At 35.4% G+C, this 72,089-nt stretch overlaps 3 protein-coding genes, 1 long non-coding RNA gene and 1 other non-coding gene across 8 annotated transcripts; 4 read left to right on the top strand and 1 right to left on the bottom strand.

Annotated features, from left to right (window-relative positions):
* Positions 1-17,536: 17,536 nt before the first annotated feature.
* Positions 17,537-20,328, top strand: LOC138338099 (uncharacterized). Of its 3 annotated transcripts, none has more exons than XR_011211404.1 (3): positions 17,537-17,684; positions 18,433-18,777; positions 18,926-20,328. It is a non-coding gene; the product is annotated as an uncharacterized lncRNA (long non-coding RNA). The 3 variants fall into 3 exon arrangements; XR_011211403.1 differs by lacking the exon at positions 17,537-17,684 and having other exon boundaries at positions 17,691-18,777; positions 18,926-19,595; positions 19,920-20,328; XR_011211402.1 differs by lacking the exon at positions 17,537-17,684 and having other exon boundaries at positions 17,691-18,777.
* A 16,856-nt stretch (positions 20,329-37,184) lies between these two features.
* LOC101268137 (uncharacterized) lies at positions 37,185-48,267 on the top strand. 2 transcript variants are annotated; one of them, XM_004247073.5, is made up of 13 exons: positions 37,187-37,379; positions 37,454-37,523; positions 37,615-37,704; positions 37,796-37,873; positions 38,518-38,592; positions 38,790-38,842; positions 43,732-43,882; positions 43,994-44,104; positions 45,734-45,860; positions 46,002-46,099; positions 46,421-46,559; positions 47,756-47,808; positions 47,928-48,267. In XM_004247073.5, the coding sequence occupies exons 1-13, from the start codon at positions 37,279-37,281 to the stop codon at positions 48,009-48,011; spliced, it is 1,230 nt and encodes a 409-aa protein (XP_004247121.1). In that variant the 5' UTR covers positions 37,187-37,278; the 3' UTR covers positions 48,012-48,267. The 2 variants fall into 2 exon arrangements, with proteins under 2 accessions (XP_069144832.1, XP_004247121.1); XM_069288731.1 differs by lacking the exons at positions 45,734-45,860; positions 46,002-46,099 and having other exon boundaries at positions 37,185-37,379.
* On the top strand, positions 40,306-40,661 carry MIR9475 (microRNA MIR9475). Its single transcript, NR_130095.2, has one exon. It is a non-coding gene; the product is annotated as a microRNA MIR9475 (primary transcript).
* Positions 48,268-48,806: 539 nt separating the features above from the next.
* LOC101253421 (multiple C2 domain and transmembrane region protein 10) lies at positions 48,807-52,180 on the bottom strand. The gene is made up of 2 exons (XM_004247259.5): positions 51,502-52,180; positions 48,807-51,408 (listed from the first exon to the last, which is right to left on the bottom strand). The coding sequence occupies exons 1-2, from the start codon at positions 52,069-52,071 to the stop codon at positions 48,946-48,948; spliced, it is 3,033 nt and encodes a 1,010-aa protein (XP_004247307.1). The 5' UTR covers positions 52,072-52,180; the 3' UTR covers positions 48,807-48,945.
* Positions 52,181-55,255: 3,075 nt separating this feature from the next.
* On the top strand, positions 55,256-56,436 carry LOC101253127 (uncharacterized). The gene is made up of 2 exons (XM_004247258.2): positions 55,256-55,548; positions 55,641-56,436. The coding sequence occupies exons 1-2, from the start codon at positions 55,256-55,258 to the stop codon at positions 56,434-56,436; spliced, it is 1,089 nt and encodes a 362-aa protein (XP_004247306.2).
* The last annotated feature ends 15,653 nt before the right edge of the window (positions 56,437-72,089 follow it).

Here is a 72,089-nt window from a genome sequence, read left to right as displayed (position 1 = left end):
TGGAAGGGCAAAGTAGTAGCGGTAGTTTCAAAATGGTCGGGTTTGTCTGAGATTCGTGCTCCATAGGAGAGGTTTTAGTGGACCTTATGCCATAAATGCCATTCCTTTTGGAAGATGGAATGACATCCTTTTGGATTTGTTGTCAGGGGTGTTGATACGCTCAAACTTACTTCTCAAATAAGAAGTAAAGTGGTCGTGTCAAGTAAATAACCCAACTAGTGAGGCTGGGATCGTTCCCACGAGGAAAATAGTCTAGACTTAACTTCAACTTGTTATTACTATTGTTTGGTCAATGACTTCCTTGGAAAGTAAAAACAATAAAGGGGGGTTTCTATTTCTAAATGAGTGAAAATAAATAACGAACTTGAAAGAGACACTTAACAGCTTTGAATGTTGGGTTTTAATCAATTAATCAAAGTACCTAGGGTTTACGTGTTCCCCACAAGTTCATAACTTGATAATTCTAACTATAACAATTCTTTCATAGTATCTTGCATGCAAAGTGATAAGTTATGTATTTCTAAATCCTTGGTCCGGCATTTAGAAAATCTCAGTCCGCACCTTGGTTCGGCTACGTGTGTTGCTATCCTAACCCTTATCCTTACCTCATATTAAGCATCATATTCGATATTTGACTAAGTTATTACCTCGTACCAATCAATACTAGCCTATTAGATAGTATACACTAAATCTATGTTAATAATTCTTTTCCTATTATCTACCTCCTTGGTCCGACAAGTAGCATTAAGGCGAGTTCTAACGTTGGCCATACGTTAAAAAGACTTTTAAGCGAAAGAATTATTAATACATGCAAGACACTAATCTAGAATTGTTATTTTAGTTAGGGTTTATCTCATTATTTGCCTATGGTTCCCACAACCCTAGTTATGGAGTTTAGTTACTCATAGCCATAAACACAATATTCAAATATATTAAATACGAATTCATGTACTTACTTCAATGAGAAAGAATAAAATCCAAAGTTTGCTTGATTAATCTCCAAAAATCACTTGCAAGAATCTCAAAATCTAACACTAATATACAAAGTCTAATAATACGGAGTCTAACTATCTGGTGTCTAACCTTAAAAACGAGGTTTTTCGAACTATTTCTAAAAAAAACAAAAACCTAATTAAACAAGGATTCTAATTGCTGGAAATCTGCCAAAACGCGGCTGGGTCGACGGACCTTGCGACGGACCGTCGTGGTTACAATGGACCGTCATGGACTCCGTCGTCCCATACTTGTGCAATTTCTTCTGCTGCTCTCTTCATTCCTCTCGACTGCAGGTATGACGGACCTTCATAAGCACAACGGTCCGTCGAGGGTCTTCGTTCTAAAACACTTCAACTCTTGGAATCTGGGTACTGGGATCACTTCTTTGAACTTCACGATGAACTTGCAGGACGGGCTGTCATAGCCATGACGGACCGTCACAAGCTTCGTAATCCCACACTTGGTCAGACTTCCCCATCTTCCTTCAGCAGTTGCACTACGCTGCCACCTACGGACCGTCACAAGCACGACGGACCGTCATATGCTCCGTAGGTGGTCTCTTCTGCATTTCTTCGCTCAAAATCTCCGCATTCAGCTTTTGACAGATTTCCTGCAAAACAAAGAGAAACTTATATAAAAATTAGCGCAAAAATTCTTTTGGACACACTAAACTTAAGGAAAAAGTATTAATAATTCCATGAAACCACGGTATATCAACACCCTCAACTTAAATTCGTTGTTTGTCCTCAAGCGACGCACTATGACTCACTACACAATCTTTGTACAATAGTATCCATGTTTTATCCTTTGCAATCATTTGGCTATCAATCCCGATTAATCCCATCAAATCTATGCATGCTATCACTATTAGGCTTGAATTTTGTGGGATCAGAACATGACACAGACTCACCACGCACTAACACCTATCCTCTTCAATTTCTCACCGGGGTGCTAACAATTCTGGTATTGCAACTAGTGTCCTCACTTTAAAACAAAATCCTCTTTTTTCACACAATGATTTCAGTTTGAGTATAAGGATTACTTTTCAACACTCACTCTCAGAACAAAGTCACACTCATTCATACCTTTTGCCATAAGCTTGCCCTTATTTTCACTGCCTTAAGTTCTCTATACAACCCTTAGGATCACGATAGGACTTTTTTAGCTAGTAACATAGGCTCGGGGTTAGGTAAGGTATATTTTGGTATACTTTAGTGACTTTTTGCCCTCCTTGACATATCGGCTAAACCTTCCACAATCTCTCATTTTAACTCGCCTAGTTTCTCATATTCTTTCACCTTGATATTTTCTCTTCTTTCTTCATTTGTGTAAGTGACTCTCTTCTTTTCTTGCTTGTATTTCTTGTGTATTTTTCTTTTTCTTTAATTTTCTTTTCATCTAATTCTTGAGTCACTTTACTTTTGTTTTTTCTCTCTCTTTGTTCTTTCAACTCCACTTTCCAGAGCATTCCTCATAGTATCCACCCTCAACTCATGGCTTTGCCATGAGTCAAGGTACACAATACCCAAAGTTGGGTCAGGGCCATAACGAAGGTTGTTTATGCATTAGCCACCCTCAACTTATGCTTTTGGCATAAGCTGAGGTACACATGTCCAAGGAGGGACCAGGGCCAACACATTGTTCCCAGAAAAGATTAGTTGGGGTGAAAAAGAAAGGTCAAATTTTAAGCTCAGAATATTAGGATCAAAGAAGGATAAATTTCATTTAGCCATCATGCTTCAGACTTAAACTATGTACAAAAGATATAAACATGCCGGTTCAACAGAAAAAGTAATCAGTCTTTTGGGGAAAAAGAACACAGGCAAGAAAACCCCAAAAGAGGATAGTGAATTGGGCTACTCAGACTTCACCCTAACACTCACTATCCATTTACCCCACCCCAACAAAAAGGCATGCAATTGTCCTCAATGCATAAAAATCTAAATACAAGAGTGGTAGGTGAAGCAAACCTGTGGCGCAAAGCACCGTCGATCAGCAAGATGGTGGGTCCGGTTCCCCGGAACCCACGTCCTCTGCAATCTGGACACCCTCAGTGGTGTCTTCAGCAACCACCGCACCATCAGTAGTGCCTCCTGCTATCTCCACAGTACGGGAGCTAGACGCCCCAGCCGCTAACTCAGATGCTCTCATTCGGTTCACCTCCTTCTCAGCAAGGGAGGCTCTCCTCGCAGCCTCTATATCTCGGTGCTCCTTCTTCCGTGCTCGCACCTTGTCCTCTGCTCGACCCCTACGCCTCTTGGCACTCTCTCGAGGGGGAGGTGGTGGAATGTCAGAAGTAGCAAAAAAGGCCGCCAACACGGTGTTCTCAGCAGGCTCGACAGAAAGGGCCTCAGACTCCGACACCCTAGCCTCTAAGATCGTGTCGATGTCTACACGAAGACTGTCGACTGCAGCCTGAAGAGTCGACACATCCACCGGAGGGGCTGGTCGGGCTAGCACTCTCAACTCAAAGGCGTCTAGGCGCTGGTTAACCTCAGCGATCTTCCGCTCTGTAAACTGCATCATCTTCCTCTCTAGACGCTCTTCGGACTCAGTAATCGACCTCTGCATCCACGACTGGATATGATGCAGAAGAGTGGCCATTTGTGCCTCTAGTTTTTGGACCCTTGCAAGCGGGACCAGTGCCGGTAGAGGGGCTGTGCGAGAGGAGCTCGGGGCTGTGCTACTACCCGGGATAGACTCAACCGGGGTAGTGTCAGTGGAAGACTGTGTAGCAGTGCGGGCCTGGGCTACCGTATCAGCAAGATCATCAGCAAGTGGGGGAAGCTCTGGACGGGCCCCTCTGCGTGGACCCAACTCATTGGCCTTGTCTCTGATGAGGCCCACGTCTACAGTGCCCTGCGGGGTCTTAAGCTGATCTACGTGCCATATGGGCACACCTGCGGACCTGCAAAGGGAAAAGATCATGCACAGGAAAGGGTAGGTAGTATTGACCTTGAATGCCCTCTCGTGCATGACTGCCTGGAGAAGCCATGCGAAGTCCACCTCGAATCCGGCTATCATCGCTGCCATCAACACTGCTCGATCCCAAGTAACGATGTTATCAACAGCTGTGGGGGAAAGGCAGTGACGGGCAAGCAACCACAAGAACTTTGCTTTGAACGTGAGGTTGGCCTTCTTGATGGCCCCCTTCGGCTCAGTCACCCAATCGACACCGTCTCCATCTACTGACAGGTGCAGGGCCATCCACCTCTTGGTGGTCTCTCTCAGTGCTGGCTCGCGCAAGAACTGGCCATCCTTTACTATCTGCCAGCGGTAGTCAAACTCGGCAATGAGGGGGGTCCGAGTGGCATCAAAAGTCTCGTCATATAGAAACCGGCAAATGGCTGGCAGGGAAATGTCAACCTACACACCCGAACTCGGACCTGCTCCAGTGGGGCCTGTTTAGTGGGGGCATCCCGCCTATCGATCTGTGATCGGAGAGTCACTACGTAGGATGCGTAGAACTCTCGGGCCAATTCCTCGCCGTATCTTCCTAACGGACGTGCTATCCACTCCAAGCGATGCCTGGTGAAGAGGTTGTAGATCTCCGGCATCGTTGGGAGACTCCCTGTAAGTACCCGCCGCTCCAAAGTGAGTGTTCGAGTCATCACTCCTTTATCAGTCAGGAACTTGGCGTCGGAGTAGACTTGAAACTGCCCGTCGACACTCCACCGGTTGGGCTGGTCAGTGGCTGGAGTGGGGACCTGAGCTGGTGAGCCGGATGTAGAGTCTGAACTGTCAGCCTCATCAGACGAGGCCGACGCTGCAGCGGTGGCGGGTGCGGGAACCTCAGCAGAGCCAGAGGCTTCCTCGGACCAGGATACTCCTAAGGATCCAGATGCTCCTTCCTCATTTGTGGCTGACCCAGAGGGTCTGCCGGTCAGTGTGCGCTCCTCATCAAACTGGGAGGCAGTGACTACGCCGGACGCCACCTTTTTGGGTGTGGCTCTTGGAGCACGTGCAGCACAGGAAGGTGTGGAAGTGCCTGGGGGCACATACTCAGGGTCCCGCTCATCATCAGAGCCGATGATCATGCGTGCAGACGGGGCGACATACTTTGATCGCCTGCGTGCGTAGATTCGGTCTTGCTTGGGTGCCATAGTAGATAGTACCTGCAAAGGATCAATATTAGTACGAGTAGTGGCAAACAAGACAAGCGAAACCATACGAAATAAAATATTAAAAATAGTATGTCATTGCTGTAGAAGTAGTGACACACGACGGGCCAGGTGACGGCTCGTCGTGACTATGACGGACCGTCGTGAGGTCCATCGTGTTTTACTTAGACTATGTATATATAGAGAACCCTAAAGGAGAGTCTCTAACTAGTATGACGATATGTGCAGGACGGACCGTCACAGGTACGACGGTCCGTCGTAGGACACTTGAGAAAAAAAATGGAGACCCTTAGGAGAGGGGTCTCTGACCGTCATGACTGTCATGCAGGACGGACCGTCGTGGGTACGACGGTCCGTCACATATGTCCGTTGGGGAACACTTGGGAAAAAAATGAGAGACCCTTAGAAACAGGGTCTCTGTCTAGCATGACGGTTGTGTAGGACGGACCGTCGCGAGTACGACGATCCGTCACATGTGTCCGTTGGGACAGGGGTGCTAGGGCTTTTGCAACGGACCCTATGACGGTCCGTCGTAGGTACGACGGTTCGTCATCGGGGTCTTGTTCTGAATGACAGTGACAGAACTAAGGGTACCCTGAGCATCCCCGATGAACCCACATCAACCTTGTAGTGTTTTGGACCTACATGTGTCTAACCCAACTACCTAGGAAACTAGCAATGCAAAAGCACCTATGTCTAGGGTGGTAAACATGGCAATTTCGAACATTTGTAACCTAGGTTAGAGAGAATCGTCTAAAGTAAACAACATACGAAGAGAAACTAAGCATAATACTAACTAGTAAACAAAAAGGCAAGATAAATGAGTATAAATTTAGAGACACATACCTTAGAAATGGAGAAAAACAAATGCACAAGTACTCGGTGGCAAGGTAGACACTCACAGCAGCAGTTTCCACTAGTAGATAACACTTTAGAGCTTTGGAGAATTGTGAGAGGACAATGATCGGTGGTTGAGAGAATGTGGAAGTTGAAAAGAGAGGGGAGATGAGAGGAATAATGAAGGAATGGGGTGAAATGAGGGGTTGGGGGGTTTAAACGGTCTGATTTTGAAAAGGGGTCCACCTGGGTCGGGTCGGGTGTACCTCATTAATCACGCGACGGTTCCCCGACGACGGTCCGTCGCAGTTGTGATGACCCGTCGTTTGTTCCATCGCGTGTGCCCTAGTTTCAAAATAACAGAAAAACGTACCTAGTACGACGGATGCATACGACGTTCCGTCTCAGGCGCAACGGTCCGTCGATGTGTCCGTCAGTGACTGCTGCAGAGTAATTTTCTGCAGAATTTCCTGGTGATGTGCCTGCAAATTTAAAAACTCATTAGTAGAAAAATGCTACCCTTACTAAAAAGACTATAAGTATTGGGTTGCCTCCTAACAAGCGCCTGATTTAATGTCGCGGCACGACTTGGGACCCTTGATTACTCAGACTTCATCTAGATGGTATGCCTCTATCACTTTATTCCCCGATGCTTTATGCCCAAAATGGAGTTTTATTCTATCTCTATTCCTCTTAAACCGTACTCCCTCCTTGGCTTTTAACTCAATTGCTCCATGAGGGAATACTTGGGTAATCAAGTAGGGGCCAGTCCATTTAAACTTGAGCTTGCCCGGAAGACAAGGCACCCCAAAATTGTCTATAAGCACCAAATCCCCAACCATAAACTCTTGTTTTGCATTTTTCTGTTCAGTCTCCTTCTTCATCTTTTCTTGGTGGGATACGGCGGATACCGATTGGAGCTCACCACTCTGCCTCATGGTCCTACAAATGTTGAAGGTCACTTCTTCATTATTCAACCGAAATGTCATCTGTCCCTTCTCCATATTAACTAATGCTCTACCTGTAGCAAGGAATGGCCTCCCAAGAATAATAGGCACTTCAAAATCGACCTCACAATCAAGAATAACAAAATCAGTCGGAAAGATGAATGACTCCACTTATACTAGCACATCATGGAGTATCCCTATAGGCCGTTTCACTGTCCGATCAGCCATCAGTATCCGCATCGCAGTGGGTTTTGGATCCCCCAAACCCAACTTCTTGTAGATTGAGAGGGGCATGAGATTTATGCTTGCCCCCAGATCACATAATGCTTTCGCAAAATGTAATGACCCAACTGTACAAGGAATAGTGAATGCACCAGGATCTTCTTTCTTTTGTACAGGGGATCTTGTAGCAATAGCACTACAATGCTGGGTAGTCTATCATCATCCTCAAAAGTGACCGATCTTTTCTTGGTGACCAGATCTTTCATAAATTTTGCATAACCGGGCATTTGTTCTAGAGCTTCTACCAAAGGGACATTGATAGAGAGCTGCTTCAACATTGTTATGAAGCGCCGGTATTTACCATCCTTGATTCTTTTCACTAATCTCTGAGGGAAGGGTGGTGGTGGCCTAGGCATGGGAATTACCTTGATAGGTACTTCTGCATTTTTCCATTACTTCCCTCTGCTTCACCACTACCCTTTACCACATTATCATTATCCTTTCTCACATTTTCCTCAGTAGATAGCATAGGTGGGTCAATGGTTTGCCTACCACCCCGAGTAGTGATTTTCATACAGTGCGCATCATTCTTTGGATTATGGACAGTGTTGCTAGGAAGAGTGCCCAGTTGCCGTGTGTTCACTGTCGCAGATAATTGGGCCACTTGCACTTCGATCTGTTTAATCGAAATTGCATGTGTATCAACTTTTTGCCCAATACTAGCTAAGTCACACCTCAACACTTTAATGTGTTCATTACTAGTGTCAAACCTCCTCATCATTTTGTGCAACATATCCTCAACTCGCGCCATACTATCTCCACCATCCCTAGGAGTAACTTCACGATTTTGAGGAGGGACATAGGGCCCATTCCTGTCGTTTCTATTAGCATAGTTACCCCTGTTAAAGTTGTTGTCACGGTTGTAGTTTCTATCTTGGACATAATGACCCTCACGGTTGTAGTTACCATAGTTCCGACCTTGGCGCCAATTATCCTGATTTGAGCCTTGGGCACTTGGTCGGAAACCCCCCGTCTGCTCATTTACTGCATAAGTGTCCTCCGCATAATAGCACTCATCATTAGGAGGTGGTGGTTTAGCCAAGTAGTTGACTGCATTTATCTTTTCTGCACCCCCTGTGACATGTTTTAGTACCAACCCAAGCTCAGTTCTCATCTGAGCCATTTCTTCCCGAATCTCATCTGTGGCTGGGTTGTGAGTGGACTGCACTGCGAAGGTGTTTCTCCCTGTATCATACTTCCTAGTACTCCAAGCTTTGTTATTCCGGGAGATTTTCTCTAATTTTTCAGCGATCTCAGCATAAGGGCATTCTCCATAAGATCCACCTGCTATAGTGTCCAACACCGCTTTGTTGTTATCATCCTGTCCCCGATAGAAGTATTCCTTCAGTGACTCATCATCTATACGGTGATTTGGAACACTTCTCAAGAATGAGGTGAATCTATCCCAAGAACTACTAACTGACTCTCCTGGTAGTGCCACAAAGTTGTTCACTCTTTCTTTGTGGTTTAGTTTCTTGGAGACCGGATAGTAGCGTGCTAAAAAGACATCTCTTAATTGGTTCCAAGTGAAGATTGAGTTGTATGGGAGCTCAGTGAACCACATAGCAGCCTCTCCCGTCAGTGAGAGAGGAAACACTCTGAGCCCTATTACATCTAGATCCAAAACAGGCCTTCCCACACAACTTTTACACACTGCCCTTACCTTAGCTATATGGGCATGTGGATCCTCAGAAGGTAGCCCTGAAAACAAACCTCTGGCAGTGAGCATTTGCATCAGGCTACTAGTTACCACAAAAGTGTGGCCTGTGGGTAGAGGGGGCAAGACAAGTGGCCCATTCGAGTCTGCTATGTTATCATACCCTCTGTAGTGTGCTTGGGGCCGTGGAACGGGATTTTGTCCCCTCTGTTGATGTTCACCCGGAGCATCGGGTAACATTGACCATGAACATCAACCGGAGCTGGAATGTTCTAGTTCTGATCCTCATCATTTATTCCCAAGTTTCGATTCATATTACGCAGTGTACACTCTAACTCGTGATCGTAGGGAAACGAGGGTTCTCTTCCTCTCCGTGTATTTGGCATACAAGGAGGATAGTTCTGAAAAGAAATCAAAAACAATAAAACAAAGTAAAATCAAGAAAATATCAACTAAACTATAGTAATAAGTTCAAGTTAATCTAAAAGCTATAATCTCCGGCAACGGCACCAAAATTTGATACGCTCAAACTTACTTCTCAAATAAGAAGTAAAGCGGTCGTGTCAAGTAAATAACCCAACTAGTGAGGTTGGGATTGTTCCCACGAGGAAAATAGTCTAGACTTAACTTCAACCTGTTATTACTATTGTTTGGTCAATGACTTTCATGGAAAGTAAAAACAATAAAGGGGGGTTTCTATTTCTAAATGAGTGAAAATAAATAACGAACTTGTAAGAGACTCTTAACAGCTTTGAATGTTGGGTTTTAATCAATTAATCAAAGTAACTATGGTTTACGTGTTCCCCACAGGTTCATAACTTAATAATTTTAACTATAACAATTCTTTCCTAGTATCTTGCATGCAAAATAATAAGTTATGTATTTCTAAATCCTTGGTCCGGCATTTAGAAAATCTCAGTCCGCACCTTGGTCCGGCTACGTGTGTTGCTATCCTAACCCTTATCCTTTCCTCATATTAAGCATCATATTCGATATTTGACTAAGTTATTACCTCGTACCAATCAATACTAGCCTATTAGATAGTATACACTAAATCTATGTTAATAATTCTTTTCCTATTATCTACCTCCTTGGTCCGACAAGTAGCATTAAGGCGAGTTCTAACGTTGACCATCCGTTAAAAAGACTTTTAAGCGAAAGAATTATTAATACATGCAAGAAACTAATCTAGAATTGTTATTTTAGTTAGGGTTTTATCTCAGTATTTGCCTATGGTTCCCACAACCCTAGTTATGGAGTTTAGTTACTAATAGTCATAAACACAATATTCAAATATATTAAATACGAATTCATGTATTTACTTCAATGCGAAAGAATAAAATCCAAAGTTTGCTTGATTAATCTCCAAAAATCACTTGCAAGAATCTCAAAATCTAACACTAATACATAAAGTCTAATAATACGGAGTCTAACTATCTCGTCTCTAACCTCAAAAACGAGGTTTTTCGAACTATTTATAAAAAAACAAAAACCTAATTAAACAAGGATTCTAATTGCTGGAAATCTGCCAAAATTCGGCTGGGTCGACGGACCTCGCGACGGACCATCGTGGTTACAACGGACCGTCGTGGACTCCGTCGTCCCATACTTGTGCAATTTATTTTGCTGATCTCTTCATTCCCCTCGACTGCAAGTATGACGGACCGTCATAAGCACAACGGTCCGTCGAGGGTCTTCGTTCTAAAATACTTCAACTCTTGGAATCTGGGTACTGGGATCACTTCTTTGAACTTCACGACGAACCTGCAGGACGGACCGTCATAGCCATGACGGACCGTCACAAGCTTAGTAATCCCACACTTGGTCAGAATTCCCCGTCTTCCTTCAGCAGTTGCTCTACGCTGCGACCTACGGACCGTCATATGCTCCGTAGGTGGTCTCTTTTGCATTTCTTCGCTCAAAATCTCAGCATTCAGCTTTTGACAGATTTCCTGCAAAACAAAGAGAAACTTATATAAAAATTAGCGCAAAAAGGCTTTTGGACACACTAAACTTAAGTAAAAAGTATTAATAATACCGTAAAATCACGGTATATCAGGAGTATCTCCCACTACGATAGAAGATATTGTTGGAGTTAATGGTTTCATTTAATGTAGTGGTTGGGAGGTTGTGAACAATAGTATAGGGTCCATATGTGCTTTGTTTCTTCCAGTGTATGCTTTGGTTTTTATCTCCCCGATTTCGGTGGGTGCTACAGTTGTGGAGATCATTAGTGGCGCTATATAACTCAACAACTCTATTCAAGAGAAGTTACATAAAAAGAACACCTCCATTCAACTCATAAGAATTCTCTTCTTGATAAACTTTATCACTCTATGTTTTTTCTTGTGTGTTGTGTGTCTCAACCAAATGAAGATCACAACTTAGAAGTCTTCCTAGCAATGAATAGGATGATAATAGGGTAGTAAATATTGAAGATAATAACCTTAGGAGTTACATATGTTACAAGATATAATGAAGGATAATGAGTGATATAATGTATGAAAGATTATAAAAAATTTTAATCGACAATGTAACTTTTTCTTGGCTAACTGTTGGTTTGTTGACAAGCTGCATGTAACAAATATTTCTAAAAAAATGGTGTAATGCAGACGTAAGTTCCACCAATGGCCAAAAGTCATTACTCTCCACATTTTGCAAATGAAAGACAACAAACATATGCAAAGGTAGGAATGAAACTGCTAACTAAATGCTGAAATAATCAGCATTCTTCTAACTCCACAATAAAGCAAACTAGTATATTAAAATAATAATATTAAAAATCTAACAAACCAACAATCCCCCACTCATTTTAATATTAGGTAAAAGAGTCTATTAGCTAAAGGAAGACTACTATGCATAATGAAGGTGTGTTCTGCATTGAACATTCAGTTAGTGAAACAATAACTTTTACTCCAGAGTCGTAGTGGTCTCAGACTTGAACTCTGACTGCTTAAAGGAAATAACATATCACTGCTCACACATAATAATTAAAGTGTTGATATAAGATTTAAAAGCCAAAGCGACCTACTTCCACATATCACATAGGTGAAATCTGTCGAGAGTGCTCCTGTAAGCTTAACACTTCACCCATACGGGCTACAAATATTCATTAAGAGTTTTATCAACTCAACCTTCACAAATTACAATAAACAACGCACTTATATCATGGGGAGGAGATAAAAAGATAGTGCATTTTTCTCAACAAGTCATCATATGATTAGTTTTTTCCTTTGAACATGGTTATAGGATCTCTGGTCCCCAGGTTGGGTTTCCTAATATATGACTCAATAATTTGTAGGCTTCAATCCCATCCCCTTTGATGTGCTCCAAACCTTTTCTCTTTTTAAGACCTTAGTAAGAGGATTTGCAAGATTATCACAAGATTTGACATACCGAACATTAATGGTACCATTCGTCAAATATGATCTCATATTACTGTGTTTCCTCCATATAGGTCTGGATTTACCGTTGTAATAACAGTTTTGAACTCTACCAATTGCAGCGGTGCTATCACAATGTATTAAAATAGGAGGAATTGGTTTTTCAAAATAAGGTATTTGAAATAATAAATCTCTTAACCAATTTGCTTCCTCACTAGTTGAAGCTAAGACAATTAGTTTAGTCTCCATGGTAGAGTTAGCAATTATAGTGTTCTTTTTTGATTTCCAACCAACAACACCACCACCTAAAGTAAGACATAACCAGTGGTAGAACAAAAATCACTTGATAAAGTGTTCCACCTGCATCACCAAAGCCTTCAAGTACAATGAAATATTTTTTATAGAACTAACCACAATATTTCGTTCCAATTTAGTATCTCATAACTCTTGTTACAACATGCCAATGTTCATTACCTGGATTGCTTCTAAACCTTCCAAGTACTCCTACGCACATGTAATATCAGGCCTAGTGCAATCAGTCACATATCTCAAACTTTCGATTATACTAGCATATTGCTTTTGATTTATTACATCATTTTCACTTTCAATAAGAAATAAGTGAACTCTTGAATCAAAAGGAGTAGCAACATGCTTACAATTATGAAAGTTATTTTTTTTCAAAATTTTCTCAACATAATGTGATAGGTCAAGAAAAATTTTCTCACATGTTCTTGTTATTTTTATTCCAAGAATAAAATTTGTCTCACCAAAATCTTTCATATGAAAATGGCTTCTAAGAATATTTTTAGCTTCATCAATAACATTCATGTTAGAGCCAAAGATCAATAAATCATCAACATATAGACAAATAATCACATGTCAATTATTCCAAGACTTATGATATATGCACTTATCACACTAATTTGTTTTAAAATTATTTTCAATCATGCACGAATCAAACTTTTCATGCCATTGTTTTGGTGTCTGTTTCAAGCCATATAGGGATTTAGTAAGTTTACACACTTTGCTTTTTTGGCCTTCTTCAACAAAAGACTCGGGTTGTTCCTTATAAATTTCCTCATTTAGGTCTCCATTTAAAAAAATAGTTTTTACTTCCATTTGATGAATTTGCAAATTAAAAATTGCAGCCATAAGAATTAAAAGTCTTATGGATGTAATTCTTGTTACCGAAGAAAAAGTATCAAAAAATTCTAGGCCTTCTAGTTGTTTAAAACCTTTTGCAACTAGCCTAACATTTCGGTTTCAACTTTTTCCTTAAGAACCATTTGCAACCAATTGTTTTACAACCGGTTGTAAATCAACTAGTTTCCATGTTTTATTAGAAATTAGTGATTTTATTTCATCATTTACAACTTCTTTCCAAAAAATTGAATCATGTGAAAATAATGCTTCTTTCAAAGTTAGTGGGTCATCTTCAACATTAAACACATAAAAAACAGGACCAAAATCTTTTACTACTCTAGCTCTTTTACTTCTTCTAAACTCAAAATCATTAACTTCTTTATTTTTTAAAGTTGAAGTAGAAGAGCTAGGCAGTGACAAAATATTTTGTTAAATTCTTTGACCCCCACTATTTTAGAATCAAAAGGAAACTTTTTCATGAAAAATAGTATCACCTGATTCTATCACAATATTATCTTCAAGATTAAAAAATCTATAGGTTGTACTATTTGAAGCATAACCAAGAAAAACACAAGTAGTAATTTTCTTACCCAACTTTGTAATCTTGGGATCCATTAGCCTCACAAAGGCTAGACAACCCCAAACTCTTAGACATCCCAAACTTGGTTTGTGACCTTTCCACAATTCAAAAGATGTCAATTTAGACTTTTTATGAGGCACACGATTCAACAGATACAAGCAGTTAAGATAGCTTCCCCCAAAAATTCAAAGGTGCATGTGACTCAATAAGCATGTCATTAGTCAATTTAACCAAAGTTCCTTTTTGCTACTCCATTAGATGAAGGAGAGTAAGGAGGATTAGTTTCATGAATTATTCTCAATGATTTAACAAAAGAATTAAACTTATTTGATTCATATTCACGACCTCTATTACTTCTAATTCTTTTTATTTTTTTTTCAAACTAATTTTCAACCTCATGGAGATAAGTTTTGAAATTTTCAAAAGCATCACTTTTATTTTTCATCAAGTAAATATATGTAAACTTTAAAAAATCATCAATGAAAGTGATAGAATATCTATTACCTCCGCGAGTTAGAATTCCACCAAGTTCACAAATATCAGTATGAACTAATTCTAACAAATCAGTTTTTCTTTTAACTTGAAAATGAGTCCTTTTAGTGATTTTAGCTTTACTACAAGCCTCACACAATTCAAAATTATTTTTAATCATTGGTATTAACCTAAACTACTCATGATTCCAATATAACGATCATTAATATGACACAAAAGAGCATGCCAAAAAATTGGTAGAAGAAAATATATAATAAAAAGTAGAAGTTTTATTCATCTCAACATTCAACTTAAATACCCCATCACATGCATACCCTTACCCAGAAAATTACCCTTCTTCACTATTACATATTGATCGGATTTGATAATCTGTTTAAAGCCTACTTTATTAAGAAGAAAACTAGACATCAAATTTTTTCTCATTGAAGGAGTATAAAGTACATCTTTCAAAGTTAACACCCTTCCAGAAGTAAAACATAATTTGACATATCCCTTTTCAAGCACTTGAGTAGTGTGAGCATCACCAAACATGATGGTTTTGAGATGCTCAAAATGAGTACATTTTTAAACCAGTCTTTGTCATAACAGACATGACGGTTTACACCAGAATCAGCCCACCATCAATCAACATTCTCAATCATGTTTATGTCGGTAATCACCGCCACAAAAGGTTCTTCGATAACGTTTGTCTAAGGGTTAGGACCACATTTCTACAAAATTGAGAAATATGCCCACTCTTGTCACAAACTAAGCATGATCCCTTTTCTTTAACTTGGTGATTTTGTGCTTGGTGATTTTCACCATTATTTTTCTTGGGTCTAACATTATTTTTCTTGAAAATTTTCTTCTTAGGCTTTAAAGAAGTATTTTTGTGTGTTTCAAGAGTAGCATTATTCGAAGTAATTAAATTTAACTTCGATGTAATGTTGTTCTCTTATATTTGTAAAAGTGAATCTTGGCCCCTTGCTTGTTCTTGCATTCGAATTTTCATTATCAAGGTTTCAAGAGAAGTTTCCTTTTGTTTGTGGCGCATAGTTTTTTGAAATTCCTTCCAAGAAGGTGGAAGTTTATCTACTATGCCATAAAAGATAAGGTTATCTCCAATTTTAACCTCTTTGGACCTAAGTTCTCCAACAATTATTATAAAGTCTTGATCTTGGTCTACCACCGATTTATTGTCCACCATTTGAAAACGAAAAAAATCTACTAGCCGCATATTTTTTTGCTCCAACCTCTTCGGTGTCATACTTACTCTGCAATGCTTTCCAAATTTTCTTTTCACTAGAGTAAGTTCTATCATAATAATCATAAAAATTATCAGACAGAGAATTAAGAATATAGTTCCGACACTTATAAGAATCTCCATTGTACTTTTCCACTTTTTCTAGATGAGAGATAGTTTTATCATCACTCATAGAGGTGATGTCTACTTTATTCAGATTCTTCTCAGTTAACACATAAGAAACATTGAGAAGACTTAAGTAGAAAAGTACTTTACCCTTCCATCTATTGAAATGGTTACCATTGAACCGAAATGGCTTGTTAAGATCTCCCATCTTGACATCCGCAGTTTTTTCAATTGTATCCATGTTGATTTGCCTTGAAATTATTAGTGAAAAACTCACAAGATAACAAAAATATAAGATTACAATGAAAAATAAAATTATGAAACAAAAATCTCTTCAGGCTGAGCGTGAATATCTCACTTTCATTAAGGAGATTCAAGCCCAGTGCATCAAATATTTTCACTGGCCCAACAGTAGTACCCTCCAAGATACAACAGCCTATTAACAAAAGATAACTCAACAACTCTGGACAAGAGTTGAGTCCAAACCTCCACAAAAAGAACACCTCTCTTCACCTAATAAGAACTCTCTTCTTAACAAACTTTATCACTCTATATTTTCTCTTATGTGTTGTATATCTCAACCGAATGAAGACCACTACTATTTATACTACTAGAAGTTTTCCTAGCAATGAATAGGAAGATAATATGGTAGTACATATTGAAGATAATGGCCATAGGAGTTACATATTTACAAGGTATAATGAAGGATAATGAGTGATATAATGTATTAAAGGTTACAAAAAATTTTAATCTACAATGTAACTTTTTCTTGGCTAAAACAAGTTGCAAGTAACAAATATTGTAACTCCAAAAAATGGAGTAATGCAGCAGTAAGTGCCACCAACGGCCAAAAGTCATTACTCTCCACATTCTGCAAATGAAAGTCAACAAACATATGCAAAGGTAGGAATGAAACTGCCCACTAAATGCTGAAATAATCATCATTCTTCTAACTCCATAATAAAACAAATTAATATGTTAAAATAATAACATTAAAATGCTAAGAAACCAACACCCTCCATAAAAACTTTGTTCATGTTCTCTGTGATTAAATTTTGCATCCACAAATCTACTAGCTTGTTTCACAAGTAGTTATGGGCCATTTTTCTCCCGAATAGCTTGACGATAAGGGCGTTTCTAAGAGCAGTATAATCTTGTTTTTTCTTCATCGCTGAACGTGATAGGGGTTGTGGATAGGTCCATCTCTTGTTCCAATGGGTCATTTCACAATGGCTACGTTACATTGACCTCTTTGCCTTTATTCAAGAGGATTTCCTTGAATGTTTTATTTTTTCGGTGAGACCGATTCTGGTCGGTCTGGGGGTTCGGTGGTTGGTTGTACACGTTCGAATTCGTAGTAGTTTGAAAGGGAACAGTGGAAATCAAAAAACCAGAGAGAGCTTAATTTGTTAACTTGTGTATTTACTAGAAGTTTAGAATGTATAATATTGTGAACTTAAAATATTAGTATTGGTTATCAAATTTTGAATCTTTTTTTTATAGACGTATGAAGTTTTGTAATTTGTTACTTACTCTATCTCTATATATATATATCCCTTTAAAAAAAAAGAAAGTTGTGAAGGACTAACACAACTTCAAAAAATTGTTCCAAAGTAATTTACTATGTGAGGTCCACTTTACTTTACTCCTGTATATAAACCAACAAGAATTGTACAGTTCTGCAAGATGAACTTGTGTGGAAAGCAATATATATTGTACTGTAAATTTAAATTAAGTACAACCCAATATGTAGCCGTTGACACGTATGAATAAATACAAGGAGCTGGCTAAGGATATTGTAGGAGCTCGTGACATCTGTTTTCCACTATGATATATTCCTGTTTCTTTCCACGAAGAGCTTTATGAAAAAATGCCCACTGAAACTCATGTCACCCTAGGTATGCCATTCCGCTTTCTTTCTTTCTTTGTTCTCATTTTAGTTTTTGTCGATTTTTTCATTTGATGGGTTTGGATGATTTTTTTTTTCAATTTTGGTATTTGGGCTTTGGTAATATTGCAGAACTTCATTAGATGTTGTCGTTGTTGTCGTCATATTCTCCTTCTCTTCTCCGTCGTCCCCTGTTTACATCTTTATATTTTGGTTCTTTGTTATTGAAGTGTAGTGCTTTTTGTTGAGATTATAAAGTTGTTAGTAACTAACTTAGGTATTAATTAGTTCAGTAAGTTACTAATAAGCTATTAGAAAGTTAGTTAGTGTTAGATTCTTTTTCAAGTATTAAGTCGGTTAGTTGTACAAATATAAATAGATGATCAGATTGTATATGTGTGATAACTCAGATCAATAATATGAGTTTTCTTGTTTCTCTCCAGAACCTTTTTTCTCTATACATTGATCCAATATCCAGTTTACATGTTTTAACATGGTATAAGAGCCATTAATATTAATGGCTATCGAAGATCCGTTAAAGGCTGATCACTGATATCAGTTTCATCCTCTCTGTTTTGTTCATTTTTTTTTAAATTCCCACAGTTGATTTTTCCTGGTTAAATCTCGTTTTACATACATCAATGGTGATTGGAAGTTTATCTTCAGAAGTTAATGGAGATAACATCAATGGATGTGGACATGTCAATACTCCACGATCCATTTCGAGTTTTGATTCTTTTGATCCACTTTTTCTACAGAATTCTAATATTCCAGGAGTGAATCTAGCTCACTGTGTTCTCACTAGAACGGAAAAACTCTGGGGTAAAGCGATGCGTATTGCCTTGCTAGGAAAGAACAAAATTGGTTTTGTTGATGACACTTGCAGGAAAAACATGTATGAAGGTTAGATGACACATCAATGGGAATGAGTAAATGCAATTGTGTTGTCTTGGGTTATGAGTGCCGTGTCGAAAGATTTGGTGAATGGATTTGTGTATTCTTCAAATGCCCATAAGTTCTGGGCAGATCTCAAAGAGCGGTTTGATAAGGTAACGCCACAAAAATCTATCACATTCACAGAGGAATTGCAACACTGACTCAAGGTAAATCCACTAATTCTGTCTATTTTTTCTCGATTGAGTGAGCTATGGGAGGAGTATGAATCTCTAGTTCCACCTCCTTCATGCTCATGTGCTAAGTCTCGTGAGTTCATCAATAATCTGGAGCAATAAAAACTCATGCAATTTTTAGGTGGTTTGAATGAAAATTACAGTCAATCGAGAAGCCAAATTGTGATGATGCCATCCATCCCTTCAGTAAATCAAGCATATTATCTGATCATTCATGAAGAGAGTCAGCGTGCACATTTGAGTGTAGTTGCACAGAGCTCTCATTCTTGACCGCACTATGAGAAAGGTGAATCCTCTACACTTGTTGCAGCTGCTATGTCACGATATGGCACTAATTCTAAACAAAAACAAAAAACTGTTGTGACTTCTCAATATGAGGAAGGTGAATCCTCAAATTCTGCTGGTACAAATGATGTACACTTTAAGACTAACACTAATATGAGAGTGAAGAGGAATTTCAATCTACAATATGATTTTTGTCATCTTAAAGTTCATACTAGAGAGCAGTGTTATAAATTGATTGGTTATCCATCTGATTTCAAATTCACCAGGAATAAGAATAAAGAGAATAATGTTTCAGAGGAGGAAATTTTAATCGAGAACACAATGTATATAATGGATACAAGACTGGTGGTTATAATGCTCCAAAAGTTCATGGTTATAGTGCTCAGAATGCTAGTCTTCAGAATAATGCACCACAATTCAAAGAACAAGGTTTCACTGCTGAGCAGTTTCAGAAGCTCTTCACATTGATTGACAAACAAGAGTCACCTGAAAATGTAGCTAACATGGTAGGTACTATAAATTGTTTTCTACCTGGTTTTAAAACTAACTTCTGGATTGTTGATATAGGAGCATCACATCATATGGTTTCCTCTATGGACTTAATGTCATCTAAAACTGCTCTTTCTCCTTCTCCTCATAATCAAGTTTATTTACCTAATGATGATATATCTCAAATCACTCATAAAGGGACTTGTCAACTACACAAGGACCAACTCCTCAAAAGTGTTCTGCATATACCTCTGTTCAAATACAACTTGCTATCAGTATCCCAACTTACTAAAGACCTATACTGTTTTGCTTCATTTTACCCTAATTTCTTTCTTTTTCAGGATCTTTACACTGGTAAGGTGAAGGGGATTGGTAAAGTCAAGGATGACCTATACATTCTTTCCACCAAATCACTATCACCAACCACTAATTCTAGCTTGCAAAATGTTTCTTATTGTCATTCTGTTAATTCCAGTGATTTTAAAAGTTCTATATGGCATCAAAGACTTGGTCATGCTCCAATTCCAGTACTCAGTCAGATTTCTACCATCAGCATACATTAGATAAAACTCAAATTTGTAATTGTCCAGTTTGTCCTATTTCTAAGCAAACTAGACTTTCTTTTCCTGTACATCACACAGTTACTAGTTAGACTTTTCAATTAGTTCATATGGTTGTATGGGTCCCTATAAACATGACACAATGGAAATAAATACTTTCTAACTCTTGTTGATGATTTCAGTTGCATGACTTGGATTTTCTTGTTGAAATACAAAAGTTATTGTTTGCTTCATTTGAAAGTATTTGTTCATTTGATACAAAATCAATTTAATACCACCATTAAGATCATGCGTTCAGATAATGGTCTTGAAATCCTTAATTCTCAATGTACCTCTTTATTTCAGTCTCTTGGCATTGTCCATCAACAAATATGTGTATACACACAACAACAAAAAGGGGTGGCTGAGAGAAAACATATGCACTTACTAGAGGTAGCACGAGTGTAACGATCCAAAAAAATAAGAATAAATAGGTACTTAAGGTGATTTAATTATTAATTAAAAATCTGAAATTTTAAGGGCACAATCATCTTTTCGCGTATTAATTGAAATAAAATCAGATTTGTATTAATTCAATTTAAATTATATTTGACTAATTCTTGAATTTAGTCTCCTAACCCTATTAGTTCTCTCTCTCACACGCTTAATAACTCTCTCTCTCACGTTCTCCATATTTCTCATGTTATTCTGCCAAATACCAACAGTTCTTCACGCTTGAAGAACTCACAAGAATTTTTAAGTAAAAGAAAAAGTAATCAAAACGTCAAGGCTAAAAGAGGTTCGTTGAGTGAGGGGTACGTTGAAGTAAATTGGGAGTAGATTGGAGGAATTTTCCGGGCTGCAACATCAACGTTTGAACATCAATTAAGGTATGGGTTTTCTTCTCTCTTGGCTCCTTTCCCAAGAGGCCCCTTGCGGTTCAAACTATTCATCTTGAAACTAAGGTTGTTCCCCATTGCATGCCCCTGTCACTAGCTCCCTATGATCTTAGGTTGTGTATTCTTGTTGGTAGAATTTAGAGATACTTGTTTCTGGTGACGATCTCGTTTGGAGTATGTGTTCATGATGATGTGATTATATTTTATGTCTTTCGGAAAATATGAATGTATATACGTATGTATTTGTGAAAGATTTTGACCAAATCATACTTTTAATTTGTCTTAAAATTCCAACGAACGACTAATAAAGAGGTGCTTAAAAGTCCCGTAAATCGTTTCATATGTGTAAATTAGTAAACTTTTGATCGTTAATACATACTAATACAATATGAATCTTATGTAATATCACACTCACTGTTAAAGCATGTTATTACACACACTAATGTTAGCTTGGTGTTAACATTTTACCATGCCATCAAAACTTGAATAATAGACGTTATGAACCAACGCAGTTGCAATATCTGACATTATACCACACTATTGTACTGTAAATTAACTATATTTTTGAAATCTAACATTATTATTTATCATATTGTCAGTGACTTGAACATCTATAAGATTATAATTACTTAATATTTACTTACTAGAAGTATAATTGACGTGTTTGTACAAAATTAAACACAAGATAATTTGGTTATTTCATATACTTATTTATTGTAAATTAGCTACTGCTATATCTGATGATGTTTAATATACTAATACTATATGTGACACAAAATACAACTAGAACAAGCAATGATTTTTTTTGGTCACTACAATATTTACATTATAAATTTTATACTCTAAATAAGTGTTCCTTTGCTGTACCATATTGTGTGTTAACAAAAAAAAAAAGGCACGTATAGTTGATATAAGCTAAATTAACAATGGGTTAACAATACACAATACAACATATTCATTATCTAAATTGTAAGATTTAAATTAGAGTTCTAATGTTATGAATATTATAAATAAAAGCAATAAAAAAAAATATAAATATAAATAATATCCAAGTGATTCAAGAATTGGGTTCCCGTGCCCAAACTTCCATATTGATACATAAGTCATACGTGAGTAAAATATCCAAGAGTAATGCCATCTATTTAGATCAAAAATCAAGATCTTGGCATATATGCAAGATACATAAGTCTTGCAATACATAATCTTATGAAATTAAGAATCACTTAGCGAACTATGAATGTAGCCCCGTGGCTTGTATATATAGACACATAAGTCTAACATACGTTCAAAAATTAAGTGAACCTAAGATGTACGTAAGGAAATGATGAACCTTATGAGGGTTAAGTACGAGTTAAAGATATATTAAATGGTCAAGTGCATTGACATAAGATGAGATGAATTATGAAATGAAGGAATGAACATTCACGTAATAAGAGGTAAGTAGCTATGAAAAATAAAGGTGCTAATAATGAAGAATGTGGTGACAACATGATGTGAGACTAATGTATATGATGATAGCAATCTCAAATGAGCCTAAGTAAATGTTACCAATACGTACTCACCAATGAGAGTGTAAGATAATGAAGAGACCAGTCTCTGTGAACACTCTAATGAAAATATTGAGTTTAAAACACTTAATACTAATGATGAGATGAGAAATCATCTATTGAGCTATGATGTCCTTTTACTAGAAGCCAACTTCCATGTTGTATGAGTTGAATGTAATGGAACTTTATACCGAGCACCGATAGGCTAGCTATGAGCGGTGATGCCTTCTTTCGGAAAGGACAGAGGTTCACGTAACTTCATGAGATGAGACTGTCCGGCTTGCCGGGTATGGGTATCCATACATCTCCTAGTCTTTGAACCTATATTGCTACTATAGGGATCTGGCGGGGTTAAATTCCCATAAACGCTAGCATGTTATTGAATCGCTTTGACCGATGATTCCATCTCTTTTCGGTGTGGGGGAGACACTGGATTTCATGATGCTCACATGATCTATGTCGGTTAAAGTTAAAGTTCCCAATGAATGAATGATGCCAGCCTCAAATGAATCATATAAAGAAATGAATGACACCGAAGGTGTTAGGATAGGATAATCAAGAGGTGATCTAGATTTAGGTAATGACATTAGGTTATTCCTGATCATTGCACAACAAACCCGATGAAAGTCTTAAAGTACATCCTAGGTATAGCTGGTGTTCGCACTGGCCTATGAATGAATTGAAATGAGATACGTATGAAGGAATGAAGCAGACTTTGTGTTTACTAAAGAAGGCTCCCTAGTTGAGGTCCCATATGTTGAGCCCTCATTTTGGAAAGTCTTAAGGTTAAGCCTATGATAATAAGGTCTCATGGTATATGAATGAATAATATGAAAGAAACTATGTGTTATATGTTATGTGCTATATGAAGATGTTATGTGTAGTGTGCCATACGATTATTATAATGATGCATGTCACCCTCATGGCATAACTTTCCCAATCTCAATTTAGCAAGTCCACTGACTTGACTTCCAAACATTATGTTGTTAGGAGAGAGTTATTCTTCCTTATGCATGTCCCTGGTGTGTGCTTGCATATACCCATACTTAGTACAAGTGTGTACTAATTCCATACAAACATCTACTTTTAGGTGCAGGCACAGGTGGACGGTAGAGCTACAGGTTCGTTGTTGTAGCTATTCGGACGTCAGCATTCATCCGGAGTTTGGTAGGTCCTCATGCTCTCGAGGATGCTACTGTTTTACATTCTAGCGTAGTTTTAGAGTTGAGCTAGTGGAGCATGTTCCACTGGCGCTTCTTTCCTATTTTGGTTCAGACGTTGTATTGGTGATATTTTGGCCGATATACAAATAATACTTAATGAATTATTTCTTTCAGTTGCTTATCTCTTAATTGTTAGATGGTTGATGATGAAAGATTACGGAACATAAAGAATGTTTGGCATGTATGATTAAAGAATCAAAAATTTCAAATTTTTCCCCTAAAATTAATCTATGTAAATTATGAATGACTTAAGTAGGCTTGTCTGCGACCTCTGAGTGGTCAATGACGCCGGTCTCGTCTTGGGTCTAGATTCTAGTCGTGACAAAGTTGGTATCAGAGCGCTAGGTTAAATTCCTAAAATAATGAGTTCACATCAACCACATTGAGTAGTTTCTAAGTCATGGTAGTGAAGTGCACCACTATCCTGGATTAGAGACTGCATGATGCGTAGGAAAAAAATTTCCTTTTTCTGATCTTATCGTGCTTTTCCTAATGTTTGAATTCTTGGTGTTATGAACGTGTCTAACATCAATCCTTGTTGTTTTCAAAGAATGAACACTTGGAGAACTAAGGGTCTGAGGACAGGAGCAGGAGTAGTAGCAACTAGGGGTAATCGAAATCCACCCTATGCTCCAGCTGAAGGAGTGGCCATGCCAGTTAACCCAGCTAGGTTGAATGATGCAGAGGTGAGGGCATCTCTAGCCCAGATGGCACAGGCCATCACGATGCAAGCACATGCTATGACTTTCCAAGTCAACCGGCTGGATGTTCAGAGGGAAAACCCACCGCTTCGCAGCATGGCTGACAGACTGCAAGATTTCACAAGGATGAATCCTCCTATATTCACAGGGTCTAAGACTTCAGAGGATCCTCAAGAGTTTATAGACGAGGTGCATAAGATCCTAGTGTCCATGGGGGCCACTGATATTGAGAAGGATGAGATGGCTTCCTACCAACTCAAGGATGTTGCACAGACTTGGTGCAAGATGTGGCAAGATAGTTGTGTCCAAGGCGGAGAGCTAGTCACATGGGAGCTGTTCAAGACAGCATTTCTTGAAATATTCTTCCCCAAAGAGATGAGGGAGGCCAAGGTTGAGGAGTTCATCAACCTTAAATAAGGATCTATGACGGTCAAGGAGTATTCCCTGAAGTTTGTGAAACTATCAAGGTATGCTAATTCTCTTGTGTCTAACAGCAGAGACGAGATGAGTAGATTCTTGACAGGAATTGCTGAGGATATCGAAGAGGAGTGTAGGGCAGCTATGTTGCATGACAACATGAACCTTTCCAGACTTATGGTCCATGTCCAGCAAGTGGAGGAAAGCAGAAAGAGTATACACACTAGGGTAGGGAACAAGTCAAGGCAAGCTGTGGAGAATTTTTCAAGGAAGAGTAATACTGAAATCAGGGATAAGCCCAGGTTTAAGAAGGGATTCTCCCACCAAGGAGAGTCAAGTTCATCCAAGGGTCATCATGATAGAAATTCTGAGTCCAGAGTTTAGAGAAACAATGAAGTAGATACACCTTAGGAGAGACCACCTTGCAGGAAGTGTGGCAAACTACATGGAGGAGAGTGTATGAGGGGCATTAATGCTTGTTATAGTTGTGGCAAACCGGGTCACATGGTGAAGGATTTTCCGATTAGGAGAAGTCAAGAACAAGGGAAGGAGAGAGTTCAGTCTAATGGTCCAAGTGAAGAGGCTCCAAGGAGGCAACGATTCTTCGCACTCAAGTCTAGGGGTGCAGAGGAAGACACTTCTGGTGAAGTCACGGGTGAGTAGACTTAATTAGTCTTTCATGTATTTGACTATGTGTAGTATGTATGCACTAGTATGAGGTTAGACTTCCTACTCGTAAGGCTATAGTTCCTTAACTCTTTGTATTTTGTTTCTATTGGTTAAGTGTTTATAGCGATTAAGTTATGACCTAATTGGCATTACGATGTGTAATGGTAGTGTCATTCGGGGACGAATGTTCCTAAGGGGAGGATTATGTAACGATCCAAAAAAATAAGAATAAATAGGTACTTAAGATGATTTAATTATTAATTAAAATCTGAAATTTTAAAGGCATAATGGTCTTTTCACGTATTAATAAAAATAAAACCATATTTGTATTAATTCAATTTAAATTATATTTGACTAATTCTTGAATTTAGTCTCCTAACCCTATTTCTCTCACGCTTAATAACTCTCTCTCTCTCACGTTCTCCATATTTCTCATGTTATTCTGCCAAATACCAACAGTTCTTCACGCTTGAAGAACTCACAAGAATTTTTAAGTAAAATAAAAAGTTATCAAAACGTCAAGGCTAAAAGAGGTTCGTCGAGTGAGGGGTACGTCGAAATATATTGGGAGTGATTTGGAGGAGTTTTCCGGGCAGCAACATCAACGTTTGAACATCGATTAAGGTATGGGATTTCTTCTTTCTTGGCTCCTTTCCCAAGAGGCCCCTTGCGGTTCAAACTATTCATCTCGAAACTAAGGTTGTTCCCCATTGCATGCCCCTGTCACTAACTCCCTATGATATTAGGTTGGATATTCTTGTTGGTAGAATTTAGAGATACTTGTTTCTGGTGACGATCTCGTTTGGAGTATGTGTTCATGATGATGTGATTATATTTTATGTCTTTCGGAAAATATGAATGTATATACGTATGTATTTGTGCAAGATTTTGACCAAATCATACTTTTAACTTGTCTTAAGAATCTCAACGAACGACTAATAAAGAGGTGCTTAAAAGTCCCGTAAATCGTTTCATATGTGTAAATTAGTAAACTTTTGATCGTTAATACATACTAATACAATATGAATCTTATGTAATATCACACTCACTGTTAAAGCATGTTATTACACACACTAATGTTAGCTTGGTGTTAACATTTTACCATGCCATCAAAACTTGAATAATAGACGTTATGAACCAACGCAGTTGCAATATCTGACATTACACCACACTATTGTACTGTAAATTAACTATATTGTTGAAATCTAACATTATTATTTATCATATTGTCGGTGACTTGAACATCTATAAGATTATAATTACTTAAAATTTACTTACTAGCAGTATAATTGACGTGTTTGTACAAAATTAAACACAAGATAATTTGGTGATTTCATATACTTATTTATTGTAAATTAGCTACTGCTATATCTGATGATGTTTAATATACTAATACTATATGTGACACAAAATACAACTAGAACAAGCAATGATTTTTTTTGGTCACTACGATATTTACATTATAAATTTTATACTCTAAATAAGGTGTTTCTTTGCTGTACCATATTGTGTGTTAACAAAAAAAAAGGCACGTATAGTTGATATAAGCTAAATTAACAATGGGTTAACAATACACAATACAACATATTCGTTATCTAAATTGTAATATTTAAATTAGAGTTCTAATGTTATGAATATAAGAAATAAAAGCAATAAAAAAAATATATAAATATAAATGATATCCAAGTGATTCAAGAATTGGGTTCCCGTGCCCAAACTTCCCAATTAATACATAAGTCATACGTGAGTAAAATATCCAAGAGTAATGCCATCTATTTAGATCAAAAATCAAGATCTTGGCATATATGCAAGATACATAAGTCTTGCAATACATAATCTTATGAAATTAAGAATCACTTAGCGAACTATGAATGAAGCCCCATGGCTTGTATATATAGACACATAAGTCTAACATACGTTCAAAAATTAAGTGAACCTAAGATGTACGTAAGGAAATGATGAACCTTATGAGGGTTAAGTACGAGTTAAAGATATATTAAATGGTCAAGTGCATTGTCATAAGATGAGATGAATTATGAAATGAAGGAATGAACATTCACGTAATAAGAGGTAAGTAACTATGAAAAATAAAGGTGCTAATAATGAAGAATGTGGTGACAACATGATGTGAGGCTAATGTATACGATGAGAGCAATCTCAAATGAGCCTAAGTAAATGTTACCAATACGTACTCACCAATGAGAGTGTAAGATAATGAAGAGACCAGTCTCTGTGAATGCTCTAATGAAAATATTGAGTTTAAAACACTTAATACTAATGATGAGATGAGAAATCATCTATTGAGCTATGATGTCCTCATACTAGAAGCCAACTTCCATGATGTATGAGTTGAATGTAATGGAACTTTATACCGAGCACCGATAGGCTAGCTATGAGTGGTGATGCCTTCTTTCAGGAAGGGCGGAGGTTCACGTAACTCTCATGAGATGAGACTGTCCGGCTTGCCGGGTATGGGTCTCCATACATCTCCTAGTCTTTGAACCTATATTGCCACTATAGGGATCTGGCGAGGTTAAAATCCCATAAACGCTAGCATGTTATTGAATCGCTTTGGCCAGTGATTCCACCTCTTTTCAGTGTGGGGGAGACACTGGATTTCATGATGCTCACATGATCTATGTCGGTTAAAGTTAAAGTTCCCAATGAATGAATGAGGTCAGCCTCAAATGAATTATATAAATAAATGAATGATACCGAAGGTGTTAGGATAGGATAATCAAGAGGTGAGCTAGATTCAGGTAATGACATTAGGTTATTTCTGATCATTGCACAGCAATCCCGATGAAAGTCTTAAACTACATCCTAGGTATAGCTGGTGTTCGCACTGGCCTATGAATGAATTGAAATGAGATACGTATGAAGGAATGAAGCAGACTCTGTGTTTGCTAAAGAAGGCTCCCTAGTTGAGGTCCCATATGTTGAGCCCTCATTTTGGAAAGTCTTAAGGTTAAGTCTATGATAATAAGATCTCATGGTATATGAATGAATAATATGAATGAAACTATGTGTTATATGTTATGTGCTATATGAAGATGTTATGTGTAGTGTGTCATACGATGATTATAATGATGCATATCACCCTCATGGCATAACTTTCCAAATCTCAATTTAGCAAGTCCACTGACTTGACTTCCAAACATTATGTTGTTTGGAGAGAGCTATTCTTCCTCATGCATGTCCCTGGTGTGTGCTTGCATATACCCATACTTAGTACAAGTGTGTACTAATTCCATACAAACATCTACTTTTAGGTGCAGGCACAGGTGGACGGTAGAGCTACAGGTTCGTTGTTGTAGCTATTCGGACGTCAGCATTCATCCGGAGTTTGGTAGGTCCTCATGCTCTCGAGGATGCTACTGTTTTACATTCTAGCGTAGTTTTAGAGTTGAGCTAGTGGAGCATGTTCCACTGGCGCTTCTTTCCTATTTTGGTTCAGACGTTGTATTGGTGATATTTTGGCCGATATACAAATAATACTTAATGAATTATTTCTTTCAGTTGCTTATCTCTTAATTGTTAGATGGTTGATGATGAACGATTACGAAATATAAAGAATGTTTGGCATGTATGATTAAAGAATCAAAAATTTCAAATTTTCCCCTAAAATTAATCTATGTAAAGTAAGAATGACGTAAGTAGGCTTGTCTGCGACCTCTGAGAGGTCAACGACGCCGGTCTCGTCTGGGGTCTAGATTCCAATCGTGACAACGAGCTCTACGATTCCAAGGTTATATTCCTCTCAAATGTTGGGGTGATTGCATACTTGCAGCAACTTACATTATAAATAGGCTACTCTCTAGTGCTCTTGGTATTTCATCCTATGAAAAGCTCCACAATACACCTCATTCCTTAGTTCACATAAGAACTTTAGAATGCTTATGCTATGCCACTTATCCACATCCTCATGAAAAATTTTCACCACGAGCTATACATGCTGCCTTCATGGGTTATTCTTCTTCTCAAAAGGTATATAGACTTTACAATCATCAATCTCACATTTTTTTTGTCAGTAGGGATGTTCATTTAGGGAACACATTTTCCCATTCAAACAAACTCTGGTTTCTTCTTCTGATTCTTTATTGTCCAATTTTTATCTTCTATCATATCTTCTTGATTCAGACTCCACACCTCCACTAGTTTCTCAACAACCACTTGTTCCATTGTTATCACCACAACCATCTCCTTTATCAACATCTCTTCCAGTTTCTCAAGCTCTTACTCCATCTAATTCTCCTCTCACTTCACTTCCTTTAAAGAGACCATCCCGAGCCACTAAACCTCCAATTTGTCTATCTGATTATGTTCATTCTCTACCTTCTACAAAATCATCTCCTCATTCTATTCATCATGTTATTCAATACTCTCATCTTAGCCCTGCTTACCAAGGTTTTATCTCAAAATTTTCTAATTGTATTAAACCTACCTTTTATGGCGAAGCTATACTAGATGACAAATGGGTTCAGGCAATGAAACACAAGATTGATGCTCTTGTACTTAACAAAACCAAGGAGGTTGTTGATTTACTAGTTGGTAAGAAACTCATTGCTTGTGAATGGGTCTATAAGATCAAATATAATGTTGATGGGTCCATTTAATAATTTAAAGCTCGTTTAGTCGCTAAAGGTTATACTCAACAGGATGGTATTGATTTTCATGACACTTTTTCCCCTGTCGCAAAAATGGTCACTGTTCGATGTGCTCTTTCTTTGGTTGCCATGCATAATTGACCTGTTTTTCAAATGGATGTATTCAATGCTTTCTTACAAGGTGATCTTCATGAAGAGGTCTTTATGGTACTGCCTCAAGGTTTTGGCAGTAAGAGGGAGATATCTAAAGTTTGCAGATTCAAGAAATCATTATATGGACTCGAGCAAGTATCTAGGCAGTGGAATATAAAACTCACTACTGCATTAGTCGAATTTGGATTTCAACAAAGCAAGCATGACTATTCCTTGTTCACAAAAAGGGTAGAATAAAAATTTGTGATGATGCTCATTTATGTAGATGATTTGCTAATTACTGGAAATGATTTGCAACTTATCAAGGAGTCACAGAATATTTTGCAACAAAATTTCAAGATCAAAGATTTAGGGGAGCTGAGATATTTTCTAGGCATAAAATTTTTGAGGTCCAACAAAGGAATATTGATGACACAAAGGAAGTACATATTAGAGTTGATTTTGGAATGGGGTTTAGCAGGAGCAAAGCCTGCAATCACACCCTTGGAACAGCGCATGAAGTTCACTATATCTTATTATGACAAACATCTAAGGAAACAAGATGATAATGATTAGATGATCCACAACTAGTGGACAAAAATGTTTATCAAAGACTAGTGGGAAAGCTTCTTTATGTGGCAGTAACAAGACCAGATATTTCATATGCAGTGTAGACTCTAAGTCAGTTCATGCATGATCCAAAACAATCTCATCTAGAAGGAGCACTTCATGTAGTTAGATATCTGAATGGAAGACCAGGTTCGGGGATGTCATTAAGTAGTAAAAATGATCATACACTTAGAGGTTTTTGTGACTTTGATCGGGCATCGTGTGTAGTGACAAGAAAATCAGTAACTGGTTATTGTATGAAGTTAGGTAGTTCTCTGATTTCTTGGAAATCAAATAAGCAAGAAACTGTATCAAAGAGTACTGCTGAAGCAGAATATAGAAGCATGACATCAGCAGTAGCTGAAATCATTTGGTTTGTGGGACTATTGGATGAAATGAACATGAAAGTGAAAGTTCCAGTAGAGTTATTTTGTGACAACAAAGTTGCTATTCAGATTGCTGGGAATTCCATGTTTCATGAAAGGACTAAACACATAGAAATAGATTGTCACTTTGTTAGGGAAAAGATACAAAAAGGGTTGATCAAGACAATGTATATCCCTGGAACTGGTCAAGAAGCTGACCTTTTAACTAAGGCTTTGGGAGGTCAACAACACAAATACATATTAGACAAGTTAGGGTTAATAGATGCATTTCAACCCTCAACTTGAGGGGGAGTGTTGAGATTATAAAGTTGTTAGTAACTAACTTAGGGATTAGTTAGTTCAATAAGTTACTAATTAACTATTGGAAAGTTAGTGGTAGATTCTTTTTCAAGTATTAAGTTGGTTAGTTATACAAATATAAATAGATGATCAGATTGTATATGTGTGATAACTCCGATCAATAATATGAGTTTTCTTCTTTCTCTCCAGAGCCTTCTTTCTCTATACATTGATCCAATATCCAGTTTACAGGTTGTAACATTTTTAAAATAGATGTATTTTCAATTTGTTAAGTTTTTCAAGTAGGTCTTTGCATGTACCTGGAGAAGAAAGGAAAAGAAAGAATTTGAACAGATGAGATGCTGGTGAACGTCAAGCTCTCTCTACTCTCTTTCTAAATTTTATAAATGTAATTTTCCTTTGGTTTGAATAAATTGAGCACCAATACGTGAACTTGAATCCCCAATTTAGGTTACTTTTGCAATGGTTTCAGCATGTCTTAGAAAAAATATTCTTATACCTCTTCTCGGTAAATATAGAGAAATACTAAAAAATTACATGTCACATGTGGGTCTGTCAATAAAGCAATAAAACGATATAGAAATAAAAGTGATATTTGTCAAATGACATTATCACATACTATTTTCTCCAATGCTTGAATCAGATTTGGAGAAATCATCAATTTGGCATAATCAACCATTTCTATTGCGACAGACAACTCTTTGTCAGTTGAGTGTGTCTGCACAACCAACTCTACAAGAATGTTGGAAAGAAATTGAAATCTTACAAGTGTTTGATAAAGTAAATATTTGTTTTTGGTATGTCAAAATAGAAAAGTCATATTGCTTATAAATATTTTCGTTCTTTTGTACTCCCAAAACACATCCGAGTATATACATTGTTGTATGTGAAAAACCTTTTTTTGGTGATCCATCAATTGAAATGTGTGTTCATTTCTCGAGTGATTGATTGCCTCTCAAAAATTATTTGACATGCCTCTTGAATTTGTTAAACCTTTTAGTCAAATATCTGTCTATGTCATGAAAACATAACAAATTGAAAAATTACCCACATAAAAATCAAAGCAGAAGAAATACTATATTTCAATAACAAAATATTGAAATATAATGCTGTAAAGTTATTAGGCTTCTTGCACCGTTGGAAGTGCAATCACAAGCCTAACACTTGATCTATTTAATTGTTAAATGACAGTGTAGTCTTATTTGTTTTATTGATGGTGATAGTGATAGTTTTGTATTCTTATTGTCCTGCTATTGCAAAAATGTTCAATATACTTCATCTTACTCATGGATCATAAAGTTCTTCACCCCTACAACCTTTTCAGTTTTTTGAATTTATTCATTACTCATTCATTAGATTGCAGACAAATTGTTTCTCTATAAAGGCTACATTTGTGCATGACAGTTTAGGTTACATTTTAATATTGTTTACCTCAGAAAAGTTTCTACCATCCGTAAAATTTCGCCTCAACTCATGTATATCAAATCAAAAGCTTGCATTTTAAATATATTAATTTAGGTCATACACAATTCACAAAAACTCTTATTTGAATAGCTCAACTTTTGCAAGTGCCGTATAAAAATGACAAACTTTATCAAAATGGATGAGAAGCTAGAAAAATAATTCAGTCACACATATAAGTCAATTGCTATTATTATTATACATTATATTTGCCTACTGTGTTTTTTCATTACATTAAAAATTTTTATGATGATTACAATATCAACTTTTTGTATACTATGTATTAAATTGCTCAGGTTGTAAGCTTTAATAGTAGCTTGTGGTTTCTCTTTATCTTAACATGCTATATATGTGCTTCTCTATAAGTTTATCCGTCTTTTAGTACGATTGCTATAGCTCACTTTGTTTGTATTTAATAGATAATAGTAACCAATGAACTCTGAAGGCTTATTTTTAGATTCTACATTCAAATCATAACCACTACATTTCTATTTTCTGACGACTCAGTGAAAAAATCTAAATTTGTCGTTGTATGCAATTGATCACTTAAACCTGTCATGTTTGATAGAAGCAATCTATGAATTGAACGTACTTGGTAGGCGTTTCTTCAACTGGACACTTAAATCACAACACGGGCCTAAACCCTTCCCTGGTTACATGTATAGGCCGCCAGAGTTGAACTAGGAGCAGCTATCCTAGCCGTGTGACATCTTCGACTTTACCCGTTGTTGGAGTCAATTTGTAAGTCAAATTTTATTGGTAATGTCGTTTTGCTAGTTCACGGTGCTGGCTTGGTATTTGAGATCTGTTGATTTTGTAAATGTGCAGAGTCTAATCTTTTGATTGTGAAAAGAATGATTATAAATCTTAGACTATAAAATTTATACATTACTTCTCTTGCGGTTAGTTTTTGTTTATGGATGTTCAAATTTCCTCTTTATTCATGTTTTCTTTGTGGATTCTAGCCTCAAAAGGTTCCTGTCGGATAAGAATAGTAGTAATAGCAAGGGAAGAGTATTGATGTGACCAATGTTGGATGAAATTTTCCAGTGGAAGGAAGATTGCCAACAAGTTTGTCAAATTTTTTTCTATATTAAGCTCATTGCTTGGTATGGACGTCAATCCTCAATATTTCTTTTGTCATGCTATTCTCTACATTATTCTTCATATATATAGGACATATATTTTGATCGAAAATGAACCTTATTTGAACTATCATACCACGATTCAATCGTATTGAAAAATGAGGCTAAGTTTGGTGTTTTTATTGGATTTCTGTTAAAATCGTGAGTTTGGCTTCTTCATATGCATGTCCTAACTATTAATCTTAACATGCTAAATATGTATTTCTGTGTAAGTTTACCTTCGTTAATATGATGTTGTTACAGTTCAACTTAGTTTGTATTTGAACAGAAATCTATAATTCTCGCATCGACCATATATTATTCATTATTCAAATGCACATAGAATTTCTTGGAGTTCAGTGAAAAAATGTATGACACTTCAAAGGAGATACTTACTCTACCAATATGTTAGTATCTCATATTGAGAAATAAGAAATAAACTCTAATGCTTATCTTAATGTTTTCTTGATATATTGTTGCTATTCCTAGCCCAAATCCACTATATTTTTATGAAATTCTTTGATTTTTGCAGGTTTATTTGCTTATGGCTAACAACAACTCTTGATATATTGTTGCTACTCCTAGCTCAATTCACTATATCTGGAAAGGTGTAAATTGTAGGCTTCAAGTGATTTACTGATACATCTCATGCGTACATTTTGATATCTTCATCGGAAGAAATCAGGGTGGTCGTTCTTTTGTTTAACCGACAACTAAGATTATCAATTTCATTTTTATTGTGAGCTGACAAATATTTAACCTATACTCCTATCAAAATGAAAAGAAGCAAACGGAACTTTGGTATTTAACTTCCTAATAAAGTTTGCTCACTTTCAAGTTTTATGAATTTGATTCATGCAAAGACGTTGAGAATGCTTACCACTTGGTACCTTTGGATGCTTGCTCGCTTTAGCATTTCTGTTGAGAGAGGTAAATGATCAAGAAAAACAATAAAGTTCTAGAAACAGAACCACAGGTTAAATCATGGAAATTGATTGATTTTAGGTTCTTTGATTTTCATTTCTTCAGGTACAATTTCACATACCTAAAGATGAAAATTAATCTTGATAAACTGCAAAATAAACTTGTGTTGACGATTTTTGTTGTGTTCGCTTTTCAATAACTTGCAGGAACAAGTAGTACTAATGTATGAGCTAGGAAAAATAAATATATACAAAGATTTGAAGAGTTGATGTTCTTCATGATACATTGATAGTCTAGAAGCCGTAAATGCAAAATATTTGCAACAACTTTGACCATGTATGCTCTTACTTGATCATCTCTTTCACTGATACACTCACATAACTTGAATAAAGTTTTTCCTAGCAATTTGTAGTTTATATAATTGAAGAACTTCCAGCGTTCTTTATTACTTATGGAGAACAAACCAACAATGTTGGGCCCGTGCCTAGTATATATACTAAGGCAAAGACGATATTGTATACCGAATTATGGTTTGGGAGATTGAATTTTTGCAATGTAAATTAAATAAAGAATAACCACCTAATTACACAAATATTCCTCTGTATTAACTAATTCTCTTTATAGTTTAAAATAATACATACTGTTTCATCAATTAATAACTTTTATAAAGAAAATTTCAGGTCAAATTATCTAGATAATTATATTTTTCCTACCAGATGCACTCTGAAAATACAGAAAAAAGGCGAGCGAGATAAGGAGAGAGGCAAACAAGATATGAGGGAGGCAAGTTGGATATCACATATACATATGCAAATCACACTAGATATATTTATCTAGGATACTAGATACATTCTAAAATATGGATACATAGCGAAACAAGCGAGCGAGAGAGGACAGAGGTGAGTGAAATTCATATACATGTAAATTCACTTGTATATATTGTATCTTGAACAAGTTACGCCAAAATTTGACCCAATGTATATGGATGCAAAAAAAAATATGTGTATCTGGAGTTCAAAATCGACACAAATGATACAAAAACTCACAAAAATTGCATAATTAAATTATAAACTAATGAAATTTATGTTATTTGCCCATTAAATCATTGTACTTTATGAAGTTTTCCCTTTTAGTAATCCAAAGAAAAGAGCCTATTTTGTCAATGTCTCCCCAAAAAATATGGGTAACTTACAGAAGTTTATTTATTTTGGGAGCTAATTATTTAAATATACGTTAGTTTGCAAAATCAAAATTTTTGCTAGATATGGTGTGTTTAAATATGTCTAGATACATGTATCTTGAGATACATGAGGTTAAAACTATGTGTAATTTGTTGCAAATACATTGTATCTAAGTGAATTCACATGTATATGAGATACATATATGAGTCTTGCTTGTTTTCCCCCATCTTGTACGCCAATCTTCTATCTCGCTCACATATATGATATTCTAGATACATGTAAATCACACTAGACACATGTATCTGGTGTGATTCACATGTATTTAAGATATATAATCAAATCTTGTTCGCCTCCCTTCTGTCATCCCTCACACTTCTTCACATTTTAGTGTATTTTGAAGAAAACGTGTATATATGTCTATTAGACTTAAAAATCTGGTATGAAAGATTATTAATTAGTAAAATAAAATATAATTATTTCAACTATAAGGAGAATTAGTAAATATCTTAAAAGTATTTGTGTAATTACTTAAGGCCTGATTGGCCGTGCAGTATGGTATCACGATCTGATATCATACTATGAAATCATGAGATGAAGTTGAAATTTATTTGGGTGTACGATATGAAATTTTTATGTTGTAAATTTTTTCATAAACGTAAAAAATCATAAATTGTAAAATTATTAAAATAACTGCAATTATTCATTCAATGTCATAAAATAAACAAAAAATTATAAAATCGCAAAATAAATTATGGCAAAACTATTTTTCTTTCACTTAGTTAATTATTTCATCTAACTTTAACTAATCAATTTTTTATTTTAATAAAAAATTAAACATAAATAAATTATAATGTATTAGTTTTTAATATAATCCTTCGGACATAGTATTCCATGCCCTCTCACTTGTCATCTACATGTGGATGTGCTATTGGCAGTCATTAGAGCACGCGCTTCCGCATTGAGTGCTTGTTTTTCTCGAAAATGGTGTCTTTAGGACATATGCTTCCAAGCGGCAATGTCGCTGGGTTTAACTGTAGGACCCTTTTCCAGTCTTTCGCTCCTACTCTCACGACTACAACTAGGTACACTTATCCTCTTACTTTGCCCAAGTTGTTCAGGATTTCATCACTACAAGCTGACATTTTTGTGGGTGCAGAAATTTCAGTGTAAAAATGTCAATTCCGACGACTCAATCTTCCATATTGCTCCCTGAAGATCGAATCATAGTGGGTCTTTTTTTTGCTTCTGATGGAGGTTTATTGGTTAAGTTGGGGTGGTTATGTTATATCTGATGAATTTGTTATGTAATTTGAGCAGTTAGGTTGTGGGGCTGTGTCAGTGGACTTTTTGGCTGCTGTTGCTTCTTATCCTAACCCAGATGATAAGATTCGAAGCACAAGCTTTGAGGTTCTTAATTTTTCTTCACCCTGTTGTTTGAACTCAACTCTCTTTCTTCCATTCTTTGTCATAGTGAAAAGTGATCATTCTTGTAAAACAGGTTCAAGGAGGTGGAAATACTGGGAATGCTTTGACTTGTGCAGCTCGCCTAGGCTTAACTCCTAGGATTATTTCAAAGGTCTATCTGACTGATTCTAGATAGCTTTTTGGAATTTATTTCTGTATGCTTCCTGTACTTTTTGATTTTCTATATAAGAAATAAGCCCATAAGTTTTGTTTCCTGCGCAATACTCTAGATTCATAATATAATTCCCCCTAATACAATGTTTGATTCCGGTGTAAAACTCTCTATAATTGATAGTTGCATAACTCTTTTTGAACGAAATCGTTGGTTTGGAATTGGAGGGAGCTGGGTTCATGCCTCTATCCTCCTCCCATTTGAATACTAGCTTCTCATCAGTGGCAGAATTCGAAGTTATGACATTCACCAAGTCCACACATTCTATGCCATGTGCTTATCATTGAACCAAAGCATTGGGGGCTGTAATACCTGCATAATGCATGAGGAAACTTATGTCTTATTTTATGCAGGGTGGACATGTATTAGTAATTTCAAGATAAGCTTTGATATCACTATCTCTGCCCATTACTAGTTTGTCAACCAAACTAACCAGTGGTGATGCCTTTCGTTATGTTTGATTGCTAAAAACCAGTCTTCATCGGTCAATCTTTCCTAATTTGCTTTTCAATTCTTAACTTCTGTAACCTTTTGAAGTTCCTGACATCTTCACTTCATCTCCTAATTCCAAGTTGTTTTCTTAGGTTGCCGATGACTCTCAAGGAAAAGGGTTACTGGAGGAACTAGAAGCTGATGGTGTAAATTCGTCTTTTATGGTGGTGAGCCATCCAGACATGGAGTGCTTCTAGAGCTAGAAAAATGATAACTTGAATGCTTTTCTGTGTTTTATAGTTTGTTTATGTAAAAAAATTGGTAAAATTGTGATTCTGACTCTTTCCGTCCTCAGACTTCTTGTCATCTACTCGTCTCTAACAAGAAGTATCTGATTACTTGTACCATTTTTTTTTAATTCCAGGTGTCAGAAGGGGGAAATTCACCGTTTACCTACATCATTGTTGACAACCAAACGTGAGTGCCTTCTGCTCTGTTTACCACCATTTCAGACTGCCTTGGTGGTAATTAATTACTATTGTGATGTGATTTTCATGACATATGAATTTATATCTGTTAAGTTTATATCCAAGTGCTAGTTGTGAGTTACTATCTAATTTTTTCTTTTAATTTCTATGTCAAAAAAAATTGTATGTTATACTATTTGCTGGATGGCAGCTGCAAATTATAGCATTGTGCTATTAAATCCATAATCGAACTAAATCAAGTCTCTGACTACTTCTCAAAGTGGAGCAGCGCTGCTGCCCATCCGCCATTTTTTTTTGGGTATTAGGGGCTACAACATTGTTTTCTGTTCTTGCTTAACACTGAATCAGAAGTTGGTTTGTTGTCAGTCCCCAATTATTGCATCCTACCTACTACTAATGTGTAGTTAACTGAAACCTCGCAACGTACCTAGTGAAATCCCACTAAGTGAGGTCTGAGAAGGGTAGAGCATATGCAGACCTTATCTCTTCCTTGAGGAGGTAGAGAGGCTGTTCCTGAAAGGTCCTCAGTTCAAGTGCATCAAACCCAAGTAAAAGATGAAGAAAACAATGGAGAAAGCATAACCGTTAATAAGAAAAATGTGTAAAGTCTACAAGGAAGAAAGAAACAATTACAATACTAAAATAGTGTAGCAATCGAAACACAATACACAAGATGAGTCAAGAACTACAAGGATACAACTAGTACTCCGATGGACTCTAACAAGCGTAAACCTACGCACGACAAGACAACATTTCATCCCTACTAACCTTTCACCCTTATATGCAACCTCCACTCCTTTGTATGTAGAGTCATGTCCCTGATAATATGAAGTTGCACCATGTCCTATCTAATCACCTTTTTTCAATACTTCTTTGGTCTACCTCTAACCCTCCGGGTACCCCCTATTTTATTAACTAAAAAATGTTTTTAATTTGATAAAGAGAGTCACCAATTAATTTTTCAAGAAAAATTAAGAAAACCAATTTTTCAAAAAATTAAAACAGTAAATCAATTGAAAATATTAAGGGGGTTCTGGGTTTGATAACAAGTCTGGCATAACAAGTCGGGTGTGAATTCTGTGAAGGTCAAGAACAACCTTTATATGGTGAAGATCTTCTAGAGTGTTCTTTTCCATCAGATGCGTAGGAAATAGAAGAAATGTCTTTCCTCTTTTTCTTTAACAATCCCGAAGATCCAGACGAGGCAGTAACGCGTGCAATCTTCCCGATTCTTAGCCCGTCCTCGATAGCCTCACCAACCTTGACTATCTTGGCGAATTTTGCTCCAATGAGCAATATAATCTTGTCATAGTATTTTGATTCTTGAATACGCACAAACACTTCAATAATTTCTTTTTCTGACATAGGCGGCCTCTTTCCTCTCCATCTATACGTGTATTCGTGGTAACTTCCGGTTGACTTCTATCTAATATGTTCCAAAGAGTACCGTTCCAGAACGATCTCTACATTGTAGGCAAATCGTTCGACTAAACTTCAGATGTCGTTGGATTGAATTATGAAGATTTGCATCCATCAAAACTTGGATCTTTAAGAAGGGTTCAAAGTGTCGAAATTTGACACTTTTGGAGGAACTAGAAATCTGTTGGCTCATTTGAGGGCTTATTGTGACCAGCTCGTAGGAGTTGGAAGAAATGGAGTTTTGTTTATGCGGCTCTTTAGTCAAAGTTTTAACGGGGAAGCGTTAGAACGGTTCACTTACCAGGAGATGAAGCAATGGTCCAGTTGGAACACACTCGCCAAGGATTTTTTCAAACAATTTGCCTACAATGTAGAGATCGTTTTGGACCAATACTCTTTGGAAATGATCAGACAGAAGTCAATTGAAAATTACCGTGAATACGGGTATAGATGGAGGAAAGAGGCTGCTAGAATTCGACTGCCTATGTTGGAAAAAGAAATTGATTAAGTGTTTGTGCGTATTCAAGAACCAGAATACTATGACATGATTATGTTGCTCATTGGAGCAAAATTCGCAGAGATAATCAAGGTTGGTGAGACTATCGAGGACGGGCTAAGAATTTGAGAAGTTGCTCGCATGTTGCCTCGTCTGGATCTTCGGGATTGTTAAACAAGAAGAGGGAAGACATTTCTTCTATCCCCTAAGCATCTGAGGGAAAGAAACACTCTAAAAAATCTTCATCGTACAGAAATCGTTCTCGATCTTCGTAGAATTCATGCGCGACTTGTTATGCCCAAACTGGTTATCAAAGCCCCTTATTATTTTCAATTGATTTACTATTTTAATCTTTTGAAAATTAGTTTTAGTTTTTCCTTAAAAATTTAGTGGCGACTCTCTTTATCAAATTGAAAAGATTTTTTAGATAATAAAACAGAATAACGACTCTGCTGGGGAAGACGACGAGTGAATTTTCCGTGTATCTTGACGGTGGGAGACATGCTTCTTCATTTGAAGCTACTGATATGAAGACGCTGTATATTTTCTTCCGTGCTATTGGCATTTGAAGGATGTTATTACCTCGCATAGTGAATGTTGTTGTTAGCTGCTAGGTTAACGTTGTGTTTGCGCTGTCCTTTTTCGTGAACTCGTTGGATTTGTTCTTTCTCGTGTGAGGAAGGTGAGGCGCGTCTGGTTGAGGAAGAAGAAGGCAACACGCGTCGTTCTGCTCTGGGGTCAATCACGCTTGCTATTGGTGTTATTGTTGTTTGTTGTTAACGTTGAGGGAATTGGATTTGGGCCGGGTATTTTGATAGAAGATTGGGCTGGTTGAATTAGAAAATTGAGGCAACAAGTGGGATGATACGATATTGGGCTGTAATTTGAGTTCAAAGTTGGATAGAAAAGTGGTCAAAATGAAATAGATGTGGCTAGGTTTTGCAAAACACAAAATGGTTAAACTGAATGCAATTATAGATATATAGAATTCAAAACATAGCTGAATTTACTTAATTTAGTGAATCCGGCTAGAATTTAAACACGATGAATTAATATTAATTAACAAGCTTCTTGATCTTAACGGAAAAAATAAAATAATTAACTTAATTGTAAAATATAAACTCAAAATCGTAACTATAATTTGAACTAAACTAACCCAACAAATATTTAAGTAAAAGTAAAAATCTTTTTTAAGAAATTTTTTGAATATAAATAAAATATACTAATTATTTACATAATTATATGAAATATTTATTATTTAAAAAAATATAAAAACTGATCGAAATTACTTAATACTCCCTATGTCCCACTTTAAGCGACTTACTTTCCTTTTTAGCCATTCTAAAAAAGAATGACACATTTCTATATTAAGTAACAATTTAACTATAAAATGTCCATTTTACCCTTAATGAAATGATTCACATTAACACAAATTTCTATCATTCATTTTGGACCACAAATTTTAAGTCTTCTTTTCTTTCTTAAAATCCGTGCAGAGTCAAACTACCTAATATAAAATGGGACAGAGTGAGTAACTTTGAAAAAAATTTGAATTTATAAAGCTAATTATTCCAAATTGTCTGAAATTAAACGAGCTTAACAATTAATTTCTATTGGGGAGGATCAAATTGGGTGTCAACCCCCCCCCCCCCCCAACCATGAACCAACCTCTTGCACCTCCTCAGTTGGGCGTCAACGCTCCTCCTTTGCACTTGCCCTAGCTATCTCAGCCTTGCTTCCCTCATCTTGTCCCACTCCTACCTTCTCCTTTATAACTTCATTTCTAATGTTGTCGCTCATAGTATGCACACACATCCATTTTAACATCCTCATCTCCACAACATGCATCTTCTCCACCCCATACAACAAGGACGGTTTTATTGTAAAAGCTTACAGTTAAGTTGAGGTGGCACCTTCTTATCACACAAGACCCTAGATGTAAATCTCCATTTCATCCATGTTGCCGATGTGATGTGTGACATAATCGCCGATGTCTCCCTCTAACACTTTGTTTGGATCATTGTTACCCATTGTATCATATTGTATTATATTGTATTGTATGGTAGATACAATGTTTGGCTAGACTATATTGTTTGTTGTTGTTTAGTAACATTTTTATTGTTTGGTTTGATTGTATCGTATTGTATTGTAATTTATAAATTTACTAAAATATTCTTTAATTATTCTAGGGTAGGATGTTTGACAAGAATTAAATAACATAGGGTAACGGGTAAAATAGTATTATGAAATATTATGTAAGGATATAATTGGAGAAAAAAAAATTAAGTACCAATGAGAATACACCAAATCGGTTGTTTCATAAAACAAGTTTTCATTGTTATGTATCAATAAAATTTAACAATACAATACAATACTTTTTAAGTAATAATCAAATCACAACATTGTAGGTATGATAACAATATAATACAATACAATGGGTAACAATGATCCAAACAGAGAGTGTACCTGTGTTGAAATTCTGGTGTTTTAGTTCCCTTATTACAGTTTCTGGTCAGTGAATCGTCTCTATTGAGAAACTGGATCGAAATTACATCAAAAGCTTAATATGTTTTAAAGATGGAGAATGACATGTCTTGGATACTGCAACATCTTTGCAGCTTTTATACTAATCAAATGAATTGTGCCTAATCTCAAGCTTGTTGGGCTTGGTTATGATTTTTCCAAATAATTCTGCTCTATTTGGGTACATATGATTTCAATATTGGTTAACAATTTTAAGGCTAGTTAGAGTTTTTCTATAAGTAGATGTTCTCAAAATCTCACATTTTCTCTATACCACCATACAATTCTCTAACTGACCGAGAATTTCTAGCAAACAGCAGGACCTGACATTAAGGAATCTTAATTTCAACTAATTAAATTTTATTATGGAGGTTCTAGCAGTTTATTTTATGAAATGGGTTGCCTGTCTATTTAAGAACTCCTTGTGTTTGATGTTTCAGGAAGACTCGCACTTGCATTCACACCCCTGGCTATCCACCCATGATACCCTCTGATCTTTCCCAATCAAATTTATTGTCGGCCTTGGATGGTGCTAAACTTGTCCATTTCGATGGGAGATTGCATGAAACTGCTGCTATTGTAGCAGAGGAGGTATTTTCCTCTCACGCCTCTCTTCAAGCTTTCTGAGCTCACAAAAATACTCGTATATCGAATACATTTAAAATGGAAATGAACTGCATGCTTTTGGGATTTCCAGTGCAGGCAAATAGAAGGGGCATACCCATTTTAATTGACGCTGAGAGGAAAAGGGAAGGATTGGATTATCTTTTAAACTTTGCAAGTTATGTTGTGTGCTCAACCAAATTTCCTCAGGCAAGCTATTCACTCTATAAACTACATCTGTCTAGTTTCTTGGCTGCAAGAATATGCCTTTTGAATGAGTTGGACTGTCACTAATCTTCATAAAGAAGAATTTGTAATTTTGAGCAATGTCTTCTAGCATGGGCTGCCTGATTCAAATTGTGGTTGTATCTTCCATGAGATAGCACTGTTGGTTGTATTGACTGGTTTCATGGTTTTGCTGACAGCATGATCAACTGCGGATGCCTTCAAACTTTTCCTGATATGGAAAAGAATATATGTTTTACGGGTTCAGTTTTAGATTGGGATAATTTCCTATAATTCCTTGTTAATCTTTGTCATGGACCTTTAATGCAGGCCTGTAAATGATTTGACTTCCAGAATTAAATAAGATTGAGGATATCAAAAGAAAGGAGTCCCGCTAGTTCTTTTATTGTCTAGTGGAATGTCCTCAATGTTATGGTTGTTAAATGAAATCGGAAAACCAACAGAGAAAAAATAAAATAGAAAAAAAACGTTTTAGGTTGGTTTGATGTGGTTAATCAACCGAAATAGTCTGTTAGTATTTTTTAAAGGAGATACCGGCTCATATTTAATCACATATACCCCTACTTAATGTTATTATATCACTCAGTCAAGTTCTTAGTATAGCGGGCTATTCTTCATTATTCAGGCAATCCTATTCATAGTTGGACTATTTAATGCTAACCGTCAACCTATTGAAACCCCCCTTTATCCTAGCTTGAGATTGGTTAGCAAAGTTAAAGAAAGTACACAGGAACTTCTTTATCTAAAGAAAAGAAAGTACAAACACTTATAGAGGTTATTTAGAAGATCACTGCAGAAATGGTAGAGAAAAGCTCCCTGAGGAGGAAGGGAATTAAACATGATCTTTTATGAAGAGAAGAATTTGATGAATACGGAGGTGCCATGTGGGGAAGGGAGTAACTATTAGTCATCACATTTACTAAGCAGGGAGTCTGAAAAGGTCTTTGTTTTTTTTGGTGGTAATAATGGTGATAAGGCTGAGATGAGTTATCTGATGGGATTTTAGCTTGTGGTGGCTAGCGTTTACTCAACTCTTTCAATCAAAGGTCCTTCCAATTTTTGAAATGAGGAGAGAACTTGGACAAAAAGATCATGATGAGACCTCTTCAGAATCAAGCAGGCCTGGCAAGTCCTCAGGAGAAAGCACCTAAGCATGACTGTAGCTGGGTTTAGGTAATAGAAGTTTCTTGAGTTGAATTTGTAAGCAGAAACTGTGGATGCGTTTACTTCGGCTCTTCAGTTAGGGTATGGTCGCTGAAGTGAAGAACATTGCCTAGTTCATAAAGTAGCTTTAGAGGTAACAAAGTCCCATGAATTTGCTAGAGTCGTACAGTTCTTTTAGCTGGAGTATGAGGGCCCTTCAATAAATATGTAGGTGAAAAATTTAGACTACTACAACTGTAACTGTCTCATGGGAACTACCCACACATTTGGTTTAATGATACAGCAAGGGGCATACTGACTGAAAATTACATGTCAGAAAACATTTTACTAGTCACTTGCAAGAAGGTTTTTGAGTTATTTTACATATACATCAGGTCTGGTTTCTGTGATGCTCTCTGATAAGGCAACAGGGTTTTGATTGACTTTCAGGAATGGACTGAGGCTTCTTCTATTCCCACCGCCCTTGTTTCCATGCTCTTAAGGTTGCCAAAAGTTAAATTTGTTATTGTGACATTGGGTAAAGATGGCTGCATAATGCTACAAAGGACTGAAATGGGTATTTAGCAAAGTTTTTGTTTCTTCTCTTTTTTGATCAACTTTAATCACCTGTACACATCGATGAAGCCTTGTAAAAGATGGTACAGAAGACTATGCAACATTTTATATGCATCCTACAGAAACTTCAATACTTTTGCAGACAATCTCCTCCCTGAAGAAATGGATGTCGAAGTCCTGTTCAAAAAACTGAATCTGGAGAAAGACACTAATGCAACATTGCCTGCATGCATATCCTCGGTATTTCACTGTTCAGCAATTCTTTATCTTACCCCCAACCCTGCCACCAGCCTTCTGCATTTCTTGTTTGGATTTCTCAAGTCTTGTGTATATATATAAAAAATTGTCTATATACCCTATACCCCTTAAAACTGTACATTCTTTGGTCTTCCTACGGTATAATCCTTTTACTCAATGTTGAATGCTGTCAGGTGTTTGTTGTGCCTGTGACTGCAGGTTTATAATTTTGTTTATATGCTTCTTATGCAATTTAAGATGTCAGTTGCATGGAGATATGATTGTGGTATATTAACTTCAGATTTTACGTTTGTACGGCTGCAGAATGTAGCAAGACTACATGCAAAAGGGATAGGGACAATCACCGGTAAGCTACTTGTGGGGACAGCTGAAAGGATACCTGAAACAGAACTAATTGATACAACTGGAGCTGGAGATGCATTTATTGGCGCAGTTCTTTATTGTATGTATTTATCCGACGTAATCTATTTTAGTGTTGTCCCTTGTACTGTGATACCATGGCTTTCCTACGCGCTGTCTTAAATGTTAAGGGCTGGATGTCCCTCACCTCCATTATTCTCCTTTCTTGTTGAAGTTAGGTGCAATTTGTTAATTGATTCTTCAATGTGTAGTGGTTCTTCTAGCATCTTGTGTTAGAATAGATAGTGTTCTATGCCAGTATTTGAGAGAGAAGGAAATTTGTCCCTCATTGGTAAAATAGAAGTTCTTTCCCATGTTTGTTGTGTAACGGTCCCCATTTCGCATTGATTTGTTGTTATTGCTCCCATGTCTGTATCCCCCTCTTTCAGACTGTTTGGCATGCCTTCTTTAGCCTGGGTCTATCAGAAACAGCCTCTATCTCTATGAGGTAGGGGTATGGTCTGTGTACATTCTACCCTCCCCAAACCATAATCGTGGAATTACACTGGGTATGTTGTTAGTAGTAAGATAGAAGAGAGTAGAAGTGTTCAGAAACACTTCTTGTCTTGGTTTGATTAATTCGAGGGAAGTTTTGGAGGGAAACCAATAGCTTGGCTGTATTATTGAATAGTCAAAGCTGCGCATTAGGCACTTGAGAAGTAGCCCAAAATTACTAACATATCTTAGCCACCTATCAGTATTTTAATTTGTTTAATTTAAAACATTTTCTTTTTAAACTAATTATGCTAAATGTTTTTTGAACAGTTTTTAAAACTCAAATATGTGACTGTTAATTGTAAAAGGTGTTTGTATGTAAGGGTTGAGTCAGTCAATTCCAGATTTCTTGAGGTATGATAAATGCCCCTATATTCTCCAAAACGAGATATACATCGGAATTCATCTCTTCTTCTTCTCTTTCTGTTCAATACAAATCATAACTTTTGTTCTTTGTAGGAAATTCGAGTTCATATGTCAAAAACTCGAATTTCATTGGCTTTGTAAACTCATGGAGGAATTCGGCCGTCATCCTTGCAAGTTGCAACAACACAAGTGGGAGGCTTAAATTTCTTAAGAACAGTGTTATACTATCAAAACCAGTTCATTTATTCCCTGTTTCTGGAATTTAACTTCTAACATCTTGTTGCTTACCATTTTGGTCACTTTATGTCAGTACGCATGAATTCCATTTGCTCTCATATTGGGTTACATCTCATGACACTCCTGTATTATATATTGCAGCTATCTGTGCCAACATGCCACCGGAGAAAATGTTGCCATTTGCTGCTCAAGTGGTTAGATATTTTGTTTCCCTGGACTATGTTTTCCCCCCCACCCAGAGAGGGTTGAGGGTGTAACTTGAGGCAACAAATGCAAGAAAAGACTAATCTTCTATTTTGTGGATGGGTTGCAGGCAGCTATTAAATGCAGAGCCTTGGGAGCTAGAGCTGGTCTTCCGCGTTCCACAGACCATCGCTTGTCACCTTTTTTAGTCTAGAGAGCCCAAGGGATGGCCATGTTCCTACTGTTATTGAAAATGGTACCAAAACTGGTTATCGTCTTGGGCTCTTTCTTATTGTATTTTTATCGGGGTTTCTGTGGACCGACATTCTACTTCTTGTCCTAGAACATCTGCCCTGAATTTTTACTGGCAAAGTTGAAATCTGTGTATGTATAATCTGGTGTCACAAGCTTCTTCTAGTTCCTTTATATGTCTGATGGACCTGTTTGTTCTTGTGGGTCTCAGTTCTGCATCTTGTCTTTATCTTCACTATTCCATGACTAATTGTTTTTACAATTGCTGGAGAAAATTTCATTTGTAAAAGGTCCAAATTAGTTGGATCAGTGAGGTTTCTGATGATTAAAACACAATCGAACTAAAGAAAGACTTTCTAGCATGCAATATTCATATATATGAAATGCTGAAAAGTTGTAGAATATTCCTCCATTTCAGTTTTCAACTTAATGGCCTTTTTCTAATAAAATATTTGGGACATTAATATTGTTGAGAGTTCGAGTTACTAATGGAGCAAAAGGTGGTGGGAGGAAGGGGTTAGAAAAAAGACATTACAACATTATAAGAAAGTTCAATCACCAATGTGTTTGGCTTCCTCTATTTTGCTGTCTCTTTTCATCAAAAGAGTATTCAACTGTTATGACCAAAAGTGAAAGCCTAATGAAATTGATTGAATTGTTATAAATACTGGTACTGCAAAAGCATGACTGCATATTTAATGAATCTGCCACTTATAAGAATTGAATTGATGAAAAACAATAGTTTTAGAGAAAGAGGTAACAGAAAGGTACCCTGGATATATCACAATGCAACAAAAGTAAAACAAAACAGACACAAGGGCATTTCAAATCCAAAATCAAATCCTAGTCTGATCCTACAGTTCACAAAATACTACATGCCCCACTAATGTAACATTTTACAACATGCTATCTGCCCTGGTAGGCAGCCTCTTCAAGAAACATACAGCACTGGATGGCAACCTGTTCCTGAACCTAGGGGGTCTCAAATAATACAAACCCCAAAGAGCTACCACCCATTTGATTGGCACCAAATAGAAGAAAAAGGCAGCAAAGAAGCAGAATATTACAAACAAGAATGTTGCTCTTGGATCCCTCCAGCTTAACAATGCCTGAAATCTCTCCCCTTGAGTTGCCATATCACCAACCACAGTTTGAATTCTACCAGCCACACTCCTCAGTCTGTCATATCTCATTCGAACGATTTCTGCATTTCTGCTGGTAGGGAATGAATCAAACTCCTCGTCCAATTCATCTGGATAAACACTCTCTGCATATGAGAGTCGAGTGTCCATATGAGGAGGGTGGCGTGGGCGTGACCTGTAACGCCATAGTCCTACTGCAGCCAAGTTGAGTAGTACACAAGGGATGATGAGCTCAGGCACCAATACAAGAATGGTAAAGGCAATCAGTGCTAATGCAGAGTGCATTGGCTTATGCCAATTGCGCGCAGACTCTAGAAATCTGCTCATAATAACAAACCAAGAAACCACATTTGTTAGCCTAAAGAAATTTGCTTTGCTCTTTCTCATGCTCCACATATGAGAATCATGATCGAGCATGTACTCCACCACTTCTCTTCCCAAAGGTGGCTCGGATCGACTAAGCCTTGTTGCCACCACATTCATAGCTTGATGCCTCAAGCTGTCTAACTGACTAACAGACAAGGGATGAACATAATGCATCTTTGGAAGCAACGGCATGGAATACATATGAAGCATATTCACCATGTTAGCACATGAAAACCTGACAGCCAAATGAAGCTCCCCCATTTTTTTCACCCCAGAGGGATGCAGCATCAAGAGTGGATATGCATGAGTATAAACTCTATCTGATTCAAGAGTTGATAGCCTGATCCTAACCTTCCCAATTCGAGAGTCCCGATTTCCAGCCACAGGGTTAGCCATATTCTTGTCTACACGAGAATTATCAAACACCCCAATAGTGATAACAGTGCAAGGGTCAAAGACTTCCCAAGTATATTGTTCATTCCATTTAGGAGATAAGCTGTCCACCACAGTCCTAGTTCGGACCCATTTCTGCCCATACTTTGCAACACAATACGCATCTACAGAGACACCCTTGCCTTCTTTCATTTTCATTGGCACGAGATTGGTAGCTCCCAAAACCCCAACCTCGAGAACTCCAATGTGGGGCTTCCACAACTGTTTTGCTGTTGGTCTAACATCACTGATGTACATTGTTGCCTCATCAAGCACATGGTAACCTCCATCAAGTGAAGCGCGGAGGTGAATCCGTGAGGCAAATCTAACCACAGCTTTGGGATCATTTGCATTGCTTAAATGAGTATCAAGATTGAACCACCTCGAAATCACTGGCTTCTCGTTTAGGCGCCTTTCTAGGCTTGAAACAGGCAAAAGAACCCTCGCCACAACTTCCTCTCTGTTGGGAGCAAGTCTATCCTCAATCGAAACAAGCAAGAAGTCTTCAAATGGCTCAGCAACCACAAACATTAAGTCCTCATTCCAGAAAGGATTTGTAAGGCTTCTAGTAGCAGCAGGAGGAGAAACTCTAGTCCTCAGAACCTGATTCCCAACTTGAACTTTAGCAAAAAGTTCAGGGTATCTCATAATTGATGACCCTTTCTCCCCCATAACAATATCTTGTGCTTCAATAACCCCAACCCGTAAATACCAAAGCTTAGGCGACAGATACACTTTAGACTTGATAGAACACAAACCATCAAAATGCACATTTGCTGCTTTAGAATGCCAAGCCTCAGCAAAGGCTTCATCAGCTTGAGTACCAAACCATATGGCAACCATAAGTTCACCACCTTTAGACTTGTCACCTTTCTTGTCTTCCATTCTATACCATTGTGGAGCCAACTGACTATCGGGCGGAACTCGTTTAGGCACCTCATTCAAATCAAACCAAACACGACCCAAGAAGTCATCTTTGTTATTTTCCTTCACAAAGATCTCCACCACAGAGGACTGTACACTATCTTTTGAAAAGGCAAAAACTTGGTCCCATTCAGCATGATTTGAAAAAACCCTTTTAGTAATCCCTCTGTAGTTACCAAGTTTCACCTCAGCTACAAGCTCACCCCCACCCCCAACACCAAAAACAGAAAAATCCTTAGCCTTAACAACTCTAACATACAAATACTGCATTTGTTCCACCAAGTCATATGTTGAGTTAGTCTTGTCCTTACCACCAAGATGTGGACTTGTTTCTTTCAGAGAAAACTCACCTTGCCCAGAAGTGTACAGACCAACCCCACCACCACCAGTCACAGCCGGAATAATAGGTCCAGGAACACTAGTAATAACAACAGGCTTAATATCACCTGGAACTGACTCCACTGGCTTTGAATGGTTCTGGTTTTGAAAGTTTACCTGTTCATAAAAGTGGTGTTAAAACATGATATAAAAAGTTTAAAAAAAATCAGTTCTTTTTATCTTTAAATGAACACAAAAATTCAAGATAACCTTATTTTCTTGACCCATTTGAACCACCATGTTTGTTCCATTTGTCTGTTGCTGCTGCTTCTGCTGCAATTTCTTGTTTTTCTTAGCATTTGGTGCACCAGAAGACACCACCCCTCCACCACCACCACCAGCATTACCATTATCAGTTATAACTTGTTTCACTTGCTCTGTTGTTGATAAATAAATCTTCAAACTCAACTCACCGCGTACATGAGAAAAAAGACTCCTTTTATCAAGTGTATAAAGCTGCGCTATTTCTTCCCCTTCTTTAGCAATGCTTGACCCAGAAACCCGAGCTCGACCCAGAAAATTTCTGCTTGTGTTTGACCTTTTCTCGTTAAAAACATTCACTTCAATCGTCCGATAAGGAAGATCAGCAGCATCATTCACATGAAACACAAGCTTTTCATTCCAAACAGGGTTTAAATCTCTCATTTTTACTTGTGTTCTTTGTCTCTGATTCTCAAACTCAACTTCTACAAATGGTGACGATGAACCTTCACCATCTTTTGGCATCAAGTTATGAGCTGCCACCACTTCTACAACCAATTTTTCTTTACCATTGTTCATGGTTCTGATGAAAGCCAAAAAAAAAAAACAGAGAGAAAAGTGACAGATAGGAAAAACAGAGGAATAAGATTATACAGCAGTGAAGTGACTATTTAGAGAGAAGCAGAAGAGGGGGTGGGGTGGAGGTGGGGGTAGGAGTGGGGGTTGGGGTAGGGGGTGGGGTGTTTAGATTACAGAGAATGAGACATGGATTTAGTTGCCTTAAATACCAAGAAGCCTTGTTTGTTAATTGGTTCATAATAAGGTGGAACATCAAAAATAATGAGGAGGAAAAAAATAAATATTATTTGCTTTATTTGAAAATTTTAAAATTATATTTTTTTATTTGAAAATATATAATGTATTTTCTTAAATATGATTTGTACTTGTTAATTTCTAAAACTAAGTAAAATTATCTAATTTGATTAATTTATATGAAATATTCAATTAAATTTGCTTTAAAAGTATAATATCTCAAATTAATTTCATATAATTTCAAGAAAAAATCACTTTATCTGGATTGAAGTTGAAGTTTTATTTGATTATAGTTTTTACAAATAATATTTACTTGTTTGAATGTATTCTTCTTTAAAAATATGAAGTACTATGACTTAAAGATGAAATATAATTTTAATTTGAGGTTTTTTTTTTGTAAATATTAAAGGAGAAAAATAAAGAAAGAGAAAATAAAATTTTAGATTCTATTAAATTTCAAATATAACTTTTAAGTTATATTTCAACATTTTACTGGTCAACGTTGTTTGTCAAATAAAATAAATAATTTTCCTAAAATGTTATAATAGTCATTAAGTGGATTATTATAGTAATATGATAAAGACTATTCCAATTTTATTTATTTTTTTGAAAAAAAAAAAACTCAAGATTTTGTAACGTCTATATCAAGAATTATGAAATTACCTTAAGTACCAAAAAAACACTTCCTTGGAAGATGCAATCACAAGCAAATGAAGTTTTTTCTCGATATTTGAATTGGTATAACTTAGGAAATGTTTTGAATATACCAAAAAGTAGTACTATGGTCAAATGTGTGGAGGACAATATGTATACATTTGCTCATATTAAAAATAATTCCGAAAATATGGTTGCTAAATGAAATTTAAGTTTAATTTTATTTGGTAATTAATTTAGAAAAATATTGAATAATAATAAAAAATAGTATTTCCTTTATTTCATATATATTAAGTGATTTTTTAGTTTTTTTTATTGCTCAAAATAATTTAATTGTTCAAATTTCAAGATGAATGTTTGAATATTTCTTTAGTAATTGTCATTTCCTTTAATTTAGCTTTATATTTTATAGGAGATAAATAGCACTTCGTATTAATTATATTTATAATTTACAAAGAACGATGGAAAATATAATTTAAATTATGTTCTTGAATATTTAAAAATATATATAAATAATTTAAAATTGATCAGTTTAACCCTCTATTGTGTTTTTGATTTTATAAACACTTATCATTACGTTAATTTTTTAATATTGCCCTCCAACTATTGAAATAGCATAAAGATGACCTTTTTTTTACAAATAATACTATAAAATAAAATTTAAAAAGTCAATTGTATCCAACTATTCAATATATGACAATTTTACCCTTATTTTCAAAAAATATTTTAGTGTGGGTTGAATGTGAGATGTATCATAGCAGGGGCGGACCCAGTAAGCCAGACGCGGGTGCTCGAGCACCCATTGATTTCCGAATTTTTTTGTATATATATATATATATATAGAAAATATGATACATATGCTATTATAATTTAAATGAGTACCCATAGAACAAAAGCAGTTGTGAGTGAGCTGGTTTAAACCTTTGCAATAAGAGGCGCACAAAGCCACTGGCGAGGGTTTGACTCCTGTCAGTAGCATTTCTTTTTTAAAAAATTTTCCAGCGAATTTTACACCTGTTTTTTTTATTAAAAAATCCTTTTTTCTAATTAAGGGCTTATTTAACTCTTCTTTTTAAAAAAAAAAATTAATTCCAACAAATTTTACAACTTTTTTTAATTTTTTATTTTTCCTTTTTGTAATTAAGGGTTTATTTAACTGCCAATTTTGTACTAGTTTTGACTTTTCATATTCTTGCTTGTTTTGACTTTTCCTATTCTTAGGGCCCGTTTGGATGAGCTTAATAAAAGCAGCTTTAAAAAAGTACTTTTGAAAGTGCTGAAACTTATTTTTAAAATAAGCAGTTATGCGTTTAGATAAAAGTGCTGAAATTGTTATGCCAAACGTGAAAAGGTAAAAATAGAAGAAAGAGATGTTAGGATTATATGGGTAATTTGGAGATTGTATAAAAATATTAAGGGAAAAAACATAAAAACGTGGTCAACTTAAAACAGCTTATAAGCTAAAAAAAAAAAAGCACCCCTATCCCAGCTTTTAACTTTTGGCTTAAAATAAGTTTTTTTTAACTTAAAATAAGCTATTTTGAGTATTGCCAAAAAGTTAAATAAGTCAAAAACTAGCTTTTAAGTCAGTTTGACCAGCTTTTAAGCTGAGCCAAACAGGCTCTTAATTAGTTTAGGTAGCATAATTTTTCTTTCTTTTTTATTTTTAACTTTTCTTATGCTTTAAAACCTTTTGCACTGCCCACTTTTATGGGATTATTTCTCTTAGCAAACTATGAAGTCATTCATTCTTCTTCTTCTTCTTGTTTCAAAGAGAAAACCATCAGCGTAACTGCCCAACAACAAACTTCAACATATTTTCTTTTCAAAATCAGAATAGAAAAGTAAGGTAATAAAATTTGATGATTGATTAAAGTTAGTTAATGAAAAAAAAAAAGAGTTTGAGAAATTACGTTTTAAAATTTACATTGCTTATGGATGGTACTCTTAAGTCTTAATTCTGAAAATAGATTCCACATAATATTTTTGTTACTTGATAAATAGGTTTAGACTTTAGATTAAAAATATATTTTTTGAATACTTTTGAAATAAATATTTTTCTTACCAATTACTTGGTTAAAAATTAAATTTTAGAATGTATACGTATTTGGTGCTCATTAACTCATATATTGCTAATTATTGCTTGTGGTGTTGAAAAATCAAATAGATATATTAATTGTTGATTGTTGTTTGGGTTATCAATAGAAAATTATAGATTTTAATAAAAAATAATTGAATTATGTGAATTAATTATGTGATAATATTTTTTTGTAGGAATTTATCTTTATAAATTGAGATGGATAAGTATGTCACAAGATCGAAAATTGGGTATCCAAGTTCTAGCTCTACCAATCCATCTACTGCTTCAACCATAGCTCCGAAAATTCAAAAAAAAATATTTATTTCAGATGTTGATTTAGAATCTCTTGAAGCTGATCCTGGAATTAGAAAGTCCATTACAGAGTATAATCCTAATATACGTGATGATATTAGGAGATATTATATTCTTAAAAAGCTTTGTCAACCTAAGGATCATAAATTTCCTAAAACTAAGTTTGGGAAGGAAATGCAGCAGTTATTTCCTAATTGGTTTAAGGATCATAAGTGGTTGGAGTATAGCATAATAAAAGATGCTGCATTTTTTTTTTGTGTTGCTACTTGTTTAAGAATGAATATGAAAGTCGTGGCGATGTGGTTGATGTTGCTTTTATGAAGACCGGCTTTAGAGCTTGGAACAAAGCTACAGAAATATTTACAGCTCATGTTGGAGATGTAAATAGCATCCACAACAAGTGTTTCAACAAGATGATTGATTTGATGAATCAATCACAATCAATACGCACTTCATTTGATAAAAAATCCAAGAAAGAAAAAAGTGAGTCTCGACGTCGCTTGAGTGCTTCAGCTGATGTCACAAGATTTCTCTTGAAAATAGGATTATCATTTCGTGGACATGATGAGAGTCGATCTTTTTCAAATAAAGGTATTTTTCTTGAACTTTTGCAATGGTATGGAGATATTAATAAAGATGTTGGAAGCATTATTTTAAAAAAAGCTCCAAAAAATGAAATGATGTGTTCTCCAAGTATTCAAAAGGATATTGTTGATTCTTGTGCTAAGGAAACAATCAAATCTATTCTTGAAGATTTAGATGGGAATTATTTTGGTATATTAGTCGATGAATCAAAAGATATATCACACAAGGAGCAAATGGCACTTATTTTGAGATATGTTAACAAAGAAGGAGAAGTGATAGAACGATTTGTTGGTATTGTTCATGTTAGTGATACATCTGCTTGTTCATTAAAGGAAGCAATCTATTCTTTTCTTTCAGATCACTCATTAAGTCCATCCCAAATACGTGGGCAAGGTTATGATGGAGCTAGCATTATGCAAGGACATCTAAATGGTCTTAAAACTTTGATTTTGAATGAGACTCCATCAGCATATTGCCTTCATTGTTTTGCATCTGGATAAGTAAGTTTCCCATTGGACCTTCCGTAGTGAACATATGTTGGATATACTCGGTCAATCGGTAGATACGATATCTTTGAACCATCGAACTTTAGTGTATACCTAGACAACCATATGTCACACAATTAACTTTTTACTTTTTATGGTTCTTACGGTAGTATTCGTTTCGGCCATGAACACCTCCTGATTTCATGAGTGTATAGATAATATGTTTTTGACATAAAATTCTCTTTGAAGCGGCTTACACTTCACACTCACATTGGTGATTTCTAACCTTTTCATCTCGTAGATACACTATTTCGTCAGATCTTCCAAACTTAGCAAATCATTAAAAATCTTACACTTTATTAACTCATTAACAAGCCTTAAAGTCTTAACCTTGTTCCTGAACATTGTCTTTATCATAAGAATGGATTGAGTTGATTAACAATGTCAAACCGCTAGTCACAACTTTGTTTTTCTCCTTGAATCTAGCTCTTGGGATCTCCAGTATACTAGATATATTTACCACAATGTTGGCTTATCCTAAGCCGTAAACCCATTTTCTTAGATGATTTTTCAACTCTAACTAGACCTTTTGTTAGTGGATCTGACACATTATCGCTTGACTTCACATAGTCAATTGTGATAATTTCACTAGAGAGCAGTTATCTTACGATATTATATTCTTTGTCGTATATGACGAGACTTACCATTGTATATAACGCTCTCTACCCTACCTATTGCTTCTTAACAATCGCAATGTATGAAAATAGGTCCCACAGGTTTGGCCAAATGAAATATCCTCTAGGAAATTTCGGAGCCATTCAGCTTCTTCACCAGCCTTATCTAAAGCAATAAATTCAGATTCCATTGTGGAGCGAGCGATACATGTCTATTTGGATGATTTCCAAGAGATTGTTCCTCCTCGAAGTGTAAACACATAACCACTTGTGAATTTTACTATATTTGATATGGTGATTCAATTTGCATCACTATATTCTTCAATCACAGCAGGATATTTATTATAATGCAAAACATAGTGTTGCGTATATTTCAGATAACCCAACACACGTTTCATTACCATCCAGTGAGTTTGATTCGGATTACTAGTGAACCGACTCAATTTGCTAATAGCACATGCTATATCTGATCATGTACAATTCATAATATGCATCAAACTTCCCAACACTCTGCATATTCCAATTGAGAGTTACTTTCACCTTCATTCCTTTGAAATGTAAAGCTTAAATCTATTGGAGTTTTAACAATATTGAAATTCAAGTATTTAAACTTATCCAATACTCTTTCAATATAATGAGATTGAGATAATGCTAGTCCTTGATGAGTTTTGAAAATCCTGATCCCTAAGATTAAATCAGCAACTCCTAGGTCCTTCATATGGAACTTGCTGGACAGCATGTGCTTAGTACCAATCTTCAATATTTGTACTCATTATTAACATGTCATCAACATACAGACAAATAATGACATCATGATTCAGAATGTTTTTAATGTAGAGACACTTATCACATTCGTTAATCTTGAATCCATTTGCCAACATTGTTTGGTCAAATTTAGCATGCCATTGTTTGGGTGCTCGCTTGAGCCCATAAAGCAATTTCACAAGTCTGCATACTTTATCTTCCTCACCAGGAACTAAAAATCCTTCAGGTTGTTTCACGTAAATTTCTTCCTCCAGCTCTCCATTTAAGAAGGTTGTCTTTACATCCATTTTGTAGATTTTAAGATCATACATTGTCGCTAGTGCTATTAACATCCTAATTGATGGTATCCTTGTAACTAGAGAGTATGTGTCAAATAGTCCAGACCTTCTTTTTGTTTGTATCCTTTGACTACAAGTCTAGCATTATATTTGTTAATAGTACCACCAACTTTCATTTTCCTTTTAAAGATCCACTTTGATCCTAAAGGTTTATTTCCTGGAGGAAGATCAGTCAATTCCCAAGTATGATTACTTAAAATCGATTTGATCTCACTATTGACAGCTTCTTTTCAATAAGTTGACTCAGATGAAAACATAAATGCTTTAAATGTTTCAGGCTCATTTTCAAGAAACGGCGCCACAAAATTTGGTCCGAAAGAAGTGGGTTTCCATTGGCGAGTTCTAAGCCTAGGATCCTCACTAGGTAGTGTATTTTCCGTTGGTTCTTTCTGTGGTCGTTTATGTCTTTCACTTTTTGACTCACATTCAGTGTTATACGGATAAATGTGTTCAAAGAACTCTGGGTTATCTGACTAAATTATTGTATTAACATGAGTCTCAGTATTATCAGATTTGTGAATCAAAAATCGACAGGCCTTACTGTTCATAGCATATTCAATAGATACACAATATATCGTTTTGGATCCAATTTTCACCTTTTTGGATAAAAGAACCTCTACCTTGGCTAGATACCCTCACACCTTAAAATATTTCAAGTTGGATTTTCTTCCTTCCCACGACTCATATGAAATTAATTATGTTTTCCTAGGGGGTACCCTATTGAGTATCTTATTAACTGTAAGAATGACTTTCCCCCAAAGGTTTTGCGGTGAATAATATCATATTCCAAAACATATCTTTGCAAAAGGAGATTCATATTCTACACCCCTATCACTTCGAATAATTTTTATCTCTATATTCAATTGGTTATCCACTTCATTTTTGTATTGTTTAAATGCATCAATTGTTTCATCCTTACTATTAAGCAAATGTACATAACAAAATCGAGTGTAATCGTCAACAAAATTTATAAAATATTTTTTCCACCACGAGATGTTGTCGACTTCATATCACATATATATATGTGTGAATTAAGTCTAAAGGTTTTGAATTTCTTTCAACAGCCTTGTAGGGATATTTAACAAACTTACTTTTTACACAAATTTCACATTTCAATTTATCGCATTTAAAATCATGCAATACTTCTAAAGTAACCAAATTTTGCAAGTCTTTGTAATTACATTTCCTAAATGGGCATGCCATAAATCATTTGACTCGAATAAGTAAACAGAAGCAAAAATTTTATTAATACTGTCAACAATTATTACATTCAGTTTGAAAAGGCCCTCATTAAGGTAGCCCTAACCTATGAACATCTCATTCTTACTTATCACAACTTTATCATTAACTAGGATACACTTAAATTTGTTTTGAATGAGTAGTGCAACAGAAGCTAAATTCTTCCTAATAGTAGGGAGATGCAGAACACTGTTCAAAGTAAACACCTTGCCGGATTTCATTTGTAACATTACTTTCCCAGTTCCTGCAATCCTTTTTGTTGTTGTGTTTCCCATGAACAAATCTTCATCGTACTCAGCAGGAGTGTATGTTGCAAAGGCTTCTTTTGCAGAGCAAATATGCCGAGTGGAACCTAATTCGAGAAACCACTCCTTGGGAAATTCAACTAAGTTACACTCCGAGATCATTGCACACAAGTCATTTGCATCTTCCATCTCTTCCAAGATGTTTGCTTGACTTTTGCCTTTGCTTTTATCTTTGTCTTTATCCTTTCTTGGAGCACGACACTCGGAAGACTTATGACCAGCCTTACCACAATTGTAACAGTTGCTCATGAATTTATTCTTGGCCTGTTATGACTTCTGTCTGTTGGACTTCTTTCTTTTTTGTCTTTGTTAGGAGCTTCTTAAATAATATTAACTCCAATTATTGTCGAACTCTTACAAGACTTTTTTTAGGTTGTTTTCTTATCTTCCTCAATCTTGAATCGAATCACAAGATCTTCAAGCTTCATTTCCTTATGTTTGTGCTTTAGATAATTCTTGAAGTCATTCCACGAAGGAGGTAACTTCTCGATCATTACAGCCACTTGAAAAGCTTCATTTACTATCATATCTTCAACAATCAGATTATGGAAAATAACTTGAAGTTCCTACACTTGTGATCCAACAGTTTTACTATCTACCATTTTATATTCTAAAACTTTGCGACCACAAATTGTTTCAAGCATGCATCTTCTGTCTTATATTTCATATAAAAGTGCATCTCACAACTCTTTTGAAGTTGTTATTGCACTATAGACATTATATAAATCATCCTCCAAAGCACTCAAAATATAGACATTACATATGAAGTCTGTCTGTTCCCATACTTTAATAATCATGAATTTTCCTAGGTTTGACATTTCAGCAGCAGACACTGGAGTTTCTTCGCTGGTAAATTTTTGCAGACCAAGAGTGGTAAGCCAGAAAAATACCCGTTGCTGCCATCCTTCGAAATTTACACCAGAAAATTTTACCTAATTTCTCTTCTTGTGGTACAACAGTTCAGGTTGGTGCAACAACAGCCACTGTAACATTGTTGTTCTTTTTTCATTTCTGAAAATAAAAATTGATACAATCTTAGTAAGCAATAACTTAAAATTGCAGACTTAAAGGAGTATAAAACCATGAAGGTTTTTGTCTCCACCAGAAACACAGATTAAAAATAAAATAAAAATATAATTTCCTTAAGATTGTTCTAAATCTGTGTTTGAAAAAAAATAGAATTACTGATTCTGACAAAACTTTGTAGAAACAGGAAGTAACCAAAGTTTACTGGATCCATACAAAAGATGAACAGAAATTAGTTCAGAAAAACAGAAATCTGTAATGTACCAGAATCTGAAAATTTTGAACACAAAAATATCAAGTCCACTGAATTCACAGTGTCACCTTAAGGACATTATTCCCCTCTAGTATCCGAGGTTTGATTTGTAATATCTCCTCCCAGGATAAAATAATCTCAACGTCAGTAAAGTACACGAAGAAATTTTTGTGCAAAAGAAGAAGAAATCAGAAAAATTCATTAGGAAAAATTCTGAAGAATAAATGGTATTTATAGGCAAGAGGAATAGGTTCCGAAATGTTGCAACCATGTATTGGGAAGAGATTATATTTCCGTTCCTAATTCTATATGTTACAGTGAAGGTACAAAATCTAGTCCTTAAAGAAATTACAATCTTGTCTCAAATTCTAAATATGGAGGTGAGAAGCGGAAAAAATTGAATTTTAAATCTTAATAGAAACTCATCAGGCGCTAAAAACTTACATCATTAAATATAATTCATGAAAACTCTCTATTTTTTTTATACAAGACAATTAAGTCACTTCATATTTTACAGCACACAAAAGTCCTAAATCGATTTCATCAAAAATCTCTACAGCAGTTGTGCAAATCGCATCTCTCTGGGAAAACTGTGCTAATACTCTTTGTTTTCATCCGTTCTTTCCCAAAATAAAGCATGGGTTGCAGCTCCTCAAGAGAACTTCGTCTATGAGTTGATTTTCATCAAATTTATTATGAGGTATGTCTTCACCAACTGGTGGTTTTCTATAGGTGTATAACTAGAGAAGTGTTGGGATTCCTAGTTGATAATCTTGTTTTTGAAGTATATGCAAGTTTGTAGCATGAACTTTTCTTATTGTATTGTAGATTGACAATGATGCATAGAGTTACCTAATGCCTATGTGAAGGGAGTAGTAACTAGTAATAAGAACACAACTTTTTCATGTCATCTGCATCATTAGAATTTTTTCACTACCATTTGAACAAACTCCTCCTATGAGAACCAATCTAGTTCTTCTTGCTCTACTTACGTTTTTGAGTGTTGTATAGGTCTGACAGTATCTTGAGGTTCTTAGAGAAAATATAATCCTCTTTGTTCTCTGCAATTTCAAGGAATAGTACAGCACAATTCTTCACAAATTTCTTGAAAATAACCTTGAGGATATAGTTCTGCAAAAACATGTTCTGAATTTGTTAAGAAAAAGTTCTTCTATAATGTCTTTCACAAAGCTCAGCTATTCAAGCATCAGCTACTAAAAGTAAATTTTTACAATAATCAGACTATTGAAATATGTAACAATCTGTTAATGAGATACTCGGAGTAAATAATTCCTAACTATAATATGTGTTCATTTAAAATGTATTTGTTGACTCATATTAATCAGCAAAAATTAAATCACATATCGAAAATTAATCGAGTTAACAATGCAGTCCATTTTATGACTAGGCATGCAGACCTTTTGTCGTGGTTCTTAACTGCATTCTAATGTCTACAACATCACATTAAATAGCTTCCAAAAAATATAATTCTATAGGAATAAAATCACTTTCATTTTTCATCGTCTTTGTTACAAAATAAGAGTTAATCATTGTTTATGTTATGGTTATTAACATTACAAATACTTTCACTAGTGTAGGATAACTTTGGGAGTGTTGACAAGAAGGAAGAAATCAAGTGGTAAGATAAGGTACATTTTTGTTCCAAAAGTTTTCAGGTTCCGCGTAATAATATGAAAGTTTTGATTTACAAAATTGCACTTCAACTTTTTTCTTAAGAACATGATTTTTATAGCAAAAACTTCAAATATTTTGCAACCTCTCCCTTGGAATCTCCTTATGTTAGGAAGGGCACAATTAAGCCTTATTTTTTCAAGGATATTCTCAACTCGATAGATGCTAGTTTCTATGTGTATTTGAATCTTGTTCTTTAAAAGGATAATCACAAGTTATGTTTTGATGGTCATTAGCACATTAGATCATAACGATGGAGAATTTCTTTAGGTCTACGAGTATCTGGTGTTTGGATGTTATTTCAATTTCTATTGAACCCTAATTTCGTTGAGAATATGCATTTTAATAATCATTTTAATCTTACGGTCTAAGAATACACGCAAGAAGCAAAAGAAAATCAACATATCAAATAAAGTTGACAATTCCCTATCATATTGATAGCTATAGCCTATCTGTGACGTTATATAACATGCACTACAAAAAAAATATATCTGGGTCTCTATTGTAAATAGCTACATAAGCTGGCGTAATAAATCATATAGAGTTGAAAATATAGTAGAAAGAATCAATTGGCTATGTCTCAATTTTACTTTCTTGTCTTTCTTTTCTGCTTTTCATTTCAAGTACCATTGTTGGTAATTGTTCTTTCACTTCATAATTATTACTTTTCTGCCTTTAATTTGTTTTCTTTTTCTAAAGAAAATAGTTAATAATTTATTTGGCATGTTTGATATATTTGTTGAGTTTTGTAGTCACTTTCAAATTTCCTCGACATTTACCTTGTATAGTCGCTATTCCACATCTTCATCTTGCTCTGTTTTCGACACATTTCTCTACACAAATATAGGAAATGCCACCATATCATTTGTATAGCTTTGAACATAGAAAACATGAAACACATCAAGCTTATGCATCAAGGCTTTCGTAAACTTCGGTAAAACTTAAGTAGCAAAGCATAAAACTACCATCAGAACTGATATCAAGCTCTAGTCAGCTTTGTAGAGCATCTAAGGCTACTGTCTACACAACTCAAGTAGAATTTTGTGTGATCACAACCCTCCCTAAATAATCTTTATGTTAAATGTTTATAATTTCTTATTAGTGCGTATTTGAGTTCTCAATTTTATCAACCCAAGTCCTCTTGGATATTTTTAAGTCCAACTCATGTCCTTTGGATATTCTAAAGTCTTTATAAACTTTTTGAATGCCTAACGCCTGCATTTATCATTTAAATTCATTTTTAAGTTGAAGTGAACTCCCATTTAAATTTTCTACCAAATGTTATTTAGTTGTGATTCATCATAAAAGATGTTTGATTCTAGGTAAATGTATCTCAAAGTTATCTAAACTTGAACTCTCAATTTAGTTAAACGAAGAAGGTTAGGCTAGGAAATGAGCTAACGGGAGGCAACATTAGATCATTTTAAACAACTGTTCAATTTTTTTATGCAAATTCCTCTTTTTATTTTCTGCAAAGCTACATAATGGCATAAATTTTGATTTTAAAATTCCTCACTGCTGTAACACTACAACCAGCAGCTCCTTTGTTTTAGAGTTTGCTTTCAGCTACTCTTTTTTACTATTTATTGCAGTTGCGTTGTTAATCAAACTTGTCTTTATTGCTATTGATTCAGTCCATTTATTTCTATTTTCTAACATATGTTATTTAGTTGTGAATCATCATAAAAGATGTTGTATTCTATGTTAATGTATCTCAAAGTTCTCTCAATTTGAACTCTCAATTTGGTTAAACAAAGTAGGTTAGGCGAGGAGACAAACAGAGGTGAGGCGATTGTAGAAACTTTTCGCAACTGTTTAATTTTTTTATGTTGCCTCTTTTTTTAATTATTTTCTGCAAAGTTGCATTGCATAAATTTTTATTTTAAAATTCCTCACTGCTGCAACACAACCAATAGTTGTTGTGTGTTTTATAGTTTGCTTCTAGCTGCTCTATTTTACTGTTTGTTGTCAACTGCGTCGTTAATTCAACTTCTCTTTTATGCTATTCATTCAGTCCATTTATTTCTATTTTCTACCAAATGTTAATAGCTCCGCTTCTTCAAAAAAAATGTTAGAATTTTTGTTAATGTATCTAAGTTCTCTAATATATTTTTCTTATTTCTTGCAGGCTTTGTTGATGTTTTCGGATATCACTTGAAAAAGATTAAAGTTTTAAGTTTTCTGCCAGAATTTTGTTCTTTCTTTAGTGAAGATAGAAGTTTAGAAGATGCACTAACTCACTATTAGTTTTCTATGAATGTTTTGCAATACTTTGGATGTTATCTATGTTTTTTAGTTTTGCAAATATTAAACATCATGGGATGTTAACTAATTTATTGTAACAATCGTAATCTTATCTCTATTCTTGCCCCCTCTCTAATGTGACATTTGTCGATGAATATAAAGTCATTGTTTTGTTAATGGCTCTAGGATCAATGGTGGTCCGTTAGAGACCACATTTATTGATTGTCTCTAATCATTCTATGTAACAACCTATTTAGTCGGTTCGAGTAGTAGAACTATTTTTGATAAAAACTGACTGGGTCAACGGATCACGCGACGGACCGTCATGGTCACGACGGACCGTGATGGACTCCGTCGTCCCATACTTGTGTAATTTTTTCTGTTGCTCTCCTCATTACCCTCGACGACAGGTAGGACGAACCGTCATAGGCACGACGGTCCGTCGAGGGTCTTCGATCCAAAACACTTCAACTCTGAAATTTGGGTACTGGGATCGACTCTCTGAATTCTGTGACGGACTTGCAGGGCAGACCGTCATAGATACGACGGACCGTCACAAGTGGCGTAACCTCACTACTGAAAATTAACTCTCTGAACTTTGTGACGGACCGTCATAGATACGACGGGCAGTCACAAGCGGCGTAACCCCGACTGGATCGAATTTCTGCTAAAAGTTTTAAAGGGGTGTTTTGGACTATTCATAATTATAATTATGGAATTAGTGGGGTAAGTTTAATAATTTATTTACTTGGGGGTTAAAGAAAATAATAAGAAGATAAATAGTGGGGTACTTTTATCATAATGAATTATATGATAATTAGGGTAAAAGAAAAAGAATCCGGAGAAGAAAAATAAAAAGAACAGAAAGGGAGAAAGAGAAGAACGAAGAGGACAACAAAGGCATTGAGGAAGTAGCTTGCTTGATCACGATTCTTCGGTGGAGGTAGGTTATGGTTTACTTCTATGTGATAGATAAACTCTAAATAGCGATTGATATGTATTGGGTGGTATTGTAAAGTCTTCTATATGCTTGATTGTGTGTTTGTATGTTGTGATTGTGTAACTGTGGTGGAGTAGAATGATGAGATTGTTGAATCTTTAATCCTAAATCCTCTTTATTAAGATGACGCCTTAACATAAAGAAGACTTGATGAAATAGAATAATGATATAGTATTGGATCGAGTGTCACGTTCCGACACGTAGTATTGGATTGGAGTGTCACGTTCCGACACATAGGATTGGATCGGAGTGTCACATTCCGACACGTAGGATTGGATTGGAGTGTCACGTTCTGACACATATTAGGGGATCGGAGTGTCACGTTCCGACACAATAATAATAAAGAGAGTGAATCTTGAATTATGTTAATATACTCAAATTCGAAGAATCTATTTCCCAAAGAAGTATGGTATGGAGGCTTGAGTCCTCATAGGTGTGCTTGGTCTTGTTGTCAATGGTCCTTGTACTTGTTGATTGTCACCTGTTAAGTATTATGGTTGATTTTATATTATTACTCAGTATATATTGCTTTCTATTTTGAGTTGGTCGATGATACCTACTCAGTACGTGTTCCTTGTACTGACCCCCACTTGTAATTTTCTTTTTTTGTTATTCGTGGAGTGCAGCAAGCGTGCCACCGACTTCGACTCATCCTCAGATCTAGCCAGTCTTCAGCACGTCAGAATTCAGGGTGAGCTATTATTCCTAGCTCGTGCTGGATTCTCTCCTTTACGTCTTGATGTCTTGAAGTTCGGACATGGACCATCTTTTTACTATTTTCAGCTTCTTAAATACTCTTAGATTTAGAAATTCGAGGATAGATGTTCTTGGTGTGATGACTTTCAGATTTTGGGAATAATAAGTATTAAACTTTAGAAGTTATTTACTTGATTTCGTTAATGAGTTTTGGATCTTCCGCATTGTTTTTACTATTTATGATTGATTTACTGGTAAATATTGGGGTTTAGATTTGTTGGTTCGCTCGCCTAGTAGGTTAAGGGTGGGTGCCACTCACGACTCGTTTGGGTCGTGATTATAATTAATGCTTGTCTCTAATGTATAAGCTACGACTAGTAATCATGCTAGCCGGTAAAGCTATTTTATGACCAGGTTATTCTTCGTCTTCAAAACTACTCTAGGACGAGTTTCTTAATGGTCTCTAAAGACCTAATTGTATTCTAGGACCAGTTGGTACACTCGTCTCTGGAAATTTTCTAAGATAAGATTGCGGAAGGTCGCAAAAAGAGTTTTAACGATCGGAATACCAAGATATACGTGCTCTATTTGAGACCAGATTTGCAGTCACTAAAATGAGTTTACGACCTGAGTTTATCCCATCCTAAAACATTTAAGGGAATAGATTTTTTTACCTCGTCCTTACTGACCACTAGAGACGGAAGTATCTAGGACGAGTGGCGATCAGATTCTTCTTGTCTCAGTTGCTCAATTGAGACCAGAATTAAACTTTTAGAGACAAGATTTTCCTTCCTTAGAGATTGTTTTTCTTGTAGTGCTTTCAAACGGTCTTGGTTGTTCCTGAAAGTTGCAACCTTTCAAAATGAACATTTTCAAGTGGTGGGAAATTCAAATAAAATCGGGAAAGACTTAAATAAAATTGGTCGCGCGGATCCGAGTTGGATCGAGTTATTCAACTAAAAAATTAAAACGTTTCGGTTAATCTCAACTAAATAATTAAAAACATTTCTGTTATCAACTAATAAATGAAAATGTTTGGTCATTTAATCAATTAAATAATTAAATAATTTAATCATACTATTCAAAAATAATCTTTGATCGAGCACTTTTCAAAACCAAAGCCAAGCAAGCGACGAAGACGGTGCAAGGGGGATCCCTCTTTCCAACCCTTTTAACAATTAATAAGAGTGTTTCTATATTTAAACTCTCCTATTTTTTTCTTACCACCGATGAGGAACAAATGCCTTTTCATTAAAGCATAAGAGGATTTTTCAAGTTTTCAACTTTTCAAGTTCCTCTCTTTTCATCTTCCCTTCATTTCCCATTAATTCTTGTTACATACCCAACACTTATTCCCAAAGAGGACAATATCACTAGCAGACTAGGTGGGTACAAGCAGTATCAAAGTCACTCATGTGTCAGCCTTGTCCAAATGGGCTTGGGTTTAGACAAATCTCGATAAGGCGAGATATCCTCATTGTTGAGTCCATAGAGTGAGTATATGTAACATACCATCTTAAGATAATAATTTTCACATTGATACACATGAGAGATATTACATATATAATTAAGTACATCTTTTTAAGTAGTGAATCGTTTTATTTTTTAAATTATGCGAATCTAGACCTAAAATCAACAATATTACTATCATATTGAATCGTTATAAAAAATCTACTCATAATCACATAAAAACTTCATGAATTAGTAGAGAATTATTACATTGATGCTTTGGATTAAAAAATCCTCTTTCTCTTCTCCTTTCTCCCTTTTATTTTCTTTTCTTTTCCCCCTTCGTGTATCCCCCCCCCCCCCTCCCCCCACACACACATCAAACTTCTTTTTTCTGTTTCTGCCAATGCCAATGTTGTTGGTTCTTCTTTGTTTATTTAATTGGGTATTTGCGTTATTAAAATTTAGGAAAAATCATATAGTTAGATATGCATCCATATCATATCTACTTATCTAATTTATACTTTTAAATAATTACCCCCTCTGTCCATTTGTATTTATCATTGTGTTTTTCGAAAGTTAATAAATTTGATTAATTTTTAAAATTAAATTAGATTATATTAATTTAATATTTTAAACAAAAAAATAGATATTTTAAAACTATATGAAAAATACGATAAATTACAATTTTTTGCATATAAAAAATTACATCTTAAAATGTTAATTAATTTTTTTATAATTTTTTACTCTGAAAATAAAAATCATAACAAATAATAGTGAACGGGAGAATATCTATTATTCCATTATTTAATAATTATATATCAAATTTGAAAATTAGCCTAAAATAGATCCTTACCCAAATAATTTTCTTCTTAGTCTACTCTCACTCCTAATGCTTCCCCTCCCATATTCATCACCCAGAATATTTTTTGCTAAGTTTAAACTTGATCATGATTGGAGAGACAATGGTCAAAACATGTGTATACACATATATCTAATTAAGAGTTAATAATTTTTTATTTTCCTTTTGAAATAGTGATACAATAGATATTCTATAGTCGTTATATGTGTAATTTGCTCCTTAATTAATGTAACACATTTTTATTTTAGTTTCCTTTTCCACTTGTTTTTTTCTTCTTTTTACAATTAAACTCTAAAGCTCCTTTTCTTTTCCCTTTTTGCGTTTGGCTAAATACAAAATAATTTTTCAAGAAAAATTAGAGATATTACACCCTCTCATTTAAAAAATAACATCGTAACTATGAATAACATCTCATATGTACTCTCAAAATAGATAATCTTCTTCGAAACTTATCAGATTATTTTGAGTATTATAACGCTCATCTTTACAAGTCATAATTACCTCTAATATAGAATAAAAATCAATAAACTTCACAAAACGACTAAGAGAATCGTTACATGTCAGTTTCAAATCCTATCCTAAAACTCGAAACACCTGCTAAAGGTATGGAATATGAAAGGTTCAAAAATTAAAAAGCTTTTGTTGTGAATGAAAGAAGGTTACAATTGAAAATATCTTTTGGAAGAAAAAGAAAAGTTAATCAGAATGTTGGCAAAATCTTGTCAGTAACGAGGCGCGTGGTGGGACTGTTTAAATGGATTATAGTTGTTAGATGGATGGGACCATACTATACTTTTTTAAAATTTTTTATTTATGTTCAATATTTATATTATAATCTAATAAAAATTATCCGAAAGTTTTATATTAAGAATAAAATATTTTTTAATAAAAGGTTATCATATATAAGAAAATTTTTTAATTAAAAATGACAGAATATTTATCGCTCCATCACGACCCTCGTTGATTAATAGGAACATACTTGGAATAAGAGTCCGACAACTCTTCCTTCTAGGAGCTTTGCGTGATGTTGGAATTTGGGGGTGACAAATCCAACCCTTTCCACGCAATTTTTCTTTTATATATGTAGTTTAAAAAATTATACTAGTATATATAAGATTATTTTAATTTTAAAACTTATTTATCTTTAATGGCGGTTTATTAATAATAATATTTCATTCATTTAATAAAGAATGACTTTCCTTTTTTAGTCTGTTTTAAAAAGAATGATTTTTTTCTCTTTTAAGGAGTAGTTTTTTATGTGGCATAATTAAAGCCACAAGATCAAAGGGCATTTTTGCACACTTGGCCTAATTTTAATTTAGGATTACAAGATTTTAAAGTCTTCTTTCTATTTTTAAACTCCGTGTCAAGTCAAACCAAGTCATTCTTTGTGAAACGGAGGGAGCAATATACTTTATCTATCCACAATTATTTGTTAGAGTAAGGTCATGCACTATCCTCAAAAAAAATTTTAATAAAATGTGTAAATTTACTAATATAACCTTACTATATTAAGAATATAAAAAATCTATATAATTTTTCAATTGAACAGAATAGAGTAATTATTAAGGGTAGAACCCAAAAAAAATAACTAATTATTTCTTGATTATTTAAATTAAACAATTAATTTTGGACATCTATTTTTGATATACCTATCAAACATTTGTGGACAGAGAAAATATGTACTTAGTAATGTTTAAAGATAAAAATCAATAATATAAGCAAAAATATGACTATAACAATACAGATTGTTTGATAGAATGTACAAAAATAATATTAAATAAAATATATTAGTTATTTTTGCATTAGTCTTTCATATACTATCTTTTATACATTGTGTAATTTGATATAATCTTCAAAGGAGTGTTTTGAAGTGAAAAGACTCCTATTTATTTATAGAAAAGAAGAATTCTTTGGCTCCAATTACCAAATTAGAAAGGGAAAAACTTTTCCAACAATGCTCATCTACTAATTGATTTTGAGCAAACTTTTTAATTATAATAGGCTTGAGAATTATCCTTGGAGCCCACCCAATGACAACCAAAATAATGTCAACCATTTTATTGAAGAACTTCATAATTTTTCTTTCATTAACTAGAAATCCTTAAAATTGATTTTAATTTTGACTTTTGATCTTAATTTGAGATCTATTTTTTTATTTTGATTGGAGATAAATTTAATATGCATCATGTTCTATTTAATTATCGCAGCTCAATACTTCTCTATCGTTCCTAACACCCATTATTGTCAACTTCTAATATCTGCTCACTAGGCTATAGATCTATATCTCTTCTCTTCTTATATACAAATCATCACAATCTCGCTTTTCTCATATTTTTCACCACAAAGGTCACTCTTATTCTTATTTCAGATAGCATATTTCTTAATTTTATCTCTCCTAGCATGCTAACGCAGTAATCTCAAAATCAATTTCTTTGTGACTTTCATTTTTTAGAACATGAGAGATTTATTGAGCAACATTTAGCCCATACAACACAATCAATCTAATTACCACGTAGAACTTACATTCAAATTTTGATAGTGACTTCTACTGACACAAGATTCTGGAGGTGAGCCTTCATTTTGTCCACTCCATACCAATACAATGACATATAAAATAAAATATCAAAAATCATACTAATATCAAAGAAAACTCGAGATGATAGAGATGATTTTTAATAATCTAAATCTAATTCTACATATACCAAAATTAATATAATATAATTTTCTAGAAATCGATTGAATCGTATAATTTGACACTCCTACCATTTGCACCTCTATAGGTCTGCCCCCTTATTTTAAAGTACAACTAATGTTATTTCCATTTTAAAAATTTGACAAGACTTATTAGGTGTTATGTTTATAAAAATCAAATTGCAAAGATAAAGAAATATTAAAATACTCGAAATATATATACATAAAAAAGGACTACTATAGACCTATCCCCAAATATATACGAGTGATATTTTTGTCATATAACTTGTTTTACAAACATTTTTGGCAAGAAATTTTAATTTCCAAAAAATTAGAAGAAATAAAAATTGTGTCTAAGTTCTATTGATCTTTTAAAAATTTACAGTTTATTTTAATATTTTATATTTAATAAACACACTACTCTCCATTTA

The sequence above is a fragment of the Solanum lycopersicum genome, chromosome 9, assembly GCF_036512215.1.
Source record: "Solanum lycopersicum chromosome 9, SLM_r2.1".
Lineage (NCBI taxonomy): Eukaryota > Viridiplantae > Streptophyta > Magnoliopsida > Solanales > Solanaceae > Solanum > Solanum lycopersicum.
Note: the sequence above shows the minus strand (reverse complement) of the source record. Positions and strands in the feature narration are given on the sequence as shown.

Bases quoted from the DNA above. Each gene is read 5' to 3' on its own strand.
- LOC101253421 (XM_004247259.5), bottom strand. From the start codon at position 52,071: ATGAACAATGGTAAAGAAAAATTGGTTGTAGAAGTGGTGGCAGCTCAT. The intron at 51,409-51,501 runs GTTATCTTGAAT...TTTTATGAACAG, and splicing joins AAATGGGTCAAGAAAATAAG to GTAAACTTTCAAAACCAGAA.
- LOC101253127 (XM_004247258.2), top strand. From the start codon at position 55,256: ATGGATAAGTATGTCACAAGATCGAAAATTGGGTATCCAAGTTCTAGC. The intron at 55,549-55,640 runs GTTTAAGGATCA...TGAATATGAAAG, and splicing joins CAGCAGTTATTTCCTAATTG to TCGTGGCGATGTGGTTGATG.
- LOC101268137 (XM_004247073.5), top strand. From the start codon at position 37,279: ATGGTGTCTTTAGGACATATGCTTCCAAGCGGCAATGTCGCTGGGTTT. The intron at 37,524-37,614 runs GTGGGTCTTTTT...TAATTTGAGCAG, and splicing joins TCCCTGAAGATCGAATCATA to TTAGGTTGTGGGGCTGTGTC. The intron at 46,560-47,755 runs GTATGTATTTAT...TATATATTGCAG, and splicing joins TATTGGCGCAGTTCTTTATT to CTATCTGTGCCAACATGCCA.